This window comes from Puma concolor, chromosome B4 (genome assembly GCF_028749965.1).
Source record: "Puma concolor isolate L17-30 chromosome B4, mPumCon1.1.hap2, whole genome shotgun sequence".
Lineage (NCBI taxonomy): Eukaryota > Metazoa > Chordata > Mammalia > Carnivora > Felidae > Puma > Puma concolor.
This window is the reverse complement of record NC_141673.1, coordinates 79,278,105-79,349,485: the sequence shown is the minus strand read 5'-3', so window position 1 is coordinate 79,349,485 and position 71,381 is coordinate 79,278,105. Positions and strand designations below refer to the sequence as shown.

At 38.5% G+C, this 71,381-nt stretch overlaps 1 protein-coding gene across 15 annotated transcripts; it reads right to left on the bottom strand.

The window, feature by feature from the left end:
• Positions 1-10,638: 10,638 nt before the first annotated feature.
• CAPRIN2 (caprin family member 2) lies at positions 10,639-55,623 on the bottom strand. 15 transcript variants are annotated; one of them, XM_025930314.2, is made up of 19 exons: positions 55,472-55,620; positions 54,093-54,358; positions 52,045-52,107; positions 42,752-42,838; positions 38,195-38,433; positions 36,614-36,696; positions 34,266-34,433; positions 33,183-33,226; positions 31,601-32,275; positions 28,993-29,115; positions 27,105-27,186; positions 26,034-26,089; positions 22,938-23,042; positions 20,695-20,841; positions 17,780-17,948; positions 16,191-16,373; positions 15,327-15,427; positions 12,725-12,788; positions 10,639-11,558 (listed from the first exon to the last, which is right to left on the bottom strand). In XM_025930314.2, the coding sequence occupies exons 2-19, from the start codon at positions 54,342-54,344 to the stop codon at positions 10,990-10,992; spliced, it is 3,210 nt and encodes a 1,069-aa protein (XP_025786099.2). In that variant the 5' UTR covers positions 54,345-54,358; positions 55,472-55,620; the 3' UTR covers positions 10,639-10,989. The 15 variants fall into 15 exon arrangements, with proteins under 15 accessions (XP_025786099.2, XP_086569837.1, XP_086569836.1 ...); XM_086713711.1 differs by having other exon boundaries at positions 16,191-16,370; positions 55,472-55,619; XM_086713710.1 differs by having other exon boundaries at positions 55,449-55,602.
• Between the last annotated feature and the right edge of the window lie 15,758 nt (positions 55,624-71,381).

Below are 71,381 nucleotides of genomic sequence, written 5' to 3'. Positions count from 1 at the left end.
ATTTTTCATTAAAATAAACGTTTAGTATTAGTACATGCCTGCACTTGACAATTTTGTAAAACTTTTTCTTATATTTTCAACCCCTTTCTCTCCACGGATTCAACCTCAGCCTAAAAATATCTCCCCAGGTTAAAAGACAATCTTTCTCCAGTAATGCTCTCTAATTATTATTCATTCTTTTTCATTTTTCATTCCAAAGAATGGTCTTCACTTCTTGTCTCTATTTCCTTACTTTCCACTCATGCTTCAATCAGCCATCCCCAGGCTTCTGACCTCATTTCCCCCACTGAAACTGCCAAGCAAAAATCAACACTGATCCTTTAGATACCAAATGCGAGAGACATTTTCAGTTCTTTTCCTAAAACGTCTCTTTCTTTGGTATCTGGCACTATATTACGCGCCCTTCTTCTTCTTTTTTATATGTTTCCTTATTTTCTCTTAAAGAATATATTTGTAATGTTTTGATTACTGACAGTTTGATCACCCAACTGTTAAACACTGGTGCTTCTCAGGACTCTGTCTTCAGCCCTCTTTGTCTTCAACCTATTCTGCTTTTGTCATTTCATCCACTTATATGCTTATATCCACAAAACTGCTCCTAACCAAAATCTCTTTTCTTAAACTAGATATTGCAAATACCTACCATGTTTCTACCCAGATATACCCAAATCCTTTAAGGCACATGTCTAAAACTGAACTCTGGTAGCACTGAAGATGGTTTGGAGTAGGGAGAGACTTGATGCAGTCATTTCAATAGCATAAGAAGAGAGAAAAGACTTTTAAAAAATGCCGGCAAGGATGCAGAGAAACTGGATCACTCATATGTTGTTGGTGGGGGTTTAAAAGGATACCACCTCTCAGAAAACAGTGGTCAAACAAACTGGCACACCTATACCATGAAATACTACTGAGCAATAAAAAGGAATGATACATTTAACAACCAGGATGGACCTTCGGAGAAGTGAAAAAAGCCAATTCCAAAAGGTTACATACTATCTGATTCCATTTATATAACTTTTTAAATATAACATTCTTAAAATAACAAATTACAGAAAGAACAGATCAGTGGTTGTGAGGGCTTAAATGGGGCTGGGGACAAAAGGGAAGTGGGCATTATTATAAAAGGGCAACATGAGGGATCCTTCTGGTGATGGATATGTTCTTATCTCCGCTGTACCAATCTCAATATCTTGGTTGTAATATTGTATCATCGTTTTGCAAGATGTTACCATGGAGGAAATTAAAGGGTACACAGGCTCCATCTGTATTATTTCTTATAACTGCATGAGAATCTACAATTATCTCAAAAAAAAATTTGACAAAATACATAATTAAAGAGAATTGATGCTCCCATTAAACCTCTGCAGACATTGGAAAGACTCAGTGAAGATAAATTACTAAAAAACAATGTTGTCAAATTAGCAGTGTCTAAGGCAACAGGAAAAAAAAAAACATAAGTATCTATGATTCTGCTCTCAGATTTCTTTGCAAGTATTTTAAAATAGCTTTCCCTAAACTATAACTCATATTTAAATTCTATATGGCTCATTGTTTATGAGTCCCTTTTTTTTATTACTTTACATGAGAGGATGTCTTTATTTCTTGATACACTCACATTATTTATTGTAGAATTTGAGCCAGCTATATTGTCTTGGACCATCATGGTTTGCATATGCCTCTCCTCTTTGTACCTCTGTTTCCTCATCTGCTTCCAAGAGCTGTTGTGAAGACTAAATGAAATAGGCACGTTGCCCATGGTACATGCTCAGTATTAACTATCTTTGTATTCTATTTAAAAGAGAGGAGAGACCTTGTTCAACCTTTGTTGAAAGAGACATAGTGAGACCTAGTTTCACACTATGCATGGTACATAAAAAGTAATCGATAAATGGTTGAACGAATAAGTAAATGCATGTGAGAGAGGTAAGGGTTCTGAAACGGGATATCTACAATAGAAATTAAGAAAATAAGACAGATATGAGACATTTCACAGGTTGAATCAACAGGAATTTGTGACTTACACAACATATAAAGTAACAGTGGGAAGGCAAGAGTGATTCTGAAGTTTCAAGCTTTGATGACCTATGGAAGTCATTAACCAGGGAAAACAGGAGTATTAAGTTTTGGAGAGAAGATCAGTTTGCCTTTCAACATGTTGAACTAGAAGCGCTTATGAGTTCTACAGCTAGAGGTTTCCAAGGACAACTGGAAATTCACATCTAGCTCTCCCTAAAGAGCTGGGTGAGGAGGTAGGAAACTATGGCCAGGATTAGAGGAAGGAATGCAGGGATGCTGTTAGAGAACTAGGAATCATCTGTCTATATGGGTTACTTGGCACAGAAACATGGACATGACCCAAGAAATACAGCATAGAGAATCACTGGCATGATTACAACTCAAATTACAGGAAGTAGTTTTTACTCCAAGCACTGCCACTGTAGCCTTTGAGATTTAATATGTTTAGTCCTCAAAATGGAATATCACACAGCTGTCCTCCCCATCTGCTGGTCTATGTTAGTAGACTTGAATCTAGTCCATACCGTAAAGAGAAAATGGGAGTAAAAACTCAACACACAAAAATCCTGATCTGTAAGTTTAATAATACATCTTTTAAACCATGATAATCTGTAAGTGAATACCTCTACCCCAAAAGTATCTACAATGGCATGGTTCTACATCATAGCATCTGAAATATATGCAAGAGTATATACACACATTTTCTAAATATAAGACCCTTAGTATTTGGGTAATAAAAGTCAATGACAGTCTCCTTTAAAATGTCACATGTAACCAAAGTTCCTAAATGGACTTTTCTTTTTTTTTTTTTTTAATTTTTTTTTTTAACGTTTATTTATTTTTGAGACAGAGAGAGACAGAGCATGAACGGGGGAGGGGCAGAGAGAGAGGGAGACACAGAATCGGAAACAGGCTCCAGGCTCTGAGCCATCAGCCCAGAGCCCGACGCGGGGCTCAAACTCACGGACCGCGAGATCGTGACCTGGCTGAAGTCGGCCGCTTAACCAACTGCGCCACCCAGGCGCCCCTAAATGGACTTTTCTAAAAGAATGTGACAGACCTCTCAGTTTTAAAAATAAAAAATCAGGGGAGCCTGGCTCAGTCGGTTAAGCATCTGACTCTTGATTTCAGCTCAGGTCATGATCTCACAGTTTGTGAGATCAAGCCCCACATTGTCAGGCTTTGCACTGACAGCACAGAGAGCATGCTTAGGATTCTCTCTCTCTCTCTCTGCCCCTCCTCCTGCTCGCTTGCTTTCTCTTTCTCTCTCAAAATAAATACACATAAAAAATAAATTTTAAAATTTTTTTTTTCAACGTTTATTTATTTTTGGGACAGAGAGAGACAGAGCATGAACGGGGGAGGGGCAGAGAGAGAGGGAGACACAGAATCGGAAACAGGCTCCAGGCTCTGAGCCATCAGCCCAGAGCCTGACGCGGGGCTCGAACTCACGGACCGCGAGATCGTGACCTGGCTGAAGTCGGACGCTTAACCGACTGCGCCACCCAGGCACCCCTAAATTTTAAAAATAAAAATAAGAAATCAGTGATAAATAAGCCAAAGCAATAAGGGATTAGGAAATTTCTGAAAGAAGCCAGAAACTTCCTTCTCCAAGAGACTGAAACAGTAGTGGTATGGGGAGGGATAAAGGCTAAAGATAGTAGTATTAACTAGAACTAAAGAAGAAATACTTAGTTTCAAATCAGGCATTTTTCTCAAAATGTCATTTCTTTATTTCCTCAGGCTTTCCACATTTCATACTGGAAAAGGAGTCATCCTGTCTCAGCTTCAGAACCTACTGGAGTTACAACTTAGGACAGTCTCAACTGAGTCCAGTTTATCCGGTTCACAAAGTGTTTAATTAATTATAGCAAAACTGAGTAGTGCACCCAAAACGTGTGAGTTCAAAATGATGGGTAAAATATGGTAAAAGCAATAGCACCTGAGAACTGAAGACAAGGAAAAAATACTGTAGAAATTCTAGGCTGGGGCGCCTGGGTAGCTCAGCCAGCTAGGTGTCCAACTTCAGCTCAGGTCATGATCTCATAGTCTGTGAGTTCGAGCCCTGCGTCAGGCTCTGTGCTGACAGCTCAGAGCCTGGAGCCTGCTTTGGATTCTGTGTCTCCCTCTCTCTCTGCCCCTCTTCCGCTTGCACTCTGACTCTCTCTCTCTCTCTCTCTCTCTCTCTCTCTCTCTCACAGTCAAAAATAAATAAACATTTTGAAAAAAGAAAAAAGAAAATGCTAGGCTGAATTTGGACTTGAGAGAGCAAAGTCTGGCCCCAGCACTTCAGCTAGTGGCCTTAGAAAGTCAATCTCCAAAAGACTCAATCTTCTTATCCCAAAGCAGTATCTACCTCACCAGGGCCACTGTGAGGATCCAATAATATCATACATGAGGTAAATGCAAATATTAGTGGAAAGTGAAGGTAGTTAGGTTTTTACAGTAAAATTCTTCCATGTGCTGCCCCGGGCTTAATGATATAAAAACCAACCCTCAACTTCTATCCAAGACAAGGTGGTATAAGAACCATGAAACCTACCACTTTTTAACAGGGGCTTCTGGGTGGCTCAGTTGGTTAAGCATCCAACTCTTAATTTCTGCTCAGGTCATGACTTCATGGCTCATGGGTTCAAGTCCCCACTTCAGGTTCTGCATGCTAAGAGTGCAGAGCCTGCTTAGGATTCTCTTTCTTAGTCTCTCTCTGCCCCTCTCCCACTCACACTCTCTCAAACTTTAAAAAAAATTTTTAACAAGTGATATGTACATTTCAAACTCTACAGCAAGGTTCAGAATGAAAAGTAAAAGTCTTCTTCCCTCTTACAACCCCCTTTCCTTAGAGGCAACATTATTAAATTTCTTGTACATACTACCAGAAAAACTGATCCAAGTAATCATACATACATTCTTTTGGAAATGTTTACAGGAACAATATTGCACTCCATAACTTCCCTACTGGCGGGCATCTAGGTTGTTTCTCCAGATTTTGCTTTAATCGTTCATACTATACAGAATATCTATAGACATGTATCATGGCATAATTCCAAAACTATCTGTAAGATTCCAACAGTGGAATTTCTGGGTCAAAAAGTATATGCTTTCTTATCTTGAAAGCTATTGCCAAGTTACTCTCCCAAAATACCAATTTTATTCCCATCTATAGTGTGAGTGTCCATTTCCCCAAATGCTTGCCAAAATATGCCCTTCAAAACTTTATGTATGCTTATTTCTCTGTGTATGTTTGTACAAACTGCCTCTCCACACATGTTGCCCTTTTTGGGGGGCCATCTTTTTCTTGATTTCCTCTGATTGCAGGTGGTCATTTGTCTTTTGACATTATTTCCACCAAACAGAAGTTTTGGAGAATAAATTCTATGTGTAAAATTTGTTCATCTTTTATGGCTTCTGGGTTTTGTGTCCCATTTAGAAAGCTCTTCATTCTCCCACATTAGTGCCCCCATCCTCCGCTCCAAATCACACTACCATGAAGCCCAAAGTCAACTAGTCCCACCACTGTATTCAAAGCTTCCAATTAAATTTTTGGTGCCCCACTCTTAAATATGAACAGTCAACCAATTATCCCAAGGTTCTAAGCAAATATAACAACACAGATAAGAAACTAGAACCAACAGAAAAAGCGTAGGGAATAAACTACACAGGGAAGAAAACTTTAACCTTAGAGTTAGAAAATAATGCAATCGTGAAACAAGAACAGAATACATACATGTAAGGAACATCCAGATAAAAGAAGTGTACTTATAAATTTTAAATGTAGCAGAAATTTAAAACTCTGTGAACAGACAGGAAGATAAAATCAAGGAAATCTCCCAGAAAGTGAAACTTGAGAGACAAAAGATGAGAAGATTAAAAAACTGGTCCAAAGAGGTCTAGCTTTTTTTTTTTTTTAATGTTTATATATTTTTGACAGAGAGAGAGAGAGAGAGCGAGAGAGAGCGCGAGCGAGCATGAGCGGGGGAGGGGCAGAGAGAGAGAGAGAGAGAGAGACACAGAATCCAAAGCAAGCTCCAGGTCCTGAGCTGTCAGCACAGAGCCCAATGCGTGGCTCGAACTCACAGACCACGAGATCATGATCTGAGCCGAAGTCAGACACTCAACTGACTGAGCCACCCAGGTGCCCCAAGGAGGTCTAGCTTCTATAGTTAAGAGTTCCAGATGTAAAACAGGAAAAAAAAAAAAGTGTAACAGAATCAAAGAAATAATTCGAGATTCTCCTTTGACAATATTTATAATAGCCAAGATGCAGAAGCAATCTAAGTACCCACTGATAGAGTAATAGACATATAAGTGATGTGTATATATACCATGGAATATTACTCAGCCATAAAAAGGATGAAATCTTGCCATTTGCAACAACATGGATGAACCTAGAAGGCACTATGCTAAGTGGCATAAGTCAGAGAAAGACAAATACCATATGATTGCAATTATATGTGGAAATCTAAAAAACAAAATGAAAACAGAAACAGACCCATAAATACAGAGAACTGGTGGTTGCCTGAGGGGAGGGAGTGGGAGGATCAAAGAAATGAGTGAAAGAGAGTGGGAGATACCGGCTTCCAGTTACAAAATAAGTAAGTCAGGAGATGAAAGGCACAGCGTAGGGAATAGTTAATGGTGTTTTAACAACATCGTATGGTGGCAGATGGCAGCTACACTTGTGATGAGCACGGCATCATGCAAAAGAGTGATTTGCTCTCAGCAAATGAAATGGATGAAATTGATACACCTGATGTGTCTGAACATCAGAATGTCATTCATCTTTGTAGCCACAGAGCCAGGTAAAAATTACATAACCCACATACTTGAAAGATGAATCATTTATTTCAAAAAAAGAAGCCACTGAAATAAAATGAATAAAGAAATAATGTTTGGAAAATCTAGAATGAGTGAGCCTAAGGCCTCCTGGTATCGATAATGGGTTAACAGTTTATAATCTGACATTCAGCATCTTGCACTGATCACAACTGTGATATACCTATCAGTTGTCAACAGTTGCCCAAAAGCTGAAAAATGGGGACAAAGCTATTGGCTAATCATTAAAGTGGTGATTAAGAATAACCCTGAGATAAATTATCAAGTAGAGGACCTAGGGAGACAAATCTAAGGTTTTCATCAAAATGAAGTGTATGGCAGGGAAGCAGAGTGGAAATCCCATGGAAAAACTTTGATGTCTATATGCCAACAATTATTTCACTTCATAAAATACATAAACTATCATTCTTCCTATCACGAGAATCACAATAGAACATTAGCCATTAAAGCTAAGGAATTAAAATTTGCAATCAGGAAAGATTAAAGTATGAAAACACAGTATGTGATATCAAAGCAGTGTAAAAATATAGCGATTATGGAGTTGAGAAAGTTAAAACAATCAGGTGGTTGACAAATAATTGGTACAGGAAGCGAATATGCAAATCTGCCAAAAAAAACATTTCCTGCTTTAAATACCTGAACTTATTCATTAAACCATTATAGAGAAGATAACAGTAGCTCACAATTCTTGGGGGACAGTTCATTCACAAAAGACTAAAAAATTTAAAGTCAAAGAAGAAAACTCCAGGGAGAATTCAGTACATAGAAAAACTTTCTCAAAGTCCCTGGGTGGCTCAGTCAGTTGGGTGTCTGACTGGCTCAGGTCATGATCTCAGTTTGTGAGTTCGAGCCCTGCGTTGGGCTCTGTGCTGACAGCTCAGAGCCTGGAACCTGCTTTGGATTCTGTGTCTCCCTCTCTCTCTGTCCCTCCCCTGTTCACACTCTCACACACTCTCTCAATAAATAAACATTAAATTAAAAAAAAAAAAAAAACCACAAACTCTCTCTCCCACAGTAAGAGAGCTAAAAATCTATATATATTCAGGGACTACATGGTAACTATATGGAATGCTTTTTCTCTCCAGTTGTATCTACAAGAGTTTCCCAGTAAAATATAAGTTCTTTACATGAGGTCCACAAATAGGCTTTACATATCTTTCCATAAAGATATCTGGACTTTTACTAAAACCTTCCAGAAGAACGGTATCTTCCGAAAGTTATATTATTTCAGAATGAAAGATCTTTTCCATTCATTCTCAGAAGTCTAAGAATTGTCCATTTCTAATCCATTGTCTTTACACTTGGGGAAAATAGTATTCCATTTAGAATACTCTCTAAAACATGACTATCACCATAAGGGGATACCCTAATGAATCTCTTTGTCACTTTCAAAAATATAAAAAAGGAGTTACTCACAATATTTTAAATAAATTAACAAAAATGGTCCTGATTGTGTGCAGGAGAAAAGACTAAGCTTAAGATCCTAATGTGGTAGAAAACAAAATGGCTAAAAAAAGCTGAGAAAGGCCTTGTTGAACTTGATCCACAACTCTTCTTAAACATCAAGTTTTCAAAAAAAAACAAAAACAAAACACGTTTTCCCCTTAGTTATTTAATAATATTTGTTTTTCCATATACTTCTTGGTTTGTATTCTGTATATAAGAGCCACTAATTTATTTAACTGGAATACTAACATCCCTAACCCACAAAATACCTACCATGAGTTTAAAAAATTCTGTTAAATAGTTAATGACATTACATTCTCCATCTTGAGAACATTATACTAACATGGAGGGTTAAAAGTGGCCTAAGGGTTTAATTGATGAACCCACGCCCAGATAAAAAATATTGATTACAGGGGCCCCTGGGTGGCTCAGTCAGTTAAGTGTCTGACTCTTGATTTCAGCTTAGGTCATGATCTCACGGTTCATGATTTCGAGCCCCACACTGATGGTGTGGAGCCTAGGTGGGATTCTCTCTCTCCCTCTCTCTCTGCTCCTTCCTTACTCACACTGTCTCCCTCTCTCAAATAAATAAAATATATTGACTATAAGAGGGGCGCCTGGATGGCTCAGTCGGTTAAGTGGCCAACTTCAGCTCAGGTCATGATCTTGAGGTCCGTTAGTTTGAGCCCCACATCGGGCTCTGTGCTGACAGCTCAGAGCCTGGGGCCTGCTTCGGATTCTGTGTCTCCCTCTCTCTCTGCCCCTCCCCCGCTTGTGCTCTGTCTCTCTCGCTCTCAAAAATAAACAAACATAAAAAATTATTTTTAATATATTGACTATAATAATTTAATGCTCTTATACCATCTCCTTGAGATTACTTACCACCTCAGAGTGAGAGGTGTTTAACAGAAAACTTTCAAAACAAGATCAAAACAAGAAATTTCTTCCTTAGCTAGTAACTTGCCTTGGTTGCAGGTTAACAATGCCCTTCTCCAACCCTTCCTATATTCCAGAATACAAAATGCTTACTTTTATTTTTTTTTAATTTTTTTTAATGTTTATTATTTGAGAAAGAGACAGAGAGCAAGCAGGGGAGGGGCAGAGAGAGAGGGAGACACAGAATCGGAAGCAGGCTCCAGGCTCTGAGCTGCCAGCACAGAGCCCAACGCAGGGCTCGAACCCACAGACTGCAAGATCATAACCTGGGCTGAAGTCAGCAGCCTAACCGACTGAGCCACCCAGGCGCCCCTAAAAATGCTTACTTTTAAAAACTATGCTTTAGGGGCACCTGGATGGCTCAGTCGGTTGAGCGTCCAACTTTGGCTCAGGTCATGATCTCACAGCTCGTGAGTTCAAGCCCCGCGTTGGGCTTTGTGCTGACAGCTCGGAGCCTAGAGCCTGCTTGGGATTCTGTGTCTCCCTCTCTCTGCCCCTCCCCCGCTTGTGCTATCTCTGTTTCTCAAAAATGAATAAATGTAAAAAAAAAAAAAAAAAAATTAAAAAAACACTATGCTTTAATTAATAAAATTATTAAGCTCTTATTCATGAGAAACATAAATAAGCTTAAATTGTGAAGTGTGAGAATATATGCCTAAAATGGTTACTAAACTCTGTCAATGCCTGCTATACTAATACTACATCTCACACACACACACACACACACACACACACACACACACACACACAATTCTGTAAGTATGTGGAATGAAAAAAAAATCATAGCACCTAACATTTATTAAAATGCTTACGTGCCAGGCACTGTGTTAAGTCTTTTAGATATTCTTAGTTGAACTTCACATTTGCCCTAGGAGGTCGTGGAAATAGTCTATTAAAAAAAAGAGAGAGAGAGAGAAAGAAAGAGAAGGTAGGGGGGATCTTAGAGGTAAAATAACTTGCCCAAGATCAGTAACTAAGTGGCAAAATCAGGACTCAAACACAGCACTGCCTGACCAGAAATCTTTTAAACATTCTACCTACTCAAATTGAGAATCCACCAGAAGGTATAAGCTTCACTGATGTCAGACCAGTAGTATTAGCTGTGTACCTATCTACTATTGTATCCTGTATTATTATACAAGTAGTAGGTACAGATAATAGCATGTCCTAATGCAAAATAGCTTCAAAAAGAAATGTTATTTAGCCAAAGGAAAACAGAGGATATCTTCTGATGAATGACAGGTATAACATCAGAGAAAACTCTAAAAAGAGCTATTATATATAGTCTTACTTTAAAATAATAGTATGAACCATGAATTAACACCCACCCAAAAGTTATCAGTGATGCATAGCAAAAAATTCAATACTTTACCCCTTAAATGTTTAATCAAATAAGAACACTGAAGGTGCATGTAACTTTTTTATTGAGGCACAACAAGGCATTATAACTTGCCTGAACTTGAGGCAGTCAGTTTAGTAAGCTGAACGTTAATACAGTTAAGGATTAAGTGCAAACAATATACATTCACAGCTTGACTAGCGAGGCTACATCACAATTTATAAAGTGCCAGATTAGTGCTAATTGTCATTCAGCTTGAAATTTTTCACCTTGGGGAGGAAAACAAAAAAAGTAAGGACCTCCACCTTCCTCTAGGAAAGAAAACATTTTCCTAAACCAGTCACAAGGGCAAAGACTACTTCTCCTTTAACCCTACTAATTAGAACACCATTCTTTTACTGTCAATTCTGTACTGACTTTCAATCTTGATAAAGAAGATAGCCTGAAAATGTAGAATATTTCCAACTACTTCCATAAATTGCTCCCCTGTGCAAACGTAACCATATCTGGTCTCCCTGGAAGAGCTGAAGAATTGCATGATTGCTAGCAGTTTCATGGTCTGGAGCACCATCATTGGCATAGGCAGATACCAAGACCTCTTCATTCTTCATGAGGTTGACATATAGTGGCACATTCACTGCCAGCTTTAGCATGTGAAAAATGAAAACATAAGTGCCATTCACTGGGCAATTAAATCTACCAAGCTGAAGATCAAAAGTTTCTCCCAAGTTGTTTAGAAGAAGATCAAACACGATAGGTTGGTCTAAAGTTCCAGGGGCGAGATTAGAGGTTCTGGCTGCTGAGAAGGCAACGCGCATCTGCTGAGGCAGGGGATAGACGTGTACTGGCAGTATGGTGGCTGCTGGATTTGTCACGGGCACATCCACAGGGGTCATGCTACGGGAGTCTCCTTGTCCAGAGTCACCACTGTTAAACGTTTCGTTGTCTCTTTCTGGGCTGCTCACCTGAGAAGAATCACTCCACCCTGCTGTTTTATTAGCAACAGTGAGTTTCTCATAATGAAGCAGTTAGCTTTGAACACAATATTTAACATTAGTCGGCTACTGAAATACAGATAAAAATACATTTTATAGTAAATTCTAAAACAAAAACAACAAAGTATAGCTACAGTATACTTTTCTAAAGTTTTCTAGCAATAGGCTTTCATATTACTATTAAGCCAAAAAGGACCTAGATGATCTTGTCTAGTGGGCCTCATTGTTTTTTTAAGATTTTTTTTTTTTTTAAGAAAATAAGCCTCCAGGAAATGCTGAGTTACTAAAGATTAGCAAAGTCTAAAACCCAGGTTTGAACACTCTTTTTATTTCTTTTATCTGTCTTCTGTAATTCTCACTCAGTTCTTCATTCCTCAGTGATAAATCTACTCAAACTATCTAATGTACAAGGACTCAAGAAAACTGAGATTACATAAAAGAACCAACTTTTAGAACTACTCGCCACTCAAAGATACTCTGTTATGATACTAAGCCCCATGATGAATGCCTGTTCTTCATTTCCAAGTTAATGTGATATCATGAAATCTTAATGTTTTAAGTACTACACAAAAACATAGCTCAGATAGAAGGCCAAGGCAGTGTGAATACTGATTGCTTTCTTAAAAGGAAAAGATTGTTTTTCTGTGATAAAGTTAGTTAATCTTCAGTAATTCTTGATTTTCTCAGTTACACTGAATCTTTTCTACTAAAGGTCCTATTAAACCTTCACATTTTAAAAAGTATTATAATATCTTCTGAAATTTCAAGTCATGGTGTCTTAATTGCTGCTTTTTCCTATCTTTCAATGTAGTGACACTAGAGTATCTAGAAATGCCCATTATTACAAGAAACATCATCCTGAATCATCACATGAAACTATTTGAAGTATGCAAGATGAATACATATCAAAGACTGAATTATGCTGTGGTGTCAATCAAACTGAAAAAGCACACACATACACTTTTAATCTAAATGGACAACTGGTTTCCACAGCCATTCCAGTAGTCTAGTATTTCTCTCAGGTCTTCAGTACTACATTTATGCAAAATGAAAACTTTAAAAGCTAAATGGTGAAAACAATGTACTCTGGGGAGAACTTCACAGAAGACAAAGAAAGATCTAGAGGTATGTTCTGTGTAACCCAGTTAATCATCCTTACCTCTTGAATTTGTCCGAGGACCACCAGATGTCCCTCCTCGCTTGTAACACTGCTGGAAATTATCCTGAAATGAACATGTAATATTTAACCTTGGCACCAAAAATGCAAGATGATAGTCCTTTCCCAGTGTTATTGGCTAGTAAATTTGTAAGATTAAAGTCCTCTTAGCCTTTTCTCTACCCTTCCCCAGCAGCCACAGAGGCTCAGATGTTTCCAAACACCAAGAAAGGCAAAAAGGGCAACAATAGCAATACTTGCTTCATCTGTGAATTAACCTGACCAAGTAGGTATGCTAATAATTGCAAAAACAAGAAGGCATCCAGGAAACACTATGTAAAAGATACAATGTGAGGTAATGAGGGAAATTCAGAAATATGGCCTGGTCCTCTATCCCTTATCGCAAGATAAAGGGAAATAATAAGGCAAGAACACAGACTATTTCAATCTTGCTCTATTTATAGATCAAACTGTGAAGACAATTATGAACTACGTCAGGATTTTGTTTTGTTTTCACAGAGAGGTTGGTAAGAATTATACCATATGAATGTACTATTGCCTGAAAACATAATTTAATACCCTCAAGAAAAAAACGTTCACGAGGCAACATTTCAAATAGACTCCCAGGTATGTTGAAAGTCAGCCTCCAGACAACGCATGAAAAGAATGATCAGTGGCGTGATTAAATTAGCACATACAATAAAAATAAACACATGCAATAAAAAATTTAAACAGGACAAGAAGGCACACAATAATTAAGTCTCCTACCCCAAACTCCTAATCCTTTTCCCAATAGCAACAACTATCTCATGCTTTCTCAGCAAGAAATTGACTTTCTTTTTTTTTTTTTTTTTTTAATGTAACCTCTATGCCTAATGTGGGGCTTGACCTCATGACCCTGAGGATCAAAAGTCACATGCTATACTGACTGAGCCAGCCAGGCACCCCAGCAAGACATTTAAAGCAGCACAAAAAATTCCAGAATATTGGTGTTAAGAACAGCTCCATTACAGGCACCTGGGTGGCTCAGTCAGTTGAGTGTCCAACTTCAGTTCACGTTATGATCTCACGATTCCTGAGTTCAAGCCCCACAGCAGACTGGCTGCTGTCAGCCTGTCAGTGCAGAGCCTGCTTCAGATCCTGTCTCTCTCTTTGCCTCTCCCTCCTTACACTCAAAAAATAAATAAAATATTTAAAAAAAAAATTTTTTTTTAAAAGGAGCTGTTCATTACTGTCTCACATTACCGTGCTAAGCCTTCATGTATGTTAATTCACTTAATCCTCAGGATATCTCAGAAAGTAATCCTCACAACACTTCAGAGTAAGATGAGTCTTCATCCAACAGATGAGGAACCACAGATCAGAAAGTTTACTCAACATACCCAAGGTCACACAACAAAGGAAGTGATGAAATCAGGAATCAAACCCAAGTCATTTAAGTGATTTGGTGTGTTCTTCGAGGTGTGTTCTTAACCCCCTTTTCAATACTGTCTCTGTATAGACATCTACCTTACCTCATTTAACTAACTGTAAGCTCCTCAAAAACAGGTACTTTATATCACAACAGAACTCAGTGGGAAACCACATACTTAAGAACTTGTAAAACTTCAAAACTGAAAATTCTGACGTATTCAGTCATATCCATAAATGATCAATGACAAAGAGGTCCCACGGTTTGTTAAAGTAGAATGTCTAACCTCTTACCAGTCTTTTATCATATGTAGTAAAGAAAATCTGAGCTATTCAAATAAAAATAAACAAAAAAAGTAAATTTTTGAAAAATACTTTTGCTACACCAGGTACCTAGAAAAGTTAAACTGAAAGCAACATAATGAAGTTGGGGCGCCTAGGTGGCTCAGTCGCCTAGCACCCAAATCTTGATTTCAGTTCAGGTCATGATCCCAGAATCGTGGGATCAAGCCCCATGTCGGGCTCCACATGGAGCATGGGGACTGTGTGAGATTCTCTCTCTCCCCTTCAAAAAAAAAAGGAAAAGAAAATAATAAAGTTAAGCTCATAGGGTCTGGAGTTAGGAAACACGCAGTCTCATGTTAATTCTACCATTCATTTGCTGAGTGACCTCAGATAAGTAATTTGTTTCTGAACCCCAGTTTCTCTCAAAAGGTGGAGGAGTGAATGAGTTAATGCAAACAACATGATAAATAAAGTTCTTAAGACCTTCTAAGTTCTGTGTAACAGACAATTGTCATTTATCTTCTGTGGGTTACTTGAAAAGCTTCCAACTCAACTCTCCACAGTACTGACAAGTAGTTCTAAAACAAAGAGTGCCTTGGGGTGTCTGGGTGGCTCAGTCAGTTAAGTGTTGGACTCCAGCTCAGGTCATGATCTCACGGTTTGTGGGTTGAAGCCCCGTGTCAGACTCTGTGCTGACAGCTAAGAGCCTGAAGCCTGCTTTGGATTCTGTCTGTCTCTGCCCCTCCCCTGCTCACATTCTGTCTCTCTCTCTCTCAAAAATAAACATTTCAAAAATTTAAAAAAAACAAAGAGTGCCTTATACCAAATACACTGTGACTCGGCTATAGTTTAATCACAGCTTAACATCAACAACTGTACTATATTATTCAACTATGACAACTATTCTTACCCTTTGGGAATAAGGTGTTCCAGGATACTCTCTAGCTTGGAACTGTAGCTGGCTATAATTTCCATTGGTAATTGAAGGTGGTCCTCTATAAGTATCAAAACCTAATAAACAAACAACTTAAATAAAATTATGGGCAAAATTATACTAAACTTTTAAATAGTCTAATTCTATACCACTTTAAAAGTTAAACTGATCCTATAATACCATCATTAGATTTATGCCTTCTTTAAGCAAACTCTACTAATATTGCTTCCACAGGAAAACACGTATTTATAAAATACCGCTAACTTCAAATAAGCCAAGGGCAGAGATTTACTACTGCTGCAATGCAGGTGGGGTTCAAAAAGGTGCATGGTTAAGGCCTGTCTAGCGCAATTCTGCTAATACCAAGAGAATAACATGTGGAACCATATCTAAGACTTAAGAAAATATCACTATTATAGTCTCAAAATTTATATTTTTATGTATAGTATCCTCTCATAGAAAAATAACTAGAAAATGGGCACTGATTATGACACATTTTGAGACATATTTTTATTTGACATAGTTTGACTTGGGGCAGTCAAGTCAATTAAAAAAAAGTAAGTATTCAAATATGAAAACCCAAATTCATCCCCGGAAAAGAAAGATGCTCAACCTTTCACTGCAGCAAGTCACAGGATCAATCTGCTTTTCATACAAAAAGTTCCTCTGTTATATAGGCAACAGGTATATTAGAAAAGCTATATTTTACAGAAATAGGGAATTTTCTACCACAATATGGAGGGCAACTAAAAAAGGAACAAGGTAAAGTAAAAATAGTTTGAGTTAAGTAAATATATAAACAAAATAATTCAGTATAATTAAATTTTGTTCAGAGCATACCTTTATAACCACCAGGGGACCGATACGAATTGGTTAGTAATCTCCCACCACGAGTACATCCTCTAACAGATCCCCGGCTATTGACAAATGGTTGAGAGGGTCTGGGAAATACATTCGTCTGTGCTGGGTAAAAGGCAAGGCTACCATTGCTTACTTGAATAGTTCCATCAGGATAACTTGCTGCTTAAGGAAACAGTTTTAAGTCCAAGAGTTAAATGGTAACAAAGATTTAATATTCTTTATACTTAAAAGTCACTGTATATCAAAACCTTTAATATAATTTTCTCCCTTTGAAAAAAAAACAACAACAGGTGCTATATATACATATACGTATATATAGAGATCCTGGTATCTATACATATATTTAGGTAATAGAATATTATTCAGCCTTAAAAAGGTAAGAAATTCTGACACATGCTACAATATGGATGAAATCTTGAAGACATTATGCTGAACGAAATAGGCCAGTCACAAAAGGACAAATACTGTCTGTTTCCACTTACTCTAGTAAGTACCTAGAGTAGTCAAATTCATAGAGTAGAATGGTAGTTGCCAGGGGGCAGTAGGAAGAGGGGGAATGGAGAGTTAGTGTTAAATGGGTACAGAGTTCATTTGGGAAAGATGAAAAAGTCCTTAGAGATGAATGGTGGTGATGGCTACACAACCATCTGGCCATACACTTAAAAATGGTTAAAATGGTAAATTTTATGTTATGTATATTTGGCCAAAATTAAAGGAAAAAAGGCTGAACACCCCAGATCAAGGAGTAAAAGACAATGAATTTTAATTAATACTATACCTAAGAAGGCACAGGACAAATATCCCTTATGTAAATCATCTACACTATGTTTTCACTCAGTACAAGTGAGAACAGAATGAGGTCTTTGGTGGCTAGGTCCAAGGATTTACATTTAGTATCTCTTGTGAGTAACCAAATACCTCTAATGTTCAACTCATTTACTCAGGCTTAAGTTTTAGAAAACTCAATGGGGATCTGAAACACCAACACTAAAAATCTACAGGTGTTTATCAAATTAGGAAATAACTACAAAGTTGCCTATTCTTTCATGTATTTGGATAGCATAAAAGAGCAAAACAGTTTTTCATCTCTAAGCAAACAATGGAAAAGCATACTAAATTATATCTTTGCATTAATCAATGCTTTATTGTAAGAGGGAAAAAGAGAGAACAGGCCAGATAGCTATCTGTCTGTGCTAAAAGATTTAACAGAGTGATTTCAAAACTCTTCTAGTAGAAGAAGGGCACTTCTATAGTAGAAGGGCACTATATATATATATCGCCCTATCTACTTCTATTACTGTCCATGGTAATCAAAGCAATCAGATTTAAAAATATGAACCTACTTCAAGGTTTAATCAACCATCTAGGTTCTACCTCTACAAAAGTTAAAATTAATTGGCGAACTTAATTAATAGAAGAAAGGCATTTAAGTGTTTCTCAACACTTGAACATGCGAAGAAATAATGCTTACTAGTCAAGAAAGAACCCTTAAAGTATCACTACTGAATTGCTTTCCATTCTACTAGCTGTCATCTAAGTCTTCAAAATATCATATGCAAAGATCTTACCAGTCTCTTGAGAAAGGACAGTTTGTTCTACATGTATAGCTGGCAGTTGGCACTGGGGTGGTGTTTGTGTACTTGCTGTAGTAAAACTTTGATTGTAGCCAGATGAATAAGGGGATTCTTTTACTTCTTGTTCTTTCCGTGGAGGCAGAGGTGCATTAACATTAAACACCTTAAGAGACAAAGGGTACACTAAGTCCTTTGTAATGTTTCATAGAAAAGGATTAAGGATGACATCCAACAAAGTTCTCCAACATTCAAAAACTTCTATTTGACAGGCAAAGGACTTGAATGGACATTTCTCCAAAGAAGAGAAATGGCCAATAAGCACATGAAAAGATGCTCAGCATCACAGTCATTAGGGAAATACAAATCAAAACCACAATAATATACCACTTCATACTCATTAGGATGGCTGTTACCAAAAGAAAAAAAAAAAAAAGAGAAAATCTAAGTGTTGGCAAAGATGTGGTGTAATTTGAGCCTTGTGCATTACTGGTAGGAATGTAAAATGATGCAACCAACTGTAGAAAACAGTGTGGTTGTTCCTCAAAAAGTTAAACATGCAATTACCATATGATCCAGCAAATCCGCTTCTAAAATATAACCAAAAGTACTGAAAGCAGAGGCTCACATTTTGTACATCAATGTTCATAGCAGCATTATTCATAATAGGCAAAAGGGGGGCGCCTGGGTGGCTCAGTCGGTTAAGCGTCCGACTTCAGCTCAGGTCACGATCTCACGGACCGTGAGTTCAAGCCCCGCGTCGGGCTCTGGGCTGATGGCTCAGAGTCTGGAGTCTGCTTCCGGTTCTGTGTCTCCCCCTCTCTCTGCCCCTCCCCCATTCATGCTCTGTCTCTGTCTCAAAAATAAACGTTAAAAAAAAAAAATTTTAAAAAAAAAAACAGTAGGCAAAATGTGGAAACAATCCAAATGTACAACAGCTGAATGTATAAACAAAATGTGGTATAGACATACAATAGAATATTATTTAGCTATAAAAAAATGAAATTCCAGGGGCGCCTGGGTGGCGCAGTCGGTTAAGCGTCCGACTTCAGCCAGGTCACGATCTCGCGGTCCGTGAGTTCGAGCCCCGCGTCAGGCTCTGGGCTGATGGCTCAGAGCCTGGAGCCTGTTTCCGATTCTGTGTCTCCCTCTCTCTCTGCCCCTCCCCCGTTCATGCTCTGTCTCTCTCTGTCCCAAAAATAAATAAACGTTGAAAAAAAAAAATTAAAAAAAAAAAAAAAAAAGAAATTCTGATCCATAATACAACATGAATAAACCTTGAAAATATTTTGCTAAATGAAATAAGTCATATACAAAAGGGCAAATAATGTGATTCCACTTATCTGAGTACTTAGAACAGGTAATGAGGCAAAAAGAAGATAGGTTACTAGAAGCTGGAGAGAGGGAGGAATAAAAAGCTATTATTTAATGAGTATAGTTTATTGGTTTGGATGATGAAAATGTTTTGGAAACAGCGGAAATGGTTGTACAACACTGTAGATGTACTAAACATCACTGAATTATACACTTAAAAATGGTTAAAATGGTAAATTTTATGTCATACGTATTTTACTATGGCAAAAAAAAACCTATTTGGTTTCTAGTAGATCTAAACTCAAATACAAAAATTAATCTTCCTGCTATTATAATAATGCTTACTGAGCATGAAAGCTACACAGGCCAAGAGAGTACTTTTTCAAAAATTAAAGATGAAAAAAATCTGCCACCTACCAAATTTCTACCACATGGCAGGCAAATGACCTGTCCAGACTCTGGCCATTGTCTATAAAATAGCACTTCCATTACTCTCCAGCTCCCTTACCCTGCTCCATTTTTCCCCATGACACAGGTGACATTTCCCCATATGTATATACATATATATATATGTATACGTATACACATATATATGTGTGTGTGTATATTTTTCTCTCTAGCCCTCTCACCTCCATTATCAAATGTAAGCTTCTTGAGCACAAAGACTTGTCTCTTTTTCACTGCCAATACCCAACCCCAGTGATTAAGAACAGTATCTGATTTCATTAACGAGAAAAAGTTAATAAAACCAATGTGGCAATACTGTGCAGGAGGGACTGACAGGGTAAGAGGGAAAACAAAGAAACTAATCAGTTCTAAGAGGCCAAGCATGAAGTGATAAAACTAGTGAATTTAGGTGCCTGAATTCAAAAGCTTATCTCCCTGCATTGTATCTGTTTTCCATTGCCACTCCACTGGCCCCACCCTACCACCATCACTGAAAAGTATCCAGAGTGGGGCATTAAGCATCATCAGATACTTACTGGCTAAGACTTTTTTTCTAAAGAACTGTTCTATACTATTCTGTTTTAGAGAGTAAACATACAAACCTAGTTATATTACCTTGAAAAATGTTTTAAGCTTAAACAATTTGCAGAGGAATGTGTAATTCAGAATACCACACAAATTGGAACAATTATCCAAAATCAGCATAAGATCAAAATAAAATCAAATGAAAGTTTCCAGAATGACAGAACACCCAAGTATGTGCCCTATATTTCAGGCTATTGATGCTATGGAACATCACTAGTGTGGTATTAGTAATGGTTAGTATTATTAAGCTGTTCACAGAAAATTATGTTTCTCACCCACACATTTTTTTTTAATTAATATGAACCCTCAGCTTTGCCTGCTACTAATTTTCTGAGTGGGGAAAATGGTCTGATAAAATATCCATTCAAAATTCTCAAGGCTTTGGATTTAATACTCTTTCACCACAAACAATATTTGCATTGGACAAAGCAAGGATCAACCCAAATAAGAGCAATACAAAAGGCAAAGTTTTTCACATAGTAAGTACCCAATAATGGACGTAAGAGAAACAATGGCTTTTTAACAGGAACAATAAACTGTAATCACCATTCACGTTTCATACTCACTGTCTGCATGGCTTGAAAGGGCGCTGTGTTAATCGTTACTGAACTACTACTTGCTGGAGGTGACTGGAAGCCCTGTTCAGAGCCCTTTGACATGGGAGGATTTGAAGAAGCTAGTGAAGATGGTTGCTTGCTTGGGGGAACTGCTGCCTGGGAAGGAGAAATGCAGCATCAGCCAATCACCTGCCATATAACAAGCAGTTAACTTACACTAAACCCCAGACTGGCCTAAGTCAGCAAGTTCTATAGGATGACATTCGGACACAGGAATGCAAAAGAATAGCTTCTGCTTACAATTTCAAATCACAACTGCTGAGGATGCACACTAGCATTTGCTGTGCACAGCTTGCTGACTAAGTGAAAGAGTCTTACTATTAATCAGTCTAACAGATGAGGTACTGAACTTTTTATGAGTACCTAGTCAAACCCTGAAACGGTAGTTTCCAACTAAGAATCTAATATTATTCCAAATCTATACAGAAGAATTACGAAAAATCTTGGGTTAGTTGCTTAGTCAATGTTAATTTTTCTTGATTTTAAAGTCTTATTCCTGGATTTCTAAGTCAGCTGCCTTTAAAAAAGAAAATCAAACCTGATCTAATTTAAATAATACTTATCTATGGTAATAAGCAAATCCTTGATGTAACAGATTACAAATCCAAAGGCTTAAAAAGATACCAAAAAACCAGTCCTAATCAGATTATGAAACAGAGCTGTGACTCACTTGGTCACACCTTCCTCTTCTTAAAATGAGGAACCAAGTAATTTTAATTTAGACCAAGTCTACACCATAAAAATTAATGCGTATCTATATATTCTTATATTCTGTAATGAATACATTATCTTGTATAATAGCGAACCAAAAATAATAAAATCTAAGAGCTGCTAAATTAATCTAAAAAAAATCATGCTATCTTGCTATACCTATTTCAAGGATTTGCTCAAACGTAGCAAAAACTATCATTTTAGACTTGAAAGCACAAACATAATATAGTTGACCCTTGAAAAACACACAGGTTAGGAGTGCTGAACCCCAAAGTCAAAAATCCACATATAACTCTTGACTCCCCAAAAACTTAACTACTAATAGCTTATAGAGATGGAAAGGAAGCCTTACCAATACTATAAACAGTCGATTAACACATATTTTGTAAGGTATAGGTATTATATATTGTATTCTTACAACAAAGTAACCTAGAGAAAAGACAATGTTAAGAAAAGCATAAGGCCCAGTGTCTATCAGTAGATGAATGGATAAAGATGTGGTGTGTGCGTGCGTGTGTGTGTGTAATGAAATATTATTCAGCCATAAAAAAGAATGAAATCTTGCCATTTGCAACAACAGGGATAAGCTAGAGAGGATAATGCTAAGCAAAAGAAGTCAGCCAGAGAAAGATAAATACTGTAAGATTTTACTCATATATGGAATTTAAGAAACAAAACAAATGAGCAAAGGGTGGGGGGGAAGGAGAGGAAAAAAAAAGAGAGAGAGACAAACCAAGAAACAAGACTCTTAACTACGCAGAACCAACTGATGGTTACCAGAGGGGAAATGGGTTAAATACATGATGGGGATTTAAGGAGTACATTTATTGTGAGGAGCACAGGGTGATTTAAGGAAGTGTTGAGTCACAATATCGTACACCTGAAACTAATATTGCACTGCATGTTAACTAAATGGAATTAAAATTAAAACCTAATTTAAAAAAAAAGAAAATCATAAGAACATACATTTACAGTATTGTAGTTATCAAAAAACTAAAACGTATAAGTGGACCTTCACAGTTCAAGACCATATTGTTCAAGGGTCAACTGTGCTATCAAAATGCTTTTGACAAAATTAGCCAAAAGAAAATTCATTCCTATGGAGGTAGTGCTAATATTAACACTATAAATTTATTGAGTCTCAGTTATATAAGTAGATTTTTCTGCTAAGGATTCCATCAATATAATATATATAGTGAGAAACTTGACTTACTCCTACCTAGAACTTTTCATCTTTTTTGACAACAGCAATTTAGATATATTTATTGTATGTGATAAGGCATTACACTACTAAGTTTACTTATATGGCAAAGTCACAGCAAAGTTACCTGTAATTCCAGGACAATATCTACAGAAAGCAATACATTAGTCAAGTATAAATGTTAAATAATTCAACTGATCATGCCTGTAATGCATAAGGTAAGCTGGTTCTGCTATTATTTTAGACAGAAAAGAAATTAACACAATTGGCCTCTTATTACCTCAGGAGTCTCTGAGGTCATAAACTCTGTTTCAGATCCCGAAGAAGCCTGATCAGTAGTAACCAAGCAAGCATTTGAGCTACAAGTAACTGAAGAAGAAGCAGCCTAGACACAGGAAGATATAAAACATGATAAAAGGCACATTTTGTTCACTTTATATTTCTTGAGTCCTGAGCTTCATAACATGTAACTCTTACCAAGCACTCACTAGTGCCAAATACTATGCTAAACACTTTATACATATTCACGTGTTTAGTCCTAACAATAACCCTGTGAGGTAGATACAACCATCCCCATTTTATAGACAATAAGGCATAGGCAAAGATAAGTTAAGTAATGGATCCAATATCACACAAAAATTAAGTTAGTGGTGAGAGTCAAACCCAAGCAGTCAGCTAAATTGCCTTTCCAGGTCTGGTCACCAAAGCTACACATCTAATCCCATCCTCATTTATCAAGATTCTTGGCCCTAGAAACCTGGGCCTCAACAGCAGATGGAACATCTGGCCCTCAACAGCAGTTCAATGGAAGCAGCTCAGGGCACATTCAACACTGTGGGCACAGCTCTGCCAGGGATCACAGTAACTGTGGTTTGGCTCTCTGTGCTCCCACTGTCTTAAAGAGGTAGGCAGAAGTACAAATAGAAATGATAAGCTTAGGGCGCCTGGGTGGCTTAGTCGGTTAAGCGTCCCACTTCGGCTCAGGTCATGATCTCATGGCTTGTAAGTTCGAGCCCCACATCGGGCTCTGTGCTGACAGCTCAGAGCCTGGAGCCTGTTTCAGATTCTGTGTCTCCCTCTCTCTCTGCTCCTCCCCCATTCACACTCTGTCTCTCTCTCCCTCAAGAATAAACATTAAGAAAGAAAGAAAGAAAGAAAGAAAGAAAGAAAGAAAGAAAGAAAGAAAGAAAGAAAGAAAGAAAGAAAGAAGAGAATGATAAGCTCTACATAAATTACAGAGGCACCAAAATTCTAACAAAATGTTAAAGCTAATAACATAAAACAAAAACTGGAAGAAAGCAAGCACAGGAAAAACTAAGGCTGTGACAACTGTAACCAATAAAAAACTAAGAAAGTGGCTACAAAAGAATTCTATGGCACAAAGATATTAGAACATAACAGGGAGAGATCTATAAAAATCCAGCAATCACAAGGTCTGAAGTGTCCATGACATGAATCTACTCCTTTTATCTCAATCTCAGAAGCCCAAGTAATAAAATGGGTTAATTGGAAACTAATTAATGGCAACCAAATATCCAGAGCAGTTACATTTCAGTGACCTTCTAGAGAGGGTCATCATAATAGGCCACTTCTTGGGAAGGAGATGGGGACCAAGTTTTAAAAGAGATCTTAAGAAAAAAAAATTTTACATCCTTTTGAAATTTTATATACCTAAATAAATAGGTATAATTTAGATCCGACTAAAATATTAGAACTATTATGATACTGTAGTGTTTCTAAAACTAGGTCTTTCTTCTGGTCCTCTTTTTAAAATAACAAGACAACTGCCCAAAATAATTGGAACTGGGTATTGTGGGGACAGATGTTTCCTGCTGCGGAAAGATTTACAAATGTTAAGCTAAGACATTGATAGCTGAGCTTTTGAATTTAAAAGGTTCACTTAACAACAACAACAAAAAATAAAGATAAATTCTTCACATTAGTATTTCTTTAGAAGTTATGGCAATTCTTGCTTCCAAATTACTGCTCTTTAAACAGATCAGCTGAAAGCAGTTTTAGGTATTGGTGAGTAAACATGATGCTGGGGACCTGTGATTCCCAAACAATGCAGGTGCAGATTCACCCAGGAAGCTTATTACAAATATAGATGTCTAGATAACGCCCCTGGAAATTCTGATCCATTAGGTCTAAGGTGATATCTAGATATATATATATCTTTAGGGGCACCTGGGTGGTTCAGTCAGTTAAGCCTCTGACTTCGGCTCACGTCATGATCTCGTGGTTCATGAGTTCAAGCCCTGCATCAGGCTCTGTGCTGATGGCTTGGAGCCTGGAGCCTGCTTCTGTGTCTCCCTCTCTCTGCCCCTCCCCCACTTCTGCTGTCTCTCTCAAAAAAAAAAAAAAAAATTAAAAAAACCTTACAGATAGATATATAGATATATATACAGAGATATATAGAGATACCTTTATTAAAGTGATCAAGTGCTTCTGATGCAGCCATCCACAGACCTGTCCCTGAGAACTACTAAACTAGACCAACAGCTTTTTGAAAACCTTTAACTTGTCCATTGAAAGCCTCATGTAGAACCCTAACAGCTAGAACAGGTAACATGGAACCCTTAAACCAGTGAGTAGGGTGAGGGACTCAGCTCAATAAATACATTTTGAAAACTGAGCCATACCTTATCAAACTAAATATAAACCATTGTAAACAAATGGTATTTACTCAGAAGTTTTTGGACAGGAAGGCAACAACTGTTGAGCCATCTGGTCAAAATACTTAACCTATCAGGGATGCTACTGTTAAGAAAATTGCCATAAAGTTTTCAGAGGGATCCTGATAATTTTTTTTAAAGGTAATGACCAGAAAACTATCAAACTTTGTACTTTTTTTTTTTTTCTTGAACTTACTATTGATAGAAGTGCAATGTGGCATCAGAGATCTCAATGATCTGGTTCCTTTGTAAATCTAAGGTGTTCTGTGAAAATCAGTTCCTCAGAATGTCAACTCTTATGTGTGAAGGGAGGCAGGAGATTAGCTAACCATGTGCTAAACAAAATTTGTATCTTTCTTTAGACTCTTGACTATGCTGCTCTACCAAAGTGACTTAAGTAGACAATGGCAGAGCAAGATTCCCAGACAAGGTATCTCTGAATTCTTCAGGCTTGCTCTTTCCTTATTAAAGTCTGCCAGCCTTCTCTATTTTAACAGATGTCTTCCCCATGATCATTAGGTAACCTTTGGAGGGCCAGTTGTACTTAATCTAAAAAACTAGATATCCTTAGAACATTTTCAATAATTTAGTTAGGTATATTAGAATCAGCAAGTCTGATCTATCTTACCAAAGCAAGAGTTTCTTCCCTGAATAACAAAGAAATTAAAAATAGCAAAGAAAGATTACTTTGGAGAAGTTACCTGTAATGGCTCTTGAAGAAAATCACTTTGACTGGAAAGATTTTGTTCTGTAGATGCTGCAGAGAGTGAAATCAACAGTAAACTATTGAGGGAGGAGAAAAGTTTATGCATATCAACTGGGTGGAAACTAAAAGTTTATACTTTACAAAATAAGCCATAGCTAGAAAAACTAGGTCTCAAGGCCATCATGAATTTTCTGTGAGAGCTCTAAAGAGTCAGAGAGGATTTGGGAGACACTAGTCCCATCTGTGACACTAATGATGTTTTAAGGTTAAAAGGGCAAAAGCAGCATTTCAAAGCTTCCAAAAATCTATTACTTTAAAAAATGACTAGTAATAGTAAACTGGAAGATAAAATCTAAGCTATCATGAATAGTAATCAAGTGATACGCTCAAATTCCAAGTTTCAAAATAACTCTTAGCTGGGTCATATGTCTTTTCAGGTTTTTTTTCCCCCTTTGGTCATGTATATTAATATGCTTTTCAATTATATAGTTTCGGTGTGGTTTTTTCTTGTTAATGTCTATCACTTTTGTTAATTACTCTTTATTCTCCTTACTTCATCCAGGAATTACTACACCCATCTTCTAGTTGGTGTCTGCTCACTACAACTGGACTGTGGCTTCAAATACCTCATTCCTCCCCTGAAATATATGAGTGTAGAGCAAAAAGCCTAACGTCAGGCCAGATTCAATTCTAGGTTCCGTCATTAGGTACTGTGTTAATCGATGTACTTAAATATCACTGATGTAATTTCACTCATAATTGGGATCAAAAAGTTTCAATACTAGATTTATAGAGTCAAAAGGACCCCAATCACTTCAAAATTTGCAAAACCAGCTTGTGTTTCTCCATTTAACCATCCGGAGACCTTCTATAAAAGGCAAACAGGTCAGGTGAGCACACTAATGTCTTAATGGTAATTTACCCATATATAACTGATGACACATAGATACATTTAGAATTAACACAGAAACACAATTTAACCCTTAAGATATCTAGAGTAAAATTATTTGTAAGAGGTAACAAATGTTAGACCTATGCATGTTTACTCTCAGTTATGATTACATACCTACTGGGCTACCTGGAGTAGTTGAAGGCGGCTGTGACGATGGAATTGCACTTGAAGGTTTGTCAAAATCCAGAATAGATTCCTAAAGACAAGATTTTTTAAATCATGACTAGAAACAATTATTCATTTAAAAGCTATTACCATTGGGGCACCTGGGTGGCTCAGTCAGTTGGGTGTCTGACTCTTGATATTGGTTCGGGTCATGATCTCACAGTTGATGACATCAAGCCCCATGTTGGGCTCTGTGCTGATGGTGTGGAGCTTGCTTGGATTTCTCTCTGCCCTTCCTGTGCTCTCTCTCAAAAATAAACTTAAAAAAGAAATAAACTGTTTAAAAGCTATTACCATTGCATTATTCACAACACTGTCCACAGCTATTAGCTATAAGAATCTAGCTAATAACTATCTCAAAATGTTGATAACTTACTCTTTATTTAAAAAAAAAAAAAAGTGTTTATTATGAGAGAGAGCACTCATGAGCAGGGCAGAGGCAGAGAGAGGGGAATAGAGAGAGAATCCCAAGCAGGCTCCATGCTATCAGCGGAGCCTGATGCAGGGCTCAATCCCACAAACTGTGGGATCATGACCTAAGCCAAAATAGAGAATTGGACACTTAACCAACTGAGCCACCCAGATACTCCAACAACTTAGTCTTCATAAGAGAAAGAGTTAAGAGTTAAAATCTAAAGTAACTGTCAAACCTTAAAATTATGTCAAGTAATTCCAAGGCTTAACTATGAAAAAAAAAACCTCCTGACTTAAGCTCTTAAACACAAGCATTAATTCTGTAACCTTGCTTTTATTATGTCCAACAACTGAGGGTTTAACAGTCTCATCTCAACCACTAATCTAGCTCATTCATGCTCTCTGATCTTTCATAATGAGTAACGATTCTCTCTCCCATCTGCCTATCTTAGTTTTCAAATGTTTCCAACATTTTGAATAATTAAGCTACCCTTGTAGTAATCACTTTTCATCTTCAAATAACCTAAATGGGTAAGGAATTCCCTCATTTTATAAGTAGAGGATTACAGGCTAAATAACTTGCCATGGATTTTATAGCCAGTAAATAGCAGAACTGGGATTTAAACACAAGTCTAATTCCAAAGCTCAAGATCTTTTTACTACACAAAAAGATCTTATTTGTCTACTTCCTCCTTCAATAATATTGTACTATTCTGAAATTCTGTAAGACTCTGTATGACACAATTTAGCACTTAACTATTGCCACAAGTTAAAATCTTATACAACTGGAATATAAACTCCTTGAAGGCAATAAATGTCTTATGATTTTCTACACACAATAGCACCTACCAGAATGCCAAGCACAGAGTAGGTTCTCACAGTCTGAGTGGAAACTACCAATGATCTACAGCAGAAAATATATTTGAACACTTATACTTTTTACATGTTTAATTCATTTCATTACTCACAACAAACTTAGGAATAAGAATTATTATCCTCATTTTTCAAAAAAAGAACCAAGGCAAAGAGTAAAGTAACTTGCCTGAACTGTGAGACCTAGGAAGTGGCCAGAATTCCCATGCATTCTGAACACCAGAACCTAACCTCTTAGCAATTTCATTACAGGAGCGCCTGGGTGGCTTAGTCAGTTAAGCGTCTGACTTTGGTTCGGGTCAGATCTCACGGTTTGTGAGTTCAAGTCCTGCATCAGGCTTTGTGCTGACAGCTCAGAGCCTGGAGCCTGCTTCAGATTCTATGTCTCCCACTCTCTCTGCCCTTCCTCTGCTCACACCCTGTGTCTCTGCCTCTCTCTAAAATAAATAAACATTAAAAAAAAAAAAAAAAACACTTCACTGTAATACTTCTGATTAGAAGCGAGTACCCCAGGAATATCATTTAAGATTCATTTAAGAATGGCTCATACTTGCATAAAGTTACAAGTTCCTTGAATCTGGGTCATCAGATCCTGCAGTTTTTCTTTCCTCAATACTGGATCCTTTGGAAGGGTCGAGGAAGAACCTACAGGCTGATGCATAGGCTTAGGCACCTACAAAATAAACCCACAATGTATAAGAGCGAAATTCACATTCAACAGCCTAATTCAGGAAACTCACCTTATCACTACATCTTAATGAAAGCAGAACACATAGCAAAGCCCATTTATCAGATTTATGTCAGGTAAAGAATTTCCACAACAATACATTTTCTAAATAATTTAAGCAAACTTTATAAACACTTTTTCCCTTTCACAATACCTCTAATGGATATCTTTCTAAAACAACCTCTTTTCAAAGGGAAGACCCAGAGTAACAAAACTTCCTTGACAGAAAGTTTTTTCATTATGGACAATCAGCTGATGATATTCTTTATAAGATACCACTAACTGTAAGACACGCAAATGATTTTTTTTCCCCAGAGAAAAAGTTACTATCACCACATTCCACTTTTAAATGTCTGCTTTCAGAAACATTAAGAAGTAAATATGTATACAAACACATCCAAGGTTGAAGAAATACACTACTATATTTTGTTATCAGGTTAAGTACTTCGGGGGACTAATGATGTTTATAAAGTGGTTAGTCTTCACGCTAAGTTGCTTATGAAAGCTGCATACCCTGAATTAGACCTAATGCTGATATGGTTAACATCTTACAGCTGCCAGTATCTGTCTCCACCAGCTCCTCTTCTCCACCTTCCAATTCACTGGGAAGTCACACAGCTAAGCTTGTCAAAAGTGCCATACAAAATAAGAGTTAATAAATCCTAAGTAAATATACGAAAGACTCTTTTAGGAGAAAAGTATGAGCTTTAGTGATTAATTTCACGTTATCTAGTCTTTTAGCTTTGAACTCTATTTTGTCCTTGACTGTACTTAGTCATGTTCTAGAAAGCTGATACTGCAAGACAGTGTACTATATAGAGAAGTGTCCTCTCAGTCACTGAAAGGCCCTGCAAATTCAATATAATGCAGTCTGTACCATAAAGACAAATTAAATGAGTTTCGGCCTTTCCAACTAATTCTACATACTATCCAACATATAGTATAATATTCTGGTAAGGTAAAGGCTCAGTACTACTATATTTAATGGAATTTTAAATTGGGTTTCTTAAAACAGCTTTACTGAAATATTAAATTGGGTTTTTTAAGTAAGTTTCTCAAAATAGTTGTCATATTACAATTACTGTTGTGTGATACCTGGTTAATGAAATAAGGCTATCAATCTTCTATAGGGTCAGGAAGAAGCTAAAATTGATATTAGCACTTGAAGAAAAGAGGAAAAAAGGTGAGCAAAGGGAGACAAGGAACTCTGAAGTTCTCCTCCCATAAGGCAAAACTGAAACAGTGACAGGTTTTTTTTATTTTTTTTAATGTTTATTTATTATTGAGAGACAGAGAGAGACAGCACATGAGCATGAGAGGGGCCGAGAGACGGGGAGACACAGAATCTGAAGCAGGCTCCAGGCTCTGAGCTGTCAGCACAGAGCCCGATGCAGGGCTCGAACTCACAAACCGTGAGATCATGACCTGAACCGAAGTCGGATGCTTAACCGACTGAGCAACCCAGGCGCCCCTTTGGCAGTTTATTTATAAAAAGCAATGCTTTGATTTCTCCAAGCAAAAGTTTTTCACACTGTTAGGGGACCAAAGATTTATCAGAGAGCCTCTGGCTAAAATGGCATGAAGTGCAGGGAACACTACTAGACATAGATGGAAAACACTGGGAAGATAAGTTCACATTTCTTAGCAAACAAGGTAGTAACAAGTTCATATTTAAATAGAAGTAAATAACTTGTAATTTAATAACCTTAATAGCAGTGTATCCAAGGCTTATTCATTATAAGCCTTCTTATCTTCCTGAAACAGGTTATCATTAACAGAATGAGGTCTTCTATTTGAACTAAATCTCATATTCCAAACTTAGTTACAGAATATTTAAAGCCTATAGTTTCCACTTCCAGAAAAATTCTCATTTTGAAACAGAAATGGAGAACTAATTCAGATCCTACCCGACCTACTGGAATATCTGCAACCACCATGTACCTTCTTCAAAGAGTGCAGGCTAACCTGAGTGATTACAAAGAGTGAAAGAAACTCAAGAGAATACAGAAAAATGGAACTTCTGTCAGAAAAGGTCATCCATGTGCCAGGCGGAAGATGATGAATGAAACACAGTAAAACAAGCCCCTCGTCTTGTGACATGCATTTACATTTCTCATGTGTTCACACTAAGGTCTTGTCTGAGCTATTCACTATTTTCATATCATATCATGTCATTAAAATTTTGGCATTCAAACAATAGTTTCTAACTGTGGAAATTTCACCTCAGCTTAGGCTTAAAACACAGACTAGGTCTACTTCCAGTTTCAAGGGGAAAACCAATTACGTATTAAGGAGTTAAGTGAAATACTTTATACATGAATTTAACACAGATTTCGGAGATTCTTTTTAAAGAGGACTAAAAAGTTATGACTACCACCAGTCCTTATTTATGCCTACATTGACCAGAGCAGACTGATAAAAACAAACTCACATCTTTGGGTTCAGTATTAAACTTCCTGGGCAGGAGCTGGTCATTTGGTATGAGGCTTGCTGGAGCTACCCCCCAGGACTTTGGAGAAATCTGTGATTGTGGTGTTAAAGGGCGTTTTTGACTCTCAACATTATTTTCCCAGGATTTTGGAGTCTCTGGCTGTCTTGAATCCTGGTCTTCACACATGGGAGTGGTCCATGACTTGGTGATGTCCTGTTCATTCTGCACAGAAGGTGTCCAAGACTTTGGAGATTGCTTCTTTGGATCCTGTTCTTTCTGCAGCTGAACTGGCCAAGGTTTTGGTGTCTCCTGCTTCTTCTGTTCTTCTTGAGTATATCCTGTTTTGGATTTAGGAGTTTCTTGCTTCCACTGGCTAGGAGCTGGCTTAGGTTTAGAGACATCCTGCTTCTTCTGCTCTTCCTGCAGAGTAGACCTGAGTTTTGGATCTTGTTTCCTCTGTTCTAAGGAAACTGCAGGCTTTGATACCTCCTGGTGCTTAACAGAAGGCTCCCAAGACTTGAAGGATTCCTGTTTCTTCTCCTGACCATCAGGTTCAGTAAGCATATCCCAACATTTGGGGAGATTTGGTTTTCTAGCATAATCTGCTTCCCAAGATTGCTCTTCATCTTGTTTGCTTGAATAATCTACTTCTGTCATGTAACGTCTGTTAAGAAACTAGACCAGAGGAAAATACGTGCTTGAGTCACAAGATTTATAAAAGACCTTGCGAGACCTTGAGGGGAACACTGAACTCTATTAGTATTCCTATGTCCATTGGTCTGAGTCACTATACTAAACTAACAGGAAATTTCTGTCCTTATCCTACTTGAAAAGACCATCCTATGTTTTTGTCCATTCCTTTTCCCTCAGTTAACAGAAATACAACCTTTGATACTTCAACAGTAGCAATATATACTTGACCTACCTAAGAACTGCACATCACCGTGCCACGTTTGCTTGATTCAGGCTCTTTGACCAAGGTTATTCTGCCTCTGCCAACCTTAGACCACTCTACTACCCGACTCCCTAAAATGTTAAGGCAGAGGATATAGTTCAACTACACACATTTACACTATTTAACCTTAAGCCTTATGTTTCCTGAATTAGCAGCCTTTTCTTTATTTCTCTATCAGTCATACTGTGACTTTGACTCTGGTTTTTTTTCAGCTTCCATGAATTTCAATGTCACTTCAAAAAGAGAACAAATACTTTATTACCAACGTGAGTAAATTCTAACGAGAGCAAAATCCTACCCATCTTTAAAGGGCCAAGAACAGTAGCTAACGCTTGAGCGGTTTACTGTGCACCAGGTCAAATTCAAATTCTAAGTAATTTAGAATTTGACTCCTTTCATCCTCACAAGATGCCTCATAAGGCAGGCATTACTATTATCCCTATTCTATATACATGAGGAGAGCAGACACAGCTGGGCTAGACATCTTAGCCAAAGTCACTAAGCTCATAAGCTACAAAACTAGGATTCAAGTTTAAGAAACCTAGTTCCAGAGCCTCAGCTCCGAAATGCAACAAAATACGAAAGTCTCAAAAACCAAAATCAGCAAATTACCTTTCAGAAACTTACCTCCTGTGGTTGTATCTCTGGCTGTGCAAGTTCCATAAGAGACTCTGAAAAGATAAAAGGATAAAAGGATTAAGCAAATACTAAACTACATTTTTAGACTTATTACAACTGTAATTCATTCTAGTAACATATTTTATTTTAAAAAAAGGGACAGTACAATGAAATATATTAATGGCAGGAGTAATTCTCACTATTGCTTGTTGGTCAAAAGCATGTGGTCTGAGACTAGCTAAAGCTAGTAGTTCTCCTTATATAACACTTTTCTAAAGTCAAGTTGCAGTTAAAAACTGACTGAAAATAAGACTATCTCCTCTTACACACAAATACACTTCTTTCAAGTTGAAATTATACCTCTAGTCCCATGGAGTAAAAATTAGTCATTGAAACAGGCCTTAAAGGTCTCCTATGAGCCAGTTTAAGGTTGGAAGGTAGTAAGGGAATGGAAACCCTAAAGCATTAGATGAAATGTTAAGAACTAATAGAAAGTAGACATAAGAAATTACTTGAATCATGCTAGTAGTGGCCACTGGAACTCTGCCTTCTCTACCCCCATAGAAATGACTTTTTTTTTTTTTTTAATAAATTGAGCTTCAACAGACAGGAGCAAAACTGCCATTCACTCAAAATATTTCTTCCCTTAAGAAAGGTGGAATTTTGAAAAGTACATTTACTGATTTTGGCAAACATTTTCCAAATATGTTAACCTTAGATTATTTATATTCTCATTCTACTACCATATTGGATTCTACTATAAACATTTTAAGTGACAATTTTAAATGGAATTATCCTAGTAACAATTTAACAAAGAGGTTCATTCAAATTCCATAAGGGCCTCATTTGAGCAGGGTGTTCTCTTGTAACAAAGGATAACCTATGTTTCTGTTAGCATTCATTCTGTAAATCACAGTAATAAAACCTAGAGACCTATTCTAAACCTAAGTTTATCCTGCAGCAAGTAAAGATTTCCATGCGTGTAGAAATTAACAAATTAAAATAAGGCAATCCTTTTACAATGATTTCACTCATTCTGTGTAAATATTAAAAATGCAACTACTATAAAGAATTTCCGAGATCACAACAAACCTGACTCTTTGACAGATTCAGTTTTCAATAATTGTTTTTTCTTCTCTGATTTTATTAGCATTTCTTCCTCCAATGATACTTCTTTCTCCTTAGCATTTTTTGGGACTGGGATACTTTCAAAATAGCCTGAGTTCAGCAATTTAGACAGCAGATCTTTCATGTGTTTGTCTAAGAAAGAGTGATTAAGACTTAGTTATCACATAACCTAATAGTTCATGGAAAATTATTTGGAATAGAAATCCTAATATAATTTTATCCTAGTTACAGTATGTCAACACCCCACATTGGGGGGATTCAAAGAACTGGTCAGTATCATGAACAGCAAATGTGCAAGCCATATTTCTGTCATGCTGAATCAATATAAATTTTAAAGATCAGAATCCCAAAGTTTAGCAAGTCACTTAAGTTTCTCTGGGCCTCCATTTCCACCATTTGAAAAATGGCTAAAATCAGAGACCCTAATCAAAAGCTACATTACAAAAGCACACATCTGTTCCCTGAACTGAGAGAAAAGCCATTTTTCCTATCTGTCCCAAAGACATCACAACCAGCAATTATTCTACCTTCCAAGTAATTAAGGCTTTATAGAATTAAAAGTTCCTCAAACATAACCATTAGAAAACCCTATCTTGGACGATCTCTAAAGGATTTTTAAACTCCAAAATCCCAGGATAAAGATTTTACTCTTGAATTATGCTGTGACTCTTAGCATGTCACCATTTGATGAACAAGAAAAATCTTAAAATGATGTTAAAGTAGCTGCACCATAAACAGATCTAAAGTATATTTCACTTTTAATATCCCCTAAAAACATAATTCCCAAATTACGTTTGGGTGCCCATACTGATTTGGGTCTATTATTCCTTTCATAGGAGTACTATGACAGGTTTTTAATATATTTTTTTTAATATTCACTTATTTTTGATAGAGAGACAGAGCACAAACAGGGCAGGGGCAGAGAGAGGGAGACACAGAAATCGAAGCGGGCTCCACTTACAAACCATGAGATCATGATGCAAGCTGAAGTCAGATGCTTAACCAATTGAGCCACCCAGCCGCCCTGTTTATTATTTTTTTAATAAACTTTGAGGTATAATTTTAGTTCATTCATTTTAGTTCAGTCATTTTAAGTGTACAGTTTTAGCAGGTACATAGTCATGTTACTTCCACCAGAACCACGATATAAAACATTTTCATCAAAAGTTCCCTCGTGTCCCTTTTATATCAATCCCCTCCTCCCACTCCCTGGCAACAACTGACCTATCATTCTAGTTATGTCTTTTTTAAAATTCCATATAAATGGGATCCATTTATCTATATAAATAAGTATCCATTTTTTGGTCTGGCTTCTTTCACTCAGCATAATTATTTTGAGATTCATCCATGTTGTTGCATGTATCAACAGTTTATCCTTTCTTTATTCCTGAGTAGATTCTATTGTATGAACATACCATATTTTGTGTATCAATTATCAGTTGATGTACGTCTAAGTTGTGTTCAGTTTGGGGCTATCATGAATGAAGCTGGTATGAACATTCATGTCAAGTACTTACGTGAACATGTGTTTATAATTCTCTTGGGTACTGGCAGTATAATTGCTTGGTCATTTGGTAAGCGTACACTTGTAAGAAACTGTCAAACTATGTCCCAAAGTTATTTGTATCATTTCGCATTCTAACCAAGAAAAAAATTTCTATAATTTAAACTTGAAAGGACATAGAAATTTTGAAAGCATTATACTACAAATATATTTCCAAAAAAGGAAGCATTCACTACTAACAGAAATGTTTACCAGCTTGTAGTGTTCTCATTATCCTAAGCCAGTACACAAAACTATGTACTTAATGTTCATTTGTACTTGGTCATTTGGCTGAAGTCTATTTAGGAAGCCAAAAGCCTCTTTCTCTCCAGATCATTTCCAGATTGACAGACAACAATGCTTCAATAGACTATGTAGCCAAGCCATCCCCATTTTCTTAGGCAGGTCTGATACATAACAATGTATGTATTTAAGATTCTTAAATAGAACTAGTACGGTACTGCTATGCAGAGAACTGAACCCCAAAATGGTCAAGCTGGTGTTGAAGCCAGCACTAGTCTTTAGCTCTTATTCTCAAATCATAGTGACTTGCCACTTAAAAACTCTCCCTAGGTTCCATTTAGTGAGTATGATTATACAGTAGCTGCTTTTAACCAAACTAAACAGAGATCTTTTTCCCTATGAATATAGCATTGTCCGACATGTAAGTTCTAATGAACTGACACAGTTTCAGCCCTCAATATCATACTAAACTTCTAAACATAAAGTCTAGTATTTACTGCATAAGTCCAGAGTAGAGAAAACTCACATGTCGTTCCTACCACTGCTTTTTCACTACCTTCCAAAAGGTCCCAAAAGTACAAGGATGACTGCTCCATCTGGTCTTCAACACTGACAAGGAAAAGCAGAGCAGAACGAAGTAGCTTTAGAGGTACACACATATACACGTGGAGCAGTACAACTTATACAGTAGAACTCGTCAACAATCAGGACATTCAAGGTTAATTTTGTCTTTTTACTCTCTCAAAAAGTTAAAATTTTGTAAAAGATGACTAAATGCCTATTTATGGATATCAAACGTAAGCATTTTCTCTTAAAAACAACTAAAATATTGTACCAAATAGACCCACTAAGGAACAGACCAAAAAGAGTTTGAGGCTGTCAATGCAGTGTCATTAATTATCAAGTGTATGTCCTGGAAGGAAGAACAGTGGAATGGCAATATTAAGAGCTGCATTTGACTTTAAAGAGAGCAGCTTATTTTTCAAATTATGTTTCACTTACACATATTAAAGTAAGCTACACTCCCTAAATTCATCAAAGTGAAGAGAAGGAAACAACCACATAGGTGATGATGATGGGCTACACTATCAGAATGTGAATTAAAAAAAAATACATATGACTATAGAAATAATTGAGAGTTTTATTAGATTTTTTTCCTGATATAGGGCTGATTTCCAGTAATGGTTGAAATCTGACCCTGCTTTAGCATGGCCAAAGACACAACATTGGAAGGACCCATATCTAACAAAGCAGAAGCACAGAGATCTGCTCATTAGATGATTTCCCCCATCAAAGCAAAAACAGCAAACAGTTAACTGGGAAAAACTAGGTAGCCTCAAGTTGCTGGGTTTGTATTTGAAATTATCAGATTTGCTTCTCAGTATTTATTCACAGTATAAGACCACCAAATAATTCTCACTTTGAAAGTTTTTTGTGTTTTTTTTTTTAACGTTTATTTATTTTTGGGACAGAGAGAGACAGAGCATGAACGGGGCAGGGGTAGAGAGAGAGAGGGAGACACAGAATCGGAAGCAGGCTCCAGGCTCTGAGCCATCAGCCCAGAGCCTGACACGGGGCTCGAACTCACGGACCGCAAGATCGTGACCTGAGCTGAAGTCGGACGCTTAACCGACTGAGCCACCCAGGTGCCCCTATCTCACTTTGAAAGTTTAATGATACTGGCCAAGTTAAATTTTATTAACCTCCACTTAAGTACAGCAGTAGTAAGAAGACAAAGACTCTCAGGTAATACAATAGCCTGAGACAATTACAAAAAAAACCTTTAAGCATATACATAATTAATACTTGTATAGGGGCAAAACTTGATGAGACATCATTTTTAAAATCAATGTTACAATAAAAAAAGCACATTAATGAGATCATTCAAATTGACTTTCCTTCTAGACAGCCTATCAACCCTATCACAGTCTGGTCTGGCCAACGTTTCCCATTGTGAATCACAATAATGTTTTTTTAATTACTATATACGTATATATGTGTGTGTACATGTGTGTGTATGTATAAATACTATAAAATATATAAAACTAAAAAACTAGGCTAAAATGTTATGTGTTCTCTTTTAGGAAAAATATTTTCTTCGGCTTACCTCAGACTTTCATTTCTTTCAGGGCAGGTCAGTTTTGAAAATTTAATGAGGTAGTCAAGTTCTTTTAAAGGCAAATACACTGCACCATTCAAGCCCCCTTTGAAATCCTTCTGTACGTGTTCCTGTGTCAAGTTCTGTAATACATACTGAACTTGAAGTATAGTACGAAGCTTTTTCTTCTCAGCCTCGAGCTTTAGCATGTGTTCCCTTCTCTGGGCCTTCTTCTGCGCTTTAAGTAGCTGTTAAAAAAAAATTCTAATTAAAATTGGCAACTTTCTACCATCTCATATTAGCAATTCATAGTGCACAAAAATCTAATGCCAAAGAGCTGAGATTAGATGATGAATCTTATTTTATATATATATATATGTATATATATGTATGTATGTGTGTATATATATACATATATGCACACATATATACACATATATAACACTGACTGTGAAATTGACAGGTTCATTTATCCTCTTTTCTTTTTCAGTTGAGGAAGGGACTGAGTAATAAACTAGTATGTCTCAGGTAACCAAAGCTAAGAAAGTCAAAATATCTGACTCCCAACTCTAGGCTCTATCTAGTACCTCTAATATCACTATGATAAGAAATAAGTACCTATCACTGATGCACATATTAATCCCCAAATTTAACTTTTCCATATTTATGTATATAAGCCTTTTTAAGCCAAAGATTTTAAGAAAATGCTCCAGTTTAGTTTTGAAGTTTTTGTTTTTGCTTTTTAGATTCTTGTTCCAGGGGAAGAATATTTAAACTAAAAAGGTCATGGGGCGCCTGGGTGGCTCAGTCGGTTAAGCGTCCGACTTCAGCTCGGGTCACACGATCTCGCAGTCCGTGAATTCGAGTCCCGCGTCAGGCTCTGGGCTGATGGCTCAGAGCCTGGAGCCTGCTTCCGATTCTGTGTCTCCCTCTCTCTCTGCCCCTCCCCCATTCATGCTCTGTCTCTCTCTGTCCCCAAAATAAATAAACATTAAAAAAAAAAAATGTAAACTAAAAAGGTCAATTTTCAACCAAAGAATACTGGCTAAAGCATAAGGAATTGAAAACCAAACAGAAATAAAATAAAATGTCTTACCAATGTAATGCTAAAATACATACACAGCAAATAGTTTTGTTTTTGTTTTTGTTTTTTTAAGTAAAACTAAGATATTTTCACAATAGTTTGTCAGTCTGGATGGAGTTTTATTTTTCAATATTTAGCTGACAAAACATATAGTTAGCAAAACATAAATTTCCCCTCAAATAAATGTGTATGTAGATTGAGCAGACTGAATCTACTCTAAAGCTCAGAACTATAATACCTTAAAGTCTGACATAACACATGGGTCCCAGAAGTGGCTTCCCATTTATAAAATACCAATTAATAAAAAGTACCATCTATTTCCAGTAAGAAATCTAAAAGGTCTTTTCTCCCCATAGTTGCTTTTCTGATTGTAATGTTTCCATCATACTGGACATTTTCCAAGTATGAAGATTAAGAGAATAAAACAAAAATCTAAAAGAGTTTTCCTATATGCAAGTTAAAGTACTTTGATACACCATCATATTTAGGACTCTACAAAAGACATGTTCATAAATCCTAATAGATTAAGAAGGGGGGAATCTCTGGAAAAGATTCATTATGGCATTATTAATTCCTTTCTAGGAGGTATGAAGATCACTTAATAAATTTAACTTGTGCTACTATCAGGGACAAGAGATCATAGGTGAAGGTAAAATTTCAAGAATGAGAAATGGACTGGTTGGAGCTTACAAGGGCAAGGATACTTTCAGGACAGCAAAGGCTCAGAAAAGCTTTTACCAAGATCTCAATATGGACTTACACCAATAACAATTTACCAAAACTACATTATCCTCAGTTTCTGTTTGAGGACGATGGAGAATAGAGGTGGCAATTCTAGCTCTCCAAGACAGTGGGATTCTCTTCGACGGTTTCATGATGGTACAGAGAAAGGCAACTGACAAACTTATATCCCAGGATTAACGCAGATCTGTCTTTAGCCATTCCCAAGGCTGGATTAAGTGTTCTTATGGGCTTAAGACACCCTGAACTCCCCCTATCAAAGTACCTATTACATTAAAAGGCTATCTTTTTATTTACCTGCATCCCCATAGGTTTCAGCTTTGTGATGACTAGATCTCTGTTGTTTACCAATATATCACTAATGCCCAAAATAAAGCCTGACAGATGACTATCACATATCAAGTAAGAAAGTACACTGTCTCCTAGATCATAATCAGAAAACTACTGACAACACCCTATTTCTCCTTATTTATATAGAAACTAAGAAGTCAGGTTACATTTTCCTCTCTTCTACCAGTTGAGGACTGGTCTGTAAAGAAGCAGAAGATACAGGCACCTGGGTGGCTCTGTCAGTTAAGCTTCTGACTTCACCTCAGGTCATAATCTCACAGTTCATGTTGGGTGAGCTCCAGGCCCACTTCTCTCTCTCTCCTTCTCTCTCTGCACATCGCTCACTTGCACCCACTTTCTCTCTCTCTCAAAAAAAAAAAAAAAAAGCGGGGGTGGCAGAAGATATGAAATCAACCACTATCAACAAATCACACTGAATAATAAAATTTATTTTCTGATCCCTGTCTTAGAATGATAAATCCCCACCAAGGGAAAGAGCTTATGTCATGAAGACAAAGAGAGATGTAATTGAGATGAACAGAAAGGCTTCCAACTTTAGTTTGTAAGTAAAGAAAATGTTACACCCTATAAAACTGACTCTCATTAAAAGAGGTTTGACTAAAGAAAGGCTTTAATAAAAGGAAACTCAAAAAATTACTAGGCTGGAAGGTATTTGGCAAGCACCTTTGGGGTCTTTATTCATTAAGGCATGTTCCAAAGTACCTTAATATCTCACCTAAAGTGAAAGTAAATCCACAGTACAAATTAGAAAAAATAACCTCATGGATAGCAACAAAATTTGGTGAATTGGTAACTACCTCTAGACAACAGCAGTGGAAAAGCATGTAAATAGATACTATATACTTGTATAAAGAACACAGTTTTTAGAGATAAAGAGTAGTTAGGGTCCTACCCTCACTCTACCACTTACTGGCTATATGATTTTGAAGAAGTTCCTTTTGTTCTGAGCATTGGATTCCTTATCTGTAAAATGGGGCTATATACATCTATTTCCTGGATTGCTGTAAAAATCAAGTTGACAGAAGTACCTGGCACTTGGAAGGTGTTTAAAAAAAGATTTAAATATAAAAAGAAGGATAAAAGAAACAAAACATACTTTGGAAAAATAAACACCTGAATGAAAAACTAAAATTATCAAATAATTTTGAGTAAAAAAAGTTAATAGAAAATTTTAAGTATTATAGAAGTATACTTCCAAACATCCAACCAGAAAGAAGATATGAAATATCTTTTTATAAAGTGGGTCAAAACTAAATAAATTTAACAAATGGGGGAGTGATTAATCATAAGGAAAAAAATCAATTTAAAAGTATCTAAAATAGCCTAGAAATATTTAACAACTGTGAAATTCACAGAAAGCACTAAAATTAAGTGATAAATGAGTAAACATGAGTTAAAATATACTATGGTTGACAAAAAGAGCTCATGTCATCTTAGAGTTGCATTAACAGAATTTTCTAGAAAACAGAAGATAATGGCTCTATACTAGGCTATTTCAGATTTACACACTACCTTTTAAGAGTTAAGTAAGTCAAACATCCAGAGAAAGCAATGATATTATAAAAAGATGATAGATGTCCTCAGCCTAGAAATGATGTGTTGGGTTTGTTTGTTTTTGGAGGTTTTTTGATGCCAGAGGAATGGAGAAGAGAATTTTAGTTCACTATACAAGAAAATACCCAAAAAGTGAAAGAGACTATTTTATGAAGCATGCTCCCCATCCCAGAAATGAATTTACAAAAATATTTCTTAATTGTTAAAAGATGATCTTTAAAGGGCCTTCTAATACAATTCTAAAACAGGGAAGAATATTTCATTAGTGAATGCTTAAGGCTTCATATTAATTACTGACTAAATCTGTCAGAGACAGAAGTTTGGACTGCCAACATAGAGACCCTAACAAGCTGTGAAACCAGACTTAACTCTATTTACCATGAATCACAAATCTTCCTGGTAATAACTGCCATGGTCTCAAGAAAAAGAGTCTACCAATTCTGTTTCTTTATACGTTAAATAATGCTAAACTTACAAGCCTGTGTTATACAAATTTACAAGCCTATATTCTAAAAAATCTTTTGTAAACTGTGTCCATCAAAATAGTTTTTATTCCCCTTCTCAATGATTTCTAAAACTCCACAGCGAATACACATTGGACAACTAATACTTTATTCACAGTGTCTCATATTTGGACACCATTTGTGCTCTCTTGAGACTCCAGAAATCTGAAAACACTAGTTCCTCAATAGCTATTGTCAACCCCCTAACCCCCAATAAAATATCGGCAGGAATGAGATGGATGGTAATAACTGAACACCATTAATGAACGCTAATATTTTCTTCCAGATCCGTGGCTAAAGTGGTTTCAGGAATAGCAAAGAAAACGTACTCACATCTTGGCTCAGTCCAGAAAAGGTTTTCTGAAGTTCCTTGGCAAATTCTAAGTTATGTAATACTTCTTCATATTTCTCCACCGCTTCCTACCAAATAGGATAAGAAAACATCAATTCTGTTAACTTCTAAATATAAATATGTCAAAATAAGTGTTCCTATAAAAAGAGTAGAAAAGACTTAAGACTTTATGGACTAGCCATACTCAAAAAACGTAGGAAGAGAGAGCATTTAATAGAAGTTATATAAATTTTAAGATTCAATTTTTATGCTAGAAATCTGAGCCATAACAACAGACTTGAGTTCCTAACTATGAAGTGTACAGTATAAGATCAGAGAGACCTGTGTTTTTTTCTTTTTTTAATGTTTATTTGTGAGAGACAGAGGGAGAGAGAGCATGAGCAGGGAAGGGTCAGAGAGAGAGAGAGAAACAGAATCAGAAGCAGGCTCCAGGCTCTGAGCTGTCAACACAGAGCCCGATGTGGGGCTTGAACACATGAACCATGAGATCGTGACCTGAGCCAAAGTTGGACACTTAACAGACTAAGCCACCCAGGCGCCCCAGACTTGTGGTTTTTAAAAATTTTTTTTAATGTTTTATTTTACTTTTGAAAGAGAGAGACACACACACAGAACATGAGTGGGAGAGAGGCAGACACAGAATCCGAAGCAGGCTCCAGACTCTGAGCTGTCAGCACAGAGCCCCAATGTAGGGCTCGAACTCACAGACTGCAAGATCATGACCAAAAGTCGGACGTTTTACCGACTGAGCCACCCAGGCACCCCTAGAGCCTGTGGTTTTCAAGAGCAATGAGCCAATAGTATTCCTCTGTCAATATTCATTCACTACTCAAATACAGTACACAAGTAGCAGAATGAGGATCACAAATAAGCAACTTCAAGAAATTTATACTATGGTAGAAAAGACTTGTAAACAATTACCTATAACAGACAAAATTAAGTATTATAACAAAAATATTGTAAAATGTTTAATGTTTATTTATTTTTGAGAGAGAGAGAAAGAGCGAGCATGAGTGGAGAAGGAGCAGAGAGGGAGACACAGAATCTGAAGCAGGCTCCAGGCTCTGAGCTGGCAGCACAGAGCCCAATGTGGGACTGAAACCCATGAGCAGCAAGATCATGACCTGAGCCAAAGTCAGACACTAAACAGACTGAGCCACCCAGGAGCCCCCATATTGTAAATTTTTTTAAGTAGGCTCCACGCCGGGCATGGAACCCAACACAGGGCTTGAACTCATGACCCTGAGATCAAGACCTGAACTGACAGAGCCACCCAGACCCCCCCAAAATATTGTGAATTCAAGGGGCATTTTTTTTTTTAAGATTTCACAGATTAACAAAGTTGGTAATTAGGAAAGGCATAGATTTTTTTTTTTAATGGGACTTTAATCTGTTTGGAAAAACAAAGGGCTAATATGAAACAGACCAAGGTGGGAAACTTGTCTAACCACATAAAGATATACAGTATTTTAAAGTCTCCATATTTAAAGTAATATAGTATCCCACTTCTAGGTAGCTACCCAAAAGAAATGAAAACATATATCCACATAAAGACTTACATGCAAATTTGTATGGCAGCATATTCATTATGGCCCCAAATAAAAACAATCCAAATATCCAGCAATTGGTAAATAAACAAAATGTGGTATAATCATTCAAAGGAACACTCATCAGCAATAAAAAGGAATGAATTAATGATACATACTACACCAAGGATGAACCTCAAAAACATAATCATAACTCGAAGAAGCCATATGGGAAAGACTATCTTATGTGACATATCCAGAAAAGACAAACTTATAGAGATAGAAAGCAAATAAGGAGACAAAAAGGAATTTGGAAGGGTTACAGAAATGTTTGAAAACTAGATTGTCATGGAAGCTGCATAACTCTACGAATTGACTATAAATCATTGTCTTATATACTTAAAATGGGTTAATTTTATGATCTATACATGATACTTCAAAAAAGCTGTTTTAAAAACAATCTGATAACATAAGCTTTTACAAAAGTATAGAGTCTACCTATATACTGCTATATAACTACGTACTACCAGCATTAGCATAAATTAGTATAATAATTTTGGAAAAGTTTGGCATTTTTACCTATGAAGTTAACTATGGGCATACCGTACAGCCCATGATAGGTAATTTTTCAGGTGCACCCTGAAAAATTTCACACTTGTGTCTCAATAACACATATAAGATTGCTCTAAGTAGGACATCATCTACTCACAAACTACTACTAAGTAGAGAAAAACAAATAAAATATAACTACTTTCCTTAATATAAAAATCCTAAACATAATGAGTGAAAGACAAACTGCAGAACACAGTAAGGTAACATTTATTATAAGGTACGAAAAAGCAACTCTAACAGATTCAAGGGCAACAAACAAGTGCTATTAAAATAAAGCAAGGAAATGGCAGTGGGCAGCTCAGAGTCAGGTTACAGTAAAGAGAAAGAACTGGGAAGGAGCTTTGGTGGTGTTGGTAATGTACTACTGGAGTTGAATGGTGGATTCTGATGCTTGCTTTATTATGCAGTATAACCTAGAAGCGACACTTAGTTGCAGCTGTATTATTTCATAATAAAAAAGACGAAGAGGTTTTCCAACTATAGAACCTTGCACAGATAACATAATCATAGTATACAGCCCTCAGAGGTATATAAAACCAGAAGGGAATACTCCCTCATATTCACTCCCAAATGGTATTAACTTTAATTCAAGAAAAGCAGCATCAAATGGGAACTACCTTAACTTCCCATCATCCAATGTGAATACATCCTTTCTTCCTCCCTTTTTTTGCTTACTGGAGGAAATATCCTTCTACCTTCTATCCTTTTCAATTACGTCTTCATAAAAAATCTTACTCTATGACTCCCTTTTAAAAATCTTGAATTTCTCACTCTCTGTTGATGCTTAAACTAGTACTTAACAAGTTCAAGTCTTGGGAGCCTGGGTGGCTCAGTTGTTAAGCATATGACTTTGGCTCAGGTCATGATCTCAGTTTGTGAGTTCGAGTCCCACATCAGGTGAGCTCAATCTCTGCTTCAGGTGAACACAAGCCCTGCTTCTAGTAAAACACGAGCCCCAGGTGAGCCCCACTTCTCTCTGGATATCTCTCTGTCCCTTGTGGGATTCTCTCTCTGTCCCTCGCTCACTTGTGCCCTCTCTCTCAAAAACATAAATATAAATAAATATAATATATAAATAAATACAAGTTCAAGTCTCCCCCAATCTAAATAAGAAAAATAAAAAGCGCCTTTCTGGCAACCCCCTCCTTTCAATCTCAAAGTTTCAAAAATGGCTACACAGTCTCCATTTCCTCTTCAGACCTTATCAACTTGGATTCTGTTTCCATCATTCCACCAGAACTATCCTGGCTAAAGTAAGCATGTCAATACCACCTTTTAAATCCATAGATCTTTTATAACTCTCATTCTGGTTTCTCAGAAGACTTCCACACAAAGGCAACTTCTGGCTCTACAAACATCTCTTTGTTTTTAGTAACACTAAACTTCCATTTTTCTCCTATTTCTCCAGCTTTTTACTTACCAGTAATTTTTCCATAAACTTCTCTCACCCCAGTTTTTAGCATTTACAAAATAAACAGGACCTACATCACAGAGATGTTGGCCAATTCAAATCACTCAAAATGATACCTGACCCTAAAGTTGGCTATAAGTATTTTTAGCCTTTATTATCCAAACATTAAATATCAAAGTTCCTCTGTCCTAGGCTTTTCTCCTTTCTATATTCTCATCCAACATAGTCTCATCTTTTCTTATGGTTTCAATTAGCAACCACACAGATGAGCTTAACTGTAGACTAAACTTCTTTGTGCTCCAGACCTGTAACTCAAACACTTATTCGATATTACCCACCCCTTAATGTTTCACAGCCACATTAAAAAATCAGTGGTCCTGGGGCACCTGGGTAGCTCAGTGGGTTAAGCATCTGACCTTGGCTCAGGTTATGATCTCATGGCCCATGAGTTTGAGCCCCACGTCAGGCTGTGTGCTGACAGCTCAGAGCCTGGAGCCCACTTCAGATTCTGTGTCTCCCTCTCTATCTGCCCCTGCCCCGTTCATGCTCTCACATGCACTATCTGTCTCTCTCAAAAATAAGGAAACATTAAAAAAAATTTTTTTTTGATCAGTGGTCGAAAATTGAGCTTTTTATCCTCTCCTCCCAAAACCATCTTCTCCTCTAGGGTTTCCAGGCCCAATAAATGGTTCTGCCACCCATCCAAGTGTTCAAGCCAGAAACCTGGAACCCATTCTTGGCTCTTCCTTCTACTAGATCCTATCACCAAGCTATGCTAATTCTATCTCTTGAATCTACTTTACCCAAACTCCTTTGCTGCTACTTTGGTACCAGCAAGATATCTATAACCTCTGACCAAGACTACAGCCAACCATTATCTAGTCTTCTTACACCCACACTTACCACCTCCAAACCATCACTCACCCTTAAAAGTGATTTTATTACAAATCTAGTTATTTTCTGCTTAAAACTTATCTGTATCATTTATGATGACCTTAAGAAAAAACACAGTCTTTAAATGGGAAATAAGGATGTACATGTAGCTTTCCCATTCCAACTACATCACTCCATCGATACTGGCTTTCTTTCCAGTCTCCTCTTTGTGAAAACATTCTTTCCCTACTCAGGACTTTTATACATGCTAGCATCTGCCTAGCCTGCTCTTCTTCCTCCTTCCCCATTTTAACTTGCTAAGTCCTTCTCATTTTTTAGGTCTGAACTGAAGCACTTCTTTCTCAAGAAAGCTGTCCTCAATTCTCCAAACTAGGTTAAATTCCTCATTACAATCCATTATCACTCTGTACCTCACCCTAACACCATCACATTTTTATTTACTTATTTCCTACCTCTTTCTCATCACACTGTATCTTTGAGGACAAGGATCACATTTGTCCCTTACATCATAACCCTAGCATTTAAGCCCAGAATCCCCCAGTGTAAGTACTTAATATATTATGGTTGAATTAATAAAACACAGTTCAGAACATGATTTTAGGCTCAAATATGCTAAAGATTCTTGGGGCACCTAGGAGGCTTAGTCATTTAAGTGTCCGACTCTTGATTTCAGCTCAGGGCATGATCTCACAGTTTGTGAGATCAAGCCCCAAGTCAGGCTCTACGCTGACAGCACAGAGCCTGCTTGGGATTCTCTCTCTCCCGCTCTCTGCACCTCCCCTACTGGCATGCACATGCACATGCTCTTTCTCTCTCAAAATAAATATGCTTTTAAAAAAAAAGTTTTAAGAAAACATGTTAAAATTCTCAATAGAATTTTTAAACTTTTGATTAGAATCCTATACTGAGATTTCGGTTTCAAAAAAAGAACACTAGAGGGAGTAGGGCTGAACTGAAAAGGAAGGTCTCAAAACAAGGATATTAATTAGGAAGCCCATGTAACATTTGAGTGGTTTGCCTTGACAAGGCCAACTGCTATGGGACTACAAAGCAGAAAAGATTTCATATTATTTAATAAAAGAGTTTTGTATTATGCATTAAATATAACATAGGGTCAGAGTTTAGCAACTAGAGATGGCTGCCAAATCTTAATTTTTTAAAACTAAAAGTTTCACTGACGCTGAAAGTACCCATTTGCCTTTTGCTCAAGCACTCACTTGAATCTCAGTTCTCTACTTCAAATCCAGATCCGAACCAAAATAAATATTAAAATTATAAATGGGACTCTAAAAAACTTCATTAAACAATCTTACTATTTCAAAGGAAAAAAATCTAGGTTTATATTAGAAATCTCAATGAAATCTTATTAGTCTTTAGCTTAGTCTTGACAGGTTACTTAAGAGTTACCATTAAAAGGATTACAACAGCCATGCAGATCATAGAAAGTTTTATTTACAATATTAAGAATATCTGTTGGGTTAAAGAAGATTTACAAACTGAAATTACAAAATTTTTAGCCAACAATATTGAAAATACAGTATCAAATGTATTGCTAAAGCAGTACTTGAAGGAAAATTCACAGCCTTAAATGCAAACCAATGGGGGGGGAGAAAAGAAAAATGAATTAAACACTTAATTCAAAGTTAGAAAGTGAAGCAAATAAAACAAAGGACAGCAGAAAAAGAGAAAAACTAAAACAAACCCAGAAGCTAATTAAAAAAAAAAGAAGCACTAGCTAACTTAATTAAAAGTAAACTGGGAAAATACAACCACACAAAATTAGAAATAAACAGAAAGTGGGGCACCCAGGTGGCTCAGTCATTTGAGCATCCAACTCTTGATTTCAGCTCAGATCATAATCCCAGGGCCTTACTTTGTAAGATAAGAACTGAACAGAGGAAGGACAAGGTGAAAGAAAAACTGTCTTTTAAACTATTGCCTAATTTCTGAACTATGTGAATTATTACCAGCTTTAAAAACTAAACTTAGATTTTTCTAATTAAATACTACACTACTAATGACAGTTCTGAGGGATCAGATTACAGATTTTTTTTCTTCCAATTTATCTGCATTTTCTGAATTTCTACCTTAAATATATATTGCTTATATGAAGAGATGTTCATTCCCATAAGAACCACAAACTAAGGGTGCCTGGGTGGCTCAGTCAGGTAAGCATCCAACTCTTGATTTTGGCTGTCATGATCTCACATTCATGAGACAGAGCCCCATGTCAGGCTCTGTGCTGACAGTGCAGAGCCTGTTTGGGATTCTCTCTCTCACACTCTTCCACCGCCCCTACCCTGCCTGCACGCTGTATCTCTAAATAAATAAACTTAAAAAAAAAAAATTAGGGGCACCTCGGTGGCTCAGTCAGTTAAGCATCCAACTTCAGCTCAGGTCATGATCTTGCAGTCCATGAGTTCAAACCCAGCGTCGGGCTCTGTGCTGACAACTCAGAGCCTGGAGCCTGCTTCAGATTCTGACTTCCTCTCTCTTTACCCCTCCCCCACTCACACTTTGTCTCTCAAAGCTGAATGTTAAAAAAAAAAAAAAATTTTTTTTAAAGTACCACAAACTATATGCTTAATTTTATCTAAAAACATAACATTCATTTTATATTTAGTAAATCCTTTTGTAATAAATATTTTACATGTCTGCTATATTCTCTAAACTATTCTAAGTACTAGGAAAACAGCAATGGACAGAATCTCTACTTTAATGAAACATACATTTTAAGAGAAAGACAAACAAAGTAAACTTTATAGTTTGTCAGAAAAGCACTACTAGTTAAAAAATTAAAGCAAGGCAAAGAGCTAAGGAGTGTGAATGGAGGAATGGAGGTATAGCGTTGTCAGGACAAGCCTCACTGAGATGACCTTCAAATAAAAAGCTAAAGGAAGTTGGAAATTGAGCCATTTAGACACCTGGGGAAAAAGCATCCCAGGCAGTAGGAAAAGCACACAGTGCAAAAAGCCCTGAAGCAAAAGCGTGCCTGGGATGTTTGAGGAACAGCAAGAAGGCCAATGTAGCCGGAATGAAGCTAGGAAGGGACAGAAGTACAGGACATGAAATAAAGATGTGAAAGGAAGTAGCAAGCATATTTTGTAGGACTTTGTAGGCCACAGTAAGGACATTCTGCCATGATGGGAACCAATGGAGAGTTGAACAGAGGAATGACCAACTGACTTGCATCCGAACAGGATGACTGAGGCTACCATGTTGAGAACAAGCTTGGAGATACAGCAGAAATAGAAAAACCTGTGAGGAAGCTATTACAGTAATGTAGATGAAAGATGATGTGGCCTGGACCAGGATGGCAGAAGCGGAATTTGAGAAATGGCCAGTTTCCGGATTTACTTTGAAGGTAGAACTGACCTTGCTAATGGGCTAGATGTGTGGTATCAGGAAATAGATGAGAAATTCTCCAAGGATTTTGGCAACTCCATCCTTTTAGTTCCCCAAGCCATTAACTGACATCATTAAGATTAGAGGAGGAACAGGTTTTGGGGGTCGGGAGATGCCAAATAAGCAACTGAACACAGGAATCTCGAGTTCCAAGGGCTTATCTATTGGCAACATAAATTTGGCAGTTGTCAGCATTTAACTCAAGAAATAAAAGTTAATGCTACAGAAGCAACATGTAGTTATAAAGACAGTAATGAAATACTGAGACTACAGTTTACCTGGCCAGAGCTCTGAAATACAGCATGTCCTTGACCTTTGCTAGAGAGCTTCCATGAGAACCACCAACCTCCCTCTCCCTAACCCCCATATTTCCCCAAAATCAAGAATACTACCATATCAGAACACTTCCTTCAAGGATATTTACACAAAGAAAAATATTATCACTTCAAAAGTTATTGAACATACCATGACTACTTTGAGAACAAAGCTATGTTGAAATGCTGGATGCCCAGCTAAGTCCTCTCACCGACTATGTGAGCACATCATTCTCAGAGCTCACACAATTCAAATCTGCGCCTCAGCAAAATTATAATTTACTACATCACAAAAATTCTAGGTCAGTGAAGAGGAGTCAATAAGGGAAAAGATCTCAAATGCCAGTATCTGTGATACACAACCAAAAATCTTAGTTGAAAAAGATGAAGATGATAGGTCTACAGACTAGATCAAGTAACTTTTAATTCTGTCCCTTCTTAGCCAAGAGATATCAGACAAACATCAATTAAGCATTTTTATTTCCATATTGCAGAAACTTTCACCACATTAGATAAAACTTGCAGATACCAGGTATACCACAGACAAGTTAAACAATATTTTTAAAAGTTGCAAATACTCTTTCATACTAAAGTTAAAAAAAAAAAAAGGCCAGGTATCAAGTAAACATGCCTCCTGAGAGGTGACATAGCAATCTAAGATAGAAAAGTAAGGAGAAAATACAAAAGGATTAAGAAGCAAAAGGAGAAAACCTAGGCAAGCTAGAATAAACACTCTTTTACATTTTAGAGCAGAAAGATGTCAGGTTTATATATACCAGTGAACAGTGGAAAGCTAGTCGTCCCTCCACCTCTTTAGTTCAGCCTAACAAAAGTTTAACTTAAATCCGTATGTTTAGCAATAGTCTATATTTTCACTCTTATTTAGCAACCCATACCTCCATCCATACCATCTGCTAGTGCAAAAGAAGTCTGTAAGATCTCATAAGTGAAGAAAAAAAAAGTCTTCTGAAAAATCTAGTGGATTCTCGCTCTTCTTTATTGGCCTTATCAAATCTTTGCTCTCACCAATCCTGTCTAGAGTTTTATTAAGAAAAAAAAAGAAAAAAAGAAAAAAGCCAACAAGTGTGACCCAAGGATTATATACTACTTACCAACTGATCTGGATTAAGATGCTCTCCATTTTTCAGGCGATCCTTGTAGTCCTCCAGTTTGAGCTACAAAAGAGAAACTTGTATCTACTGTAGTCTCATACAAAATTCTGAAAAAAATAAACTAAATACCAGACTGTTTCTTATGAAAACAAAGTTCTTGAAGTATGCTATCAATCTGTAAGAATACTGGTTTACTACAAGGCAGGCAGCAACTGTAGATAAGATCCAGCCGGGGAAAAAATATTACAATCAACATTAGTGTGGAATTAGAAAAGTTAAGCAGTAATAAAACTCTTCTCTTCATGGCCTCTACTTACAATCAGACTACTTAACACACAGACACTTAACTAGTCAATCATATCCCCCTACCCCAGTGGTGCTCAATCAGAGATAATTTTGACCCCCAGGGATCTATGGCAGTATCTGGAGATGTTCTTGGTTGTCACTACTTGAAGGATGAGGGAGGTGGAGAATGCTACAGGCATCGTGTGACTAGAACCCAAGGATGCTGCAAATCATCCTACATTCCACAGGATAGCCCCCCCCCCCCCCCCACACACACACACCCTGTCTGCAACAAAAGAATTATCTGGCACAAAAACGTCAATAGTGTTGAGGCGGAGAAATCCTGTTCTAACCTCATGCTTAAACTATTAGTTACCTGTTGAATTACGTGGCATTTGTCGAATAGCAAACTTCTTCATGGAAGTGTAGAAATGTAGAAGATATTTTCTCTAGCATTATAATAGACTTAACTCAAAGCTTTTTTTCTATTGAGTTTCATATTTCAGTGAATACATGACAAATTGCATTTATTGTCCCCAGAATAATGACATGACCCAGTACAGTATTCTAAAAGCAATGTTTAGGCTTCTCCCATATTGGCTTTATAGTTTTAAATTGCTTTTCCAGAAGCTTGAAACAAAAGCATTGTTACTGACCAGGTAAGTATTCAAACTTAAGGAGGTACTATAGTTACACTAGAGCATGTAAGTATATACATATATGTAGTTCCTCCACCTGGGAAAAAGACATTAATGAGTCTCCATCAACAGATCCTGCTTTGAATAGGTCGTGCTTTGACTAGTTTCCCATAGTGGCAGGGAATTTGTGCTGACCCAGGCACACTCACCTTATCACACTTGTGATCAACTGCATGCATTCAAAAGACAACTGATGAGAGCTAGGGTTACAGAGAAGCTACTAGTAACTGGTCTTTCTTCCCTACCTTGGCATGGGGGGTGGGGGCTGGGGGGAGACAGAGTCCACCAGACTCTTAAAAATCTCTTCATACTCCTCCATTAAAAGCAACTTTCCTATGGTTGAACTAGATCCTGGAATAAAAATATGTAAGTGTTCCCAGGTCCAGATAGTCAATCACTCACCTTACTATCACAAGCAAAAGAGAATCATGACACAACAAAGCAACGTGCAGCACTGTTTCACAGGCTACATGACTCAGGAAATAAGGAATGATTTGGATCTTTACATCAGCATTTACTGTAACATTGGGCTGATTATAATTTGAGTCTCTTTATAAGGCTTTCTACAATGTTAACCTACCAATCTTAAACGATCACCTAGCAACATAAAAATTAGTGCTAAAACCTTTTCTGGCTCTCCCATCGCTGAAGCTTCCAATGACTGCAGCAGCTTTACTGCAATATCAACTGCTGCAGAAAGTCACAAGGAAAACAAGCTAAAAAAAAAAAATCAGGCTATTACTCATCTATGAAAAGAAACATTAATACCACACTCAAAGAATTAATCTGACTTAGAGTTGCTGGCTCTTCAAGTATTTCAACAGCAGCATGCATAGTAATTTTACTATGAGGAATATTTTTATTTAGTTATGCTGAGAAATCAAATAAAATGCTTAATATACCCAATATTTAACCTACTTGTATGTTTTCGGCCAGCTAAATCCCAAGGTTAGGTAAATCTTTTAGGAAAGAGTACCTCTGAGCCCTGACAGAAAGCAAAAATGCCAGTTCCCTAACCCTTATTAAAGATGGTACATATACAGGGATGGGAGGGAAAAAAGTTACCTTCTTTTTCTCGATGTTTCTAATTTTGTGTTTAAGGCATATGAGTCCATTATCGATATATGTCTCATATGCTTGGGAAGGAGAGGCAGCAGAACTGAGAGCAGACTGCAAAGGGCTCATGGCCCGCTGGCTTTCCCCATGCTGACTGTGGTTCACTTGGGGCTTGGCTGACTTCATATTCCCCTCTCTTCCCTCCTCTGAATGGCCTGAAGGTGACTGGTAACCAAAAGGAGATGAAGAGAGTTGCACCATTGAAACAGATGAAGCTGAAGGAAGGAAGGAAGGAAAAAAAAAAGTTAAAAGTAAATTAAGACTAGAGGAGGCCATGGAGATTCGAACTTCCCTGAAAAATCTAGACCCACTCCCTAAAAATTCTTTTGCACAGAAGTGAGCTCAAAACCCAGCGATGCTAGGTACTGTGTTTCCATCTTACTACTTTTAAGGAGATTAGTGCCAAGTGCTAGCGCCTTTACGTGGGCAAAATCTACAATACGGGGGATGTTTCCAGAAATTCAACTTTCCACATAGGGAGAAGAACTGCTAATCAAGCAATGGCTTCAGAGCTCCTCTCTTCTCGTAAGGGCAATCCACATTCTGAATAATTTGTATGGTCGAATGATGACACACAAAAAAGCTCTCCCCATTAGGACCTTAAGGCAGCCTTTGTAACCTCTTTACGTTACCCTCACCACTAGCCCCAAACGCAATCATAAAAACAAGCCCATTTAAAAGAAAAATTCCCAACACACAATTCTTTTAGAGCCTCATTCACTAACTGAGGAGTAGCTTCTTGAACAAGACCCCTAACTTCCCTTTGATTGCTCTGGGGCCTACAAGGCAAGTCCGTCACTGCTGCACATTTGTAGCGAGGTGCTTGCGAGCGCCCCGAGTTGGTTTTCTGTTCTGTTTAGACTAACCCATAACCACTCACACCACACGGGTTTAAAGGCTCATCCTCCCGAGCCTCACACCGCTCTGGTCAGCGGTCCTCGCAACCTTCACCCCCGCGCATCCCCTTACGGAGCACCCCAAAGCAAGGGCATAACAGGCCCCATGCACGCCAGCACTGATCCTCAGTCCCCGCAGCGCCCCGCGCGAGAGTCGCCTCTTTTGGGTGGTCACTTAAGTGCCCCGAGGGCACCGACCCCCGCCCTTCCCACAGCCTCCGGACGCCCCGGCACCAGGCTGGGGCCCCGTGTGCAGGTGCCTCTGGGGAGGCCGACCCGGAGAAAAGCGCACGGGCCACCTGCCCTCGACGGCCCCGCCCCGGGGATGCCGAGCTGCCCTTCCAGCTCACCGCGGCAGCGGCCGCCCAGCCCTGCCCTGCCCTGCCCTCCCTACGCCGCGTCGACCCACAGGCCGCCGCAGCTCGGCTTCACCTCCGCTGGCCGCCGAGGCCGCTGCCGCTGCCGCAGCCCGGGCCCGCCTTCGAAAGCCGGCGGGAGCCAGGAGAGCTGCGGAGGTGGACCGGCGCCACCCCGCACTTGCGTCTCCTCCTCCCGCCTCCTCCCTCTCCCCTCCCTGTCCTCGCTGGCGGCGTCTGCGGCGCCGGGCGCTCCGCCGACTCAGCCGCTCTCGCCCAGGCCCGCCCTTTCCGCCGCACGGAGTTTATATAGGCGCGCCCCGCCCCCATCCTCCCGCACGCGCAGCCTCGGGCCGCCCCGGCACCGCCTCCTTCCGGGGCCCCTGCCCCGCCGCCGCGGGTCGCGGGCCCCGGAGGGCGTTTGTTCCAGGCCGGGCTGCGGCGGGAAGTCGGTCGCGAGAGGGCGCGTTCTCCCCGCGATTGCGCAGATTGCAGGGTACCAGGTGGGCCCGGTGTGTCGCCGAGAGCCAACCGGCGGTAGACCCAGCAGCCCTGCCTAACCTTGCTGATTGCAAGCGGTAGCTAGAGGATGTGCGACCTTGAACAGGTGATTTCGATCGTCCGAAAAGGGCGGCGCGCCCTTTGTGGAATTGCCAGTGAAATGAGCTTGAGCTTCCCTGGTGGTTTAGGTGGGCACTCTTGAAGTGCTGGCGTGCCTTTGCCCTGTCAGATTCCATCCTTCCTGGTCGGGTAGGGAAAAATCACTGTTTCTCCCGAAAGGACTCAGCCTTTGACAGCAGAATGCCCCGAATCAGCATGGCCATAAAAATGGAGTGAGTGACTCCGCAACCTTCAGTGTAAGATTGTTTATTTAGGCTGTGTCATTTGTTGCTTTGAAGCAGGTGGATTTGTTGGCACTCAGAGAAAAGGCTGATAAAAATTTTGGTAAGGTTGCATAAAATCAAGAAAAAAGGCTGGAAACACATCAGTGTTTCTGAAGGAAGGCATAGTGTTTAATGAATAAGGGGGGGGGGGGGGGAAGGGGGGAAACATTCAGCAACATCTGGGCCTCAACATGTGTCCAGCTATTACACCACATAGAATTGATTTAGCTCCTGTCCCTGAGGCTCTGATGAGATTTATTTAGACTGGCAAGAAAAGAATAGAGAAAAATCAGAAGTATAATAAAGGAAACAAAGGTCCAGTTTAAAAAGTGTTAGCCAAGCCCACACCAAAATTATGATTTTTAACATTTCTTGATACAGTATTTTGCCACTTATTATCTGTGTTCTTTTAGGTCCCTCCTGAAGTAATGTACCTTAATGTTGCATCTTAACTTTGAAACTCTGAATCCCACATGTGACCTTGAGGGTCAGACAAATATTAGATTGTCCATTTGTTTCATTGTTTATAACTAGAGAGAACAGAAGCTGTTGAGCATGAAGGGAAACAAAAAACTGGACACAGTTTTTTGTTGAAAAAGTGAAGGACACACTTTTGGATCAATGAGAAGGCACAAAGTTACACCAGAGATTATGACTGTTGTAGCGACTGTTGTAGTCTACACTAATTAATACCTAAGAATGTTATTTCAGCCATATTAATCATGAAATATTTGCCTTCTAATTGATGAGCAAAAAATAATCTCCTGGGTCAGATAGATCGGGCCGTAGGTCCTAAATGTCCCATTAGTGGAATAATTTTGAATAAACCTGTATGCATTTATTTCCCAAAATGGAGTCAAAAAGTGAACTGAGAAAGAATACAAAAACAAAAATAATTAAACGTCAAGTCCAGTAAGGTACAGTCTGTATAAGCATAACATAACATTTGTAGGAGATTGTATCTCAGTAGATAAGGTTGCAATAATGTCTTCTGACATAATTTAAAAAGTGATTGAGGAAAAAGCTTTCCTGCTAGAGAAGATCTTTTAAGCCAGTAAATCTGGCTTATTTTAGAAGGACATGCCCAGGGGCACTTGGGTGGCTCAGTCAGTTGAAGCATCCGACTCTTCATTTCAGCTCAGGTCATTATTTCGCGCTTTGTGAGTTCGAGCCCCATATCAGGTTCTGTGCACTGATTGCAGAGCCTGCTTGAGATTCTCTCTCTGCGCTTCCCCTACTTGCTCGCTCTCTCTCTCTCTCTCTCTCTCTCTCTCTCAAAAAATAAATAAACTGATAAAAAATTTCAAAAAAAAAAGGACATGCTCAAAGCACAAATTTATTATCTATTTTCCTCTCCCCACTCCCTGTTTTCTACGGCACCTTGATTTGTCTCGCCAACTATGAGGCAGTATTTGTGGAAAGTCACCTCCAAGCTTAGCAAAGAAATGCTGTATTTACAATGTGAGTTTAAAAGAAGTGTTTTAGGGGCGCCTGGGTGGCGCAGTCGGTTGGGCGTCCGACTTCAGCCAGGTCATGATCTCACGGTCCGTGAGTTCGAGCCCCGCGTCAGGCTCTGGGCTGATGGCTCAGAGCCTGGAGCCTGTTTCCGATTCTGTGTCTCCCTCTCTCTCTGCCCCTCCCCTGTTCATGCTCTGTCTCTCTCTGTCCCAAAAATAAATAAAAAAACGTTGAAAAAAAAATTTAAAAAAAAAAAATAAAAGAAGTGTTTTAGGGGCACCTGGATGGCTCAGTCAGTTAAGCATCCGGCTTCAGCTCAGGTCATGATCTCACAGTTCATGGGTTCCAGCTCCACATCAGTCTCTGTGCTGAAGGCTCAGAGCCTGGAGCCTGCTTCAGATTCTGTATCTCCCTCTCTTTCTGCCCCTCCCCTGCTCGTGCTTAGTCTCTCTCTCTCTCTCTCTCTCTCTCTCTCTCTCTCTCTCAAAAATGAATAAACATTAAAAAAATCTTTTTCATAAAAAAAGTATTTCAAATCAATAGGGGAAGAATATATAGATTCATTCATTCAACAAATATTTATCATTATGTCAGTTATATCTCAATAACTGAGGTGGGTGGGCAGAGGACAAATAATTATTGGGTATCTGCTATGTGTTGGGTGATAGAGATACAATGGTGAGCAAGACAAATATAGCCCGTGCTCTCCTGGAACTAAGCAGGAATTCAGTAAACACTACAGGAATAACTAGCAAAAACAACTATGTCAATAAAAAAGAAAAACAAAAATACTAAAGACTTATGATGGATGGTTTGTTTGATTTCTGTAAAAACAGCCAAACTTTACAACCCTTGAAAATGTGAAGATTTTAAATATGCACTTTCTGGCAAATGTATGTTTCATCCAGGGATGGTTATGCTGTAGTCACTTAAAGTTAATGTAGCTTCATGTTGTTGAAACTGGAAAGATTAATTCACCAAAGGATGCTGAAGTTGGTAGCATGTGAGTGGAGATACGAGAAATGATCTTAGGTATTTTGTTATAGGTGATAGAAATCTGCTGCTTAGTGGCTCTACAGAGCTTTGTAAAGTATTAACGTGGGGGGGGGGGGAAGGACCAAGAAAAATAACAAGAGGGCTGAGAAAGACAGAGATTCTCAAGGAACAGTTAACACAGTAAAATTGTTTAAAATGTTGCACGTTTGGGGCACCTGGGTGGCTCAGTCGGTTGAGTGACTCATGACCTCAGCTCACAGTCGTGAGCAAAAGCCCTTCGTTGAGCTCCGCGCTGGGCATGAAGCCTACTTTAAAAAAATAAAATTAGGGGCGCCTGGGGGGCTCAGTCGGTTAAGTGTCCAACTTCAGCTCAGGTCACGATCTTGCGATCCCTGAGTTCGAGCCCCGCGTCGGGCTCTGTGCTGACAGCTCAGAGCCTGGAGGCTGCTTCCGATTCTGTGTCTCCCTCTCTCTCTCTGCCCCTCCCCCGTTCATGCTCTGTCTCTGTCTCAAAAATAAATAAACGTTAAAAATAAATAAATAAATAAAATAAAACAAAACATAAAAATTCTACATTCACATGCTTGCAGATTCATAAGGTGTCTTTTCAAGTATTTGAGGAGAGAAACTTATAAAGGACTAGCCAATATAGACTTCAGGTAGGAAAAAAAGTTACCGTAATAGTTTGAGGCATTTTTTGAAAGAATTCCTGCACCTTCTAAGGTTAATATTCTTGTGGGTTTATTTTTTCATAAAATTATAGTACCACATTCCCAGTGGTTTTGTTTATACTGTTCTTCTGGTATTGGAATTAATGCAACAATAGTGCTTCACCATTAAGTCCCTTTGAAATAAAAATTACCAGGGCACCTGGCTGGCTCAGTCAGAGGAACATGCAACAACATGAAGCTACATTAACTTTAAGTGACTACAGCATAACCAGCCCTAGAGGAACCATGAGTTGGAGCCCCATGCTGGGTGGGCTCACTAAAAAAAAAAAAAAAAAAAAATTTAAAAATTCTTAGGAAAGAAATGATTAATGTAGAACTTATGAATGTGTATGTGGTCAATAAAAGCAAGCCCATACATCTACAATTTCTGTCCAACTTCCAGATATTGTAAAGTGGTAACAACAAAGACTGTGAAGCCACACAACATTGGATCTCATTCTAACTTCTACCAGGGGTGATCTACCTGAATGATCTTGGGCAAGTTACCCAAATTTCCTGGGCCTCAGATCCTTGAGCTATAAGACAGAGAGAATACTACCTGCTTAATGGTGTTTTTAAGGACTTTATTTAATTTATGAAAAAGCATATCTTGGGGTGCCTGGCTGGCTCAGTCAGTGGAGGATGCAACTCTTGATCTTGGGGCTGTGGGTTTGAGCCCCACGCTGGGTATAGGGATTGCTTGAAAATAAAATCTTTAAAAAAAAGAAAAAGAAAAAAGAAAGAAAAAGCGTATCTCTTGGAAGGGACCATGAAAACACATCGTCCACTGAGATATCTTCATTTGTAGCTTTTCTGACAGTGCAGAGCCCAGCATTTCTCCTGGTAGCCTGAGGAGACCTAGAGAATTTTAGGGCTGTGAAACCCCTCCCTTATCTTAAAGATAAGGTAAGTAGAGCTTCTGGGCATTTGGGAGTTTTCTGAGGACCTAAAGAATCTAGGTCTCCTGCTTACTAGAGCAACAGTCATTCCAAGTTTTTCACCCCTTTTCCTTGCTACTTCCATAGAAAATACAGAAATTTTAGGCAATTACACTGGCAGAATTGAAACTAAAAAGAATAAACAATTCAGTATTACTGTATCTTCAAAGGAATTCAGTCCTTTGAATAAGATATCTTAAAACAGTCATGTCTTTTGACCCAATAGTCCTTATTTTAGGAACTTCACCCATGGAAATAATCAGGGATATAGACAAAAATTTATTTATAAAAATGCTAATTACAGCATTTTATTTTAAGTTTATTCAGTTATTTTGTGTGTGAGAGAGAGAGAGAGCAGGGGAGCAGCAGAGAGAAGAGAGAGAATCCCAAGTAGGCTCCAACCTGTCAGCACAGGGCCTGCCATGGGGCTCAATCTTAGAAATCGTGGGATGAGATCATGACCTGAGCTGAAATCAAGAGTCAGACACTCAACCAGCTGAGCCACCCAGGCACCCCATAAGTGGTGAAAAATTGTTAATGGCAACCTAGGCATTCAGTGATAGAATAATAGCTAAACAAGTTGACTCTGATCCATGAATTATAATTCAGGCAGTAATCTTTTTTTTTTTTTTTTTTTTTTGAAAGCAAGAACTGAAGCAGAGGAGAGGCAGAGAGAGAGGGAGACGGAGAATTTGAAGCCAGCTCTGCCAACAGCAGAGAGTCGAATGCGGGGCTCAAACCCATGAACCATGAGATTATGACCTGAGCTGAAGTCAGATGTTTAACCAACTGAGCCACCCAGGTACCCCCAAATAATCTTTTTTAAAGAATATTCAAATAACATGATATTATGTGAAGTTTTAAAAAAGGCAGAATAATAACATGATATAAAACATTATTTAGTACAATAGTGATTTTGTAAAATGTTTAATTTTAAATATGCATAGAAAAAGCTAGAAGTTATTTTCCTCTATTGTTTATAGCATGTATTTATTCTATATAGCTAGCAAGATAGAAAATTTCACCCAGCAATGAAAACTACTCTTTCTAAAGATAACCACTATTAATATTTTTGCTTACCTTCCAGGCTTATTTACAAGCAAATACCTATATAGTTGTTTGTTTATTTTTTATAAAAATGGGAATATACTAAAATTTTATGGTAATTCTATCTTCGCTCAAAATATAGAAAGTATTTTTCTACTAAAACAAATTGAAGGGCACTTTGGTGGCTCAGTCAGTTGAGTGTCTGACTCTTGATTCAGTTCAGGTCATGATCTCACTGTTCATGGGATTGAGCCCCATGTCAGACTCTGCTCTGACAGCACAGAACCTGCTTGGGATTCTCTCTCTCGCTCTCTCTTGCTCTTTCTCTGCCCCTCCCCTGCTCTCTCTCTCTGGCTCTCTCTCCCTCTCTCAAAATAAATAAACATTTTTTAAAAACAGACACATTGGACTTCATCAAAATGAAAATTTTCTGTGCTTCAAAGGACACAACCAAAAAAATGAAAAGAAAAAGTTAAGTTCCCTTGAGACATGTAACTTTGTTTTGATATGGAAACAGTGTGATACATAAATGTTATTGTACAACAGTAGTTTTAAGAGTAAAATATGTAAGGTTGAAAAGGTTGAAAAAGAAAGCGAGCTCTGTCTTTTCTTATTGAGACATGTTTGTGTTTCCATTGTACTAGATAAATAAATGTGAATGCAAAATTGTATTAAAAAGAGTAAATGAAAAGACAATCCACAGAATTGGAAAAATATGTGCAAATCACCTATCTGATAAGGTACTTATATCATCAATAATATATATTGTATTATATTATATATTTTATATGTTTTCATATAAGAATATATGAAGAACTCTTACACTAAATAATAAAAAGATAAACCAATTTAAAAATGGGTAAAAAAAATCTGATCAGGAATTTCTTCAAAGAAGATACATAAATAGCCAATCAATACATAAAAAGATGCTCAATATCCTTGTTCATCAAAAATTCAAATCAAAACACAGGGAAATTCCACTTCACACCTACTTAGGGTGGCTACAATCGAAATGACAGATAATAACAAACGTTGATGAGGATGCAGATACATTGGTTGGAACTCTCATACACTGCTGGTGAGAGTGTAAAACAGTGTAGCCACTTTGGACAACAGTCTGGCGATTCCTCAAACGGTTAAACATACAGTTTCCATATGACCCAGCAATGCCAAATAAATACTCCTAGATATATTCCAAGAGAAATGAAAGCATATCTCCAAACAGAAACCTAAACACAAGTTTTCGTAGCAGCGTTTTTCACATAATCAAAAAGGAGAAATAGCCCAAGTGTCCATCAACTGATGCGTGGATAAGTAAAATGTGGTATACTCATACAAAGGAATACTAGTCAATGGTGAAAAAGAATGAAGTACTGATACTTCACATGGCAAAGATGAACCCGGAAAACACTACATTATGGGGAAAAAAGCTAGACACAAGGACCACATACTGTATGATTCCATTTATGTGAAATATGCAGAATAGACAAATCTATCGAGACAGAAGGTAGATTGGTAGTTGCCTGAGGCTTGGGGGTAGTTTTAGGGGGAAAATGGAGAACGACTGCCAATTGTACAGGGTTTCCTTGTGGGGTGACAAAAATGTTCTAGAGTTGATAGCAGTGACAGTTGCACAATCCGTAAGTATACTAACAACTGCTAAATTGTAAGCTTTAAATGGGCCAGTTGTACAGTGTTGTAGGTTGATTTGTGTCCACAAAAAGATCTGTTGAAGTCCTAACCCCCAATACCTGAGAATGTGCCTTTACTTGGAAATAAGGTCTTTGCAGATGTAATCAAGTTAGGGTGAGGTCATACTGGATGAAGGTGAGCCTTAAATCCAATGACTGGTGTCCTGGCTAGAAGAGAGAGATTTGAAGACACAGAGGATAAAGGGGGAAAGAAGGCCATATGAAGACAGACAGATTGAAACCCTGGAACCACAAGGCAAAGAACACCAAGGATTACTGACAGCCATCAGAAACTAGGAAGAGGCCAGGAGCGATTCTTCCTCCAAACCTGTAGAGGGATCATGGCCCTGCTGACACCATGATTTTGGACTTCTAGTCTCTGAACTGTGAGAGAATAAATTTCTGTTGATTTAAGCCACTTTGTGGTAACTGGTTATAGCAGCACTAGAAAACTGACATATACAGTATGTGGATTTTAGCCTAATAAAACTGGTTGGGTTTTTTTTTTAATGTTTATTTATTTTTGAGAGAGAAACAGAGAGAGCACAAGTGGAGTAGGGGCACAGAGAGAGGAAGACACAGAATTTGAAGCAGGCTCCAGGCTCTGAGCTGTCAGCACAGAATCCGACACAGGGCTTGAACCCACAAACCACGAGATCATGACCTGAGCTGAAGTCAGACGCTTAACTGACTGAGCCACCCAGGCACCCCTGTTTGGGTTTTTTTTTAATGTTTGTTTGTTTATTTGTTTATTTATTTAGAGAGAGCGTGCGCACATGTGAGTGGGGAAGGGACAGAGAGAGAGAGAGAGAGAGGGAGAGAATCCCAAGCAGGCTCTGCCCTGTCAGCTCAGAGCCTGACATGGGGCCTGATCCCACAAACCATGAGATGATCATGACCTGAGCCGAAATCAAGAGTCAGATGCTTAACCGACTGAGCCACTCAGGCGCCCCTGTTTTGTTTTTTGGTGTTTTTTTTTGTTTTGTTTTGTTTTGTTTTCAGGGCTCTGGCTTTAGTTTTGTCATAAGTGGAAATTTGTATACTCTAATGGCAGAGAGCATTAGTGGTGTAGAAAGCAAAGGAAAGCCCTAACCATGCAGATTTCCCCTGGGGGGACATGAACTCATGTTTCATGCGTACAAACTGTCTGAGCTGCCAGGCAGTGTAATTCATTGGTTCCTGGGTCTTTTATTCTTTCTTATCTCAGGAGCCCTTCTCCCACCTAGGTTGAATTCTGTAACTGGGCCACAAACAAAGCAATCTTGTTCTCTCCATTTTCTTACATCACTGAGTTTCTCAGTCTATTTCAGATTCTCAGATTTTCCAGGGAGAGGTTGGACTAGAAAACAGTCTGAGACCGTTTGCATTCTTCTACAACCAAAAATTTGCCCCAAGTAATGTTTATTATCCAAAATTAGATATTGTCGCATTTGTACCTTTGGGGTTTTAGTTTACAGAGGTGACTGAGTGACAACACAGAGAGGTCAATGCCATTGAAAGAAGATCTGTGTTACTTCCATTTCCCAAGAGGAGGGTGCCTGTCATAGTACACAGGGCCACATGGGGAGCATCAGGTTTTGGTGAGGAGCAGAAGTAGAAGTGAGGGGAAGGCATAAGGTCAGGGCCCTAGTTGGGGTTTCTGCAGGAAAGACAAGGCAGAGTAAAGTAAACGGTTTAGGATGGGTTAGTCTGAATAATTTCAGCAGGCTTGGGGCTATAGGTCGTGGTCTTTGGTTGCTGTGGACGATTTAGGGCAGAGGAAATACTGGCTTACTGTGTGAGAGTTAGTATAAGAAGATGTGTGAGTTCCAGACAAGCTGACTTGCAGGAGATGGGTAAACACTGGCTGTGATTCACAAATGCCAAATAGACCTCTAGAATCTGAAAACACAGAACAGATACCCCATTAATTATTACCTTCAGACTGAGTGTCCCATCTCCTCAAGTACACTGTCTGAGAGGTTAGCAGCTGAAATATCCTCTCTGTTGTTTGGGAACCAAACTTTTGTTCCTACTTTATTCAGTCATTACCTCTGCCCTGCATCCCTCGTAACTGCCAGTGTGTCCTAACAGGTCTCATCATGTCACTGCTCTACTATCAGTCAGAGATCAAAACTTCAGTAGCTCCCTACTGCCCTCAAGATAAAATGTTCTTTGTAAATTACTTAAATTTTACTTTTGTGGTTTTTTTTTAATTTTTTTTTTAGCGTTTATTTATTTTTGAGACAGAGAGAGACAAAGCATGAACGGGGGAGGGTCAGAGAGAGGGAGACACAGAATCTGAAACAGGCTCCAGGCTCTGAGCTGTCAGCACAGAGCCCGATGCGGGGCTCAAACTCACGGACCGTGAGATCATGACCTGGGCCGAAGTCGGCCGCTTAACCGACTGAGCCACCCAGGCGCCCCTTAAATTTTACTTTTGAATAGCTAATGCAGTACAGCCACTCTGCAGAAGGAAATGTCTCCCTTCGCCCTTACCCTCACTTCCCTTCCTCCACGACGACCAGCACTGTTTCTCATGTATCTTTCTGTAGATTTTCATGCGTATCCGACGAGTACACACATATATTCTCCCACCACCAACTCTTTTTTAGCCAAATGTTTGTATATAAACACTGCTGCACCTTGTTTTTTTTCCTCCTAACAGAATATCTTTGCAGTCATCCCATCTCCCTGTACAAGGAGCTTCCTCATTCAAACCAACATAGTTTTTTGCATTGTTTAATTGTATCATTGCACCAGCTGATTTAACCAGTCCTCTAGTGAAGAATACTAAGGGTATTTCTAACCTTTTTCCATTACAAACAATGCTGTGATGGATAGTCTTATCCATATAGTATTTTGCACATTTTTTATTTTTATTTTTTTTTATTTTTTTTTTCAACGTTTATTTATTTTTGGGACAGAGAGAGACAGAGCATGAACGGGGGAGGGGCAGAGAGAGAGGGAGACACAGAATCGGAAACAGGCTCCAGGCTCTGAGCCATCAGCCCAGAGCCCGACGCGGGGCTCGAACTCATGGACCGTGAGATCGTGACCTGGTTGAAGTCGGACGCTTAATCGACTGCGCCACCCAGGTGCCCCATTTTGCACATTTTTTAGTGTATCTGGCAGAGAAATCCTTAAAAGCAGAATTACTGAATCACTTGTACTTTTGATAGGTGTTTCCAAATCAAATCCACTCCCTCCCCCAATAAAAGCGATAACATCTAGATTCCCATCGGCAGCACATGAGGCCTATTTATCGTCGCCCTCATTAACATGGGTAGCATTTGCCATGTGCCCAGCTCACATTCCAGAGACCTGTCAGTGTTATTTACAACTGTCAGCATCTGCACCCTTGTGCCTGAGGGCCCACTCTCCCCATCCCCAATTGCAGAAGGTGTTTTTGGGGATTGGGGGGAAGCCAGATGCACAGAAAATTATCCGCCCACCCCCATGACTTTTCAGGTCCTTCATCCCTCAAGTGGGGTAATTCTGAAGTTTATATGTTGCATTAACTCCCGGAATTTCCCACAGGCAGCTGGCTTAATAACCTACCTTTCCTTAGCTGCCTGACTTTTTCTTTTTTTTTTTTTTTAAAACGTTTATTTATTTTTGAGACAGAGAGAGACAGAGCATGAACGGGGGAGGGGCAGAGAGAGAGAGAGGGAGACACAGAATCGGAAGCAGGCTCCAGGTTCTGAGCCATCAGCCCAGAGCCCGACGCGGGGCTCGAACTCAAGGAGTGTGAGATCGTGACCTGAGCTGAAGTCGGACGCTTAACTGACTGAGCCACCCAGGCGCCCCATGCCTGACTTTTTCTATGTCACTTTCCTACTTCCCTTTCCAGTGTCCCTTCCCAGCTGTCCCACCCAGCCTTCCTTGGGTGTTTTTGTTTGTTTGTTTGTTTGTTTGAAATCAAAACAGCCAAAAGTGGGTGGACACGCTCCACCTCCCCAAAAGTGATTGAGCTACTTCTTGTTAATTGATGTAAATGTTCCATATCTGTTTCATGCTCATCACAATGTGGATATTTTTCAGTCTATTGGAAACCAATCTCTTTAAAACCATTCTGCTTTAATTAAAGCTTTAAAGCAGATTTCTGTGCCAGAATAAACTTACCTATTTTAAAAATAAGAATATTTACCTTAATCTCAGGAAGAATCCTGAGAGAATGCATACTGTCTTCTGGTAGGCTGGCCAAAGAAATGATTCCTGGCCATGGAGAAGAAAGGGAAATAAATATGTTGATTTTATAGGAAACTTTTTTGAAAGATGTAGACTTTTAAAAACTTCCTAATACGGTTGCCTGGGTGACTCAGTCAGTTAAGCGTCCGACTTCAGCTCAGGTCATGATCTCACTGTCCGTGAGTTCAAGCCCCACGTCATGCTCCATGCCGACAGCTCAGAGCCTGGAGGCTGCTTCAGATTCTGTGTCTCCCTCTCTCTCTGCCCCTTTCCCACTTGTGCTCTGTCTCTCTCTCTCAAAAATAAAATAAATAAAATAAGATAAAATAAATTTTAAAAAATTAAAAAATAAATTAAAAATAAAAAAATAAAAACTTCCTAATAGTTTTTTTCAAAATGCCTAACAACTAACAAGTTAAACCACACAGAAGGAGAAACGACTAAAGGAACTTCACTTAAATGTTTCTCCATTGATGCAATTTCTTTTTTCTAAGAAAGAGATTTACATTCAGACACAGGTAGGTAAGAGCATTAACAAAGTGTAGGTCAGCTTCTTACAACTTTAGTTTTATTACCTCTAAAATGGGATAATAGGGGCGCCTGGGTGGCGCAGTCGGTTGAGCGTCCGACTTCAGCCAGGTCACGATCTCGCGGTCCGTGAGTTCGAGCCCCGCGTCAGGCTCTGGGGCTCTGGGCTGATGGCTCAGAGCCTGGAGCCTGTTTCCAATTCTGTGTCTCCCTCTCTCTCTGCCCCTCCCCCGTTCATGCTCTGTCTCTCTCTGTCCCAAAAATAAATAAATGTTGAAAAGAAAAAAAATTTAAAAAAATAAAATGGGATAATAATTCACAGGGTTGTTTTGGTGGTTAAATGAGCTGGTAGACATACTTAACATATTGCTTGGCATGTAATAAAGATTCAGTAATTGGTAGTTATTCCTATGAAGACAGTTTCTGCTCTAATGACATTGTCTACTCTGGAAGACTAGTATGGAGTTGGAAGAACACATCCCATGAGAGTTCTTGACCTTGAGGACAGCCCAGGGAAAGGAAGTAGGGCCCTACATAAAGCATTCATAAGAAAAACCCCACATGTCAGGAGGGTGCAAATCAAGAAGACAGCACAGAGTCTCTTTCCCACACTCTGCATTGTTCAGTCTGTCCAGACTTCCATAAATGTGTAGAAAGTACATCACAAGAGCTGCTACATATAGGAATCGACAGGTCTCTTGCCAATACTGGCCTTGGCATGTTCTCTTCTCTGAGGCTACTGCTTTTGCTACCCTCACTTACCACGAGCAATATTAATGTCACCAATTCCAAAAACATGTTTTAGAGTTACAGCAACACTGCCTCCCCTTCAAAGCAACCTGTGCTATATTTGTCAAAATAAAATTTGGGGGGGTGAGAGGTAGAAGGCAAGAAATGGGAGTTGGTGGAGAGAAATATGTACTATATATATCTGTATATCTATCTATCTATTATAGATCTATCATGGCATCTATAAGGGCATAATGTCATAGTAGAAAGAGACCTGGCCTAAAAGCCAGGCAGGCAGAGTGCTGAGTCTGGCTCTTTCAATGATAGCATTTGTAAACTTGAGTCAACTATTTTATTTGCCTGTAACAAGCACATAATAAGTCGTCAGCAAGTGCTGTCAACTCTGCCTCTAAGGTATATCTCCATTCTTTCCACTTCCTTCTAAATATTCTACCACCTAGGCCAGGCTACCGTCATCTCTCGTCTAGAATACAGCAATACTCTTCTGGAGTTCTTGCTTGCCTACTGGCCCCACTACAGTCTACCCTAAACACTGAAGCAGAGAATATTTAGGCATTTTTTTAAATGTTTATTTATCTATTTTGAGAGAGAGAGAGAGAGAGAGAGAGAGCGAGAGCATGCACATGAGCTGGCAAGGGGCAGAGAGAGAGGGAGAGAGAGAATCCCAAGCAGGCTCAGTGCTGTCAGCACAGAGCCCCACACAGGGCTTGATCCCACAAACCATGAGATCATGACCTGAGCAGAAACCAAAAGTCGGACACTTAACCAACTGACTCACCCAAGTACCCCCTATTTAGGCATTTTACTTATTTTTTAATTTGTTAATGTTTGTTTTTGAAAGAGACAGAGAAAGAGCCTGAGCAGGGGAAGGGCAGAGAGAGAGAGGGAGACACAGAACTGGAAGCGGGCTCCAGGCTCCAAGCTCTCTGCACAGAGCCCGACGCAGGACTCAGACCCACAAACCACGAGATCGTGACCTGAGCCTGAATCAGACACTTAACTGACTGAGCCACCCAGGTGCCCCTAGGCATTTAAAATCTGATATAATACTCTGCTCAAAACTCTGAATGATTTTCCACCCACTTAGAAAAAAAATCCATACTTACAATAGCTCTCATAATATTAACACACCCCTAACCTCTCTAACCTTACTGTGGCTGCCACACTCTAGTGGCCCCCGTAATCCCCACCTTCTGGTGTCATGCCTTGCATAATCCTCCTCCCTTGAGTAGGTGGGCCTGGACGTATGTTTAACCAATAGAATATAACAAAGGTGATGGATGTCACTTCCCTAATAACACTGTAAAACATCTGGTTAGGAGTCTCCCTCCCCCTTGCTGGCTTTGAGAAAGCAAACACCCATGATGGGAAGACCCCCATAGCAAGGAATTGAGGGCTGCCTCCAGTGGACAGCAAGAAATGGAGACTCAGTCCAACAGCCCACAAGGAACTAAATTCTTCCAGTAACTTCCTGAGCTTGGAAGTAAATCCTCAGATAAGCCTCAGATATGAACCTCAACCCTTGATGATACCTTGATTGTAGTTTTGCAGAAGACCCAGCTAAAGCTGTGCCTGGACTCCTGACCTACAGAAACTGTGTTATTTTAAGCCACTAAATGTGTGGTGATATTGTTAGGCAGCAATACCTGATTCTTCTCTCCCACCACACTCCTCCTCGTGCGCTACGTCTACCTACACTGGGCCTCTTGCTGCTGTCCTCATACATCAAGATTATTCCCTCCTCAGGGCCTTTACACTTGCCATGCCCTCTGCCTAGAAGGCTCTTAATTAGAATCTTCACTTAGCTGACTTTTTCTTGTCATACAGGTCTTAGCTCTAATGTTCACTCTCATCTACATAATCTAAACAGCCACCCTGACATTAGCACATCATACTGTTGTAATTATGCATAGAGCTTCTTACTACCTGTAAAAATGTGTTTATTCAGTTTCCTCACATCAGAAAGTGAGCTGTTTGAGATCAAAGATTTTTCCATCTTGTTTCCTACTGTGTGCTTAGAACCCAAAACTGCCTGGTACTAGAGTAACATTCCATAAATACTTGCTATTATAAAATGAGCTTTGGGGCAATATTCAAGCCCTTTCCAGAGCTAAAAGGGACATATGCAAAGACATTCATTGCATCAATATTTGTGGCACAGTGAGTGGGAGACAATCTGGGTGCCCATCATTGGGAGAGTCCATTAATAGAATGTGATAGATGCACATGTGAAGGGCTGTGTAGCAATTAGAAGCAGTGGGTCAGATGCACACTGAAACATGGCAGAACTGGAAATGTAGTACCCAAGACTAAGCTGTATAAGATACACATTTTCTGTAAGCAAAAATCCACGTGCACACAAAAATGCATATTTTGTAATAACAATACAGGCAAATAAAACCACATTAAATAGAACACTGTGCTCTAGGAGAGGAAGGAGATGCAAGTGGCAAGTGAGGTTAAGAGAGAAGGAACTTGCCCAGACCAATGATGATAATGGGCTAGGAACTGGGAAGTACAATTAATTCAGACTTCTGCATCTGAGAGCCAAATCGAAGGCCAAACAGAACCATGTGATTCAGAGACCATAGGAGACATCATTAGGTGGTATCAGTCTAAAGATAAGCAGGGCTGGATTAAATACTAGAAGGTGACTAGCAGTGACTAAAAGTCACTCTTTAGTGGATGACTCTGCCTTTCCCTCCTTCTTTTTATGGACCCAGGCATCTGGATGCTTCCAACATTTTTCTTGAATTCGTCTCCACCAGCCTTGGGTGTCCATCATGATCAGACTCAGGCTCAATGTTCTGGACA

Bases quoted from the DNA above. Each gene is read 5' to 3' on its own strand.
- CAPRIN2 (XM_025930314.2), bottom strand. From the start codon at position 54,344: ATGGTGCAACTCTCTTCATCTCCTTTTGGTTACCAGTCACCTTCAGGC. The intron at 20,842-22,937 runs GTAATAAGAGGC...TCTCCTTCCCAG, and splicing joins TGACCTCAGAGACTCCTGAG to GCAGCAGTTCCCCCAAGCAA. The intron at 15,428-16,190 runs GTATGCTCTGAA...TTTGTTTATTAG, and splicing joins GTCCCCTGGTGGTTATAAAG to GTTTTGATACTTATAGAGGA.